Raw genomic sequence first — 72,089 nt, forward strand, 5'->3', positions numbered from 1 at the left:
TTCCTAGGGTTGGCAGGGTACTACAGGAGATTCATCCAGGATTTCTCCAAGATAGTTGTACCGCTCACCCGACTGACTAAGAAGTCAGTGGTGTTTCGCTTGGGGCCCGAGCAGCAGGCAGCATTTGAGATCCTCAGCCAGAGATTGTGCGAGGCACCGATCCTTACCCTGCCAGAGGGAGTAGAGGATGTTGTAGTCTACTGTGATGCTTTGATCACAGGATTGGGAGCAGTGTTGATGCAGTGAGGCCGTGTGATAGCTTACACCTCGAGACAGTTGAAGCCTCACGAGGCTAACTATCCTACGCATGATTTAAAGTTGGGGCAGTGGTGTTTGCTCTCAAGATTTGGAGGTATTACCTTTATGGGGTCCGTTGTACCATCTACACGGATCATAAGAGTCTGAGGTACCTCATGGATCAGCCGAATCTTAACATGAGGCAGCGGAGGTGGTTAGATGTGGTAAATGATTATGATTGTGAGATCCTTTATCACCCAGGGAAGGCCAAAGTAGTGGCCGACGCCCTGAGTCGCAAGGCGGCAGCGGCCCCGATCAAGGACATATGTTTGAGGATGATAGTAGTTACTCCATTGCTGGAGCAGATCAGAGAGGCTCAAGTCGAGGGCCTCAAGGAGGAGAGGCAGAAGTGTGAGAGGATTGTGGGTCGGGTAGCTTCCTTCGACTATGATAGTCGAGGATTTTTGACCCTTCATGGGAGATTTTGGGTACCGTACTGGGGCGGAGTACGGCAAATGCTGATGGACGAGGCTCATAAGTCTTGATTTTCCATCCATCCAGGGACAACGAAGATGTATAGGGATCTTCGACCCGACTATCGGTGGCCCTGCATGAAGTGGGATGTCGTCTGGTTTATGGAGAGGTGCATGAACTGCAGGAAGGTTAAGGCAGAGCACCAGAGGCCTCACGACAAGATGCAGCCATTAAACATTCCAGTGTGGAAATGGAAAGACATCACCATGGATTTTGTCACTAAGCTCCCCAGGACCGCACGTGGAGTAGATTCGATTTGGGTTATAGTGGATTGTTTGACGAAGAGTGCTCATTTTATACCGATCCAGGAAATCATAACGGCTGAGAAGCTAGCCGATATTTATGTGCGAGAGGTTGTGGCACGGCATGGGGTGCCTGTTTCAGTGGTATCGGATCGAGATGTCTGTTTTACTTCCAAATTCTGGAAGCGGTTTCATGATGAGATGGGTACTCGTCTCCATTTCAGCACCACTTTCCACCCTCAGACGGACGGGCAGAGCGAGAGGACGATTCAGACTCTTGAGGACATGCTCCGAGCATGTGTACTAGATTTCGATGGCAGTTGGGATACGTATCTTCCGTTAGCGGAATTTTCGTATAACAATAGTTATCATGTGAGTATTGACCGCCCTCCCTTCGAGATGCTCTATGGGAGGAAGTGTAGGACCCCGATCTGTTGGGGAGAGGTCGGTCAACGTGTCATTGGGAGCACCAAAGTGGTGCTCAAGATGACAGAGTTGATCCAGGAGGTTCATAGTAGACTGCAGATTGCGCGGAGTCGGCAGAAGAGTTACGCTGACAGGAGGCGATCAGACTTAGAGTTTCAGGTAAGCGATATGGTCCTCCTGAAGGTATCACCCAGGAAGGGTGTCATCAGGTTTCAGAAGAGGGGTAAGTTAGGACCCAAGTTCATCGGTCCTTTTAGGGTTTTAGCATGGTTGGGTCGGGTCGCTTATCGGTTGGATCTTCCGGCAGAGCTTAGCCAGATCCACAACACTTTCCATGTTTCCCAGTTGAGGAAGTGTTTGGTGGATGAGTCTACAGTTGTACCCTTGGAGGATATTCAGGTTGATAGCAGCCTGAATTATATTGAGAGGCCGGTTGCGATTTTGGATCGAAAGATGAAGACCTTGAGGAACAAGGTGGTTCAGTTGGTAAAGGTGCAGTGGCAGCACCGGAAGGGGTCTGAGTGGATGTGGGAGGCAGAGGAGGAGATGAGGGAGCACTACCCAGAGTTGTTTCTAGATGCAGCAGCAACAGACTTCGAGGACGAAGTCTAAAATAAGTGGGGGAGATTTGTAGCACCTGGTTCCTGGTATGTATTTTTAATCTAAGTATTGTTGCATTTTTAGCTGGCACTCGGCGAGTTGTAGGCGCGACTCGCCGAGTAAAGACGAGATATTGAGCACGTTTAAGTTGGCAACTCGGCGAGTCCGCCAGTCTGGAAGAACCCTAGATCCACAGGTTTTGCACCCTATTTAAACCATGTTATGAGTCCCAACCTCGCCCCCTTCACCCTCATAGCATCATTTAGCAAACCCTAACCATTCCTTGAGCATTTTGAGCATTTCTTGTGTGAATCTTGAAGTTTTGAAGAGAAGAAGGAAGCTAGATCCAAGGGAGTAGAAGGAGATCCAAGATCTTGCACCCACTATAGAGTTTATTGAGGTAATAATCAGATTCCTTCTGTTTCTATGATTGATTCTCCATTATAAGCACATTTAGGCCATTTTATCCATTTCTTAGCTTGTTTATAGTAGAGAGATCACATTGGGTTGATTATCCTTCGGATCTAGCCATGTTTCAGTTCCAAAAACGTAGATCTAACACCTTTATGGAGCCATTTTGCATGAAAGCCCTAGATCTACTCTTTTAAGTGTCTTTTGAGCCTTTAAATCCCTTTTCATGCATATGTACACGTAAAGTTGGAAACTTTACGTGGTAAACAAGCCTTAAGAACCCAGATCTATAAGTTGTATGCACCGGTTTTGAGCAGAATCAATTGTATAGAAGTTGCATGCAACCGACTCGGCGAGTCGTTCTTCAGACTCGGCGATTCGGGTCGCGAGTCTCGAGTTTTCCCCCTTCTATGTATTCTACCGAGTGGAACCAATGAGTTTTAGGTGGACTCAGTGAGTCGGAGATCAGACTCATTCATGGAGAGACTCGGCGAGTCAATGACCTGACTCGACGAGTCCAAGGCAATCTTCATATCCCAAGAACAGACTCGCCGAGTTGTATGAACAACTCGTCGAGTTCTCCTTCAACATATGAACACTCCGACTGTGACTTGCAGAGTTGTTCATACAACTCGGCGAGTCGGATTCAGATTGACTAAGTGTTAGTATCAATGAGGAACTCGTCGAGTCTATGCCAAACTCGACGAGTAGTAGCGCGTAGAAATGAGAAATGAGAGTAGGGACTCGACGAGTTGGTGGACCAACTCGACGAGTCAGGTCAACTTCATGTTGACTTTGACCAAGAGGTTGACTTTGACCAGGGGTATAATAGTCATTTTACCCTTAGTATAGTTATCAGTATTTGATTGAGTGTACTTATGGAAATTGTAGCCGGGGTGAAACCGGAGCAGCAGCAGACAGATTCCAGAACAGTTCATCCAGCAGCTAGACTACAAGGTGAGTCTTCCTTCCAGTAGGAACGGGTCTACAGCCACAATGCCGACCCGTTTAGTTAGCAATAGTTCCGGACCTCGTTCCGATGCAGTAGTTAGATTGCTTGATGTCTTTGTGATTCAAGCATGTTTGCGTTATGTGTTCCGGACTTCGGTCCGATGCAGTATGCAGTAAATGTGTCTATGCTAGTTTATATGTTTATGTTATGCCATGTTATGCTCAGTCAGTTTCCGGACTTCGGTCCGATACAGGGGACAAGGTCCCAGTCAATTCCGGATTTCGGTCCGATGCAGTTAGTTCCAGACTTTGGTCTAATGCAGGGGACAAGGTCCCAGTTAGTTCCGGACTTCGGTCCGATGCAGTTTCCGGGCTTCGGTCCGATGCAGAGGGCAAGGCCCTAGTTAGTTCCGGACTTCGGTCCGATGCAGTGGGCAAGGCCTAGTATGTGTTTATATGTTATTGTATGGTATGTGGTACTTTGGGGGAGCTCACTAAGCTTCGTGCTTACAGTTTCAGTTTTGGTTTCAGGTACTTCCGTAAGTAAAGGGAAGAGCTCGGGATGATGGCATCGCACACACCACAGCTTCAGTTTTTGTCCTGAGAGTTGATTTAGTTTTTCATAGATATCATTGATACAGTCTTGATACCGTTTTCTCGTGATACTTTGTTATGGTTTTGAGATATTGACGTATGGGTTTTTATTTTATGGTATTGATCTAATGATTTTACTAATGATTAAACAAAAGTTTTTGGGTCGTAATTTGGGATGTTACAAGGCTATTTCCCCTTCTTGACCGTTTGACTAGTCATTCCAACGGCCAATTTAATTTTTTTTAATAAGAATTTTTACATACCAATTTTACCTATAAATACCTTCTTCAAACCCTTATTTCTTACACCATTCTTTTCTCATTCTAACACAAAATACACACAACATTTTCACAACCAAAACCATGGATCCCAACCAAAATATCCCTCCAAACTATAGAAATCGCAAACCCGATAACACTTTTGTGTTAGATACAACCCCTCAATAATTACTGAATATGGAATCACCTCAGGGTGGTTTTGTCAATTTGCTTCAAACCGGTTCCCCTATCCAACAAACAACAATTTTCCAACAACAATATCAAGCTTTCCCGACCTTCCAACAACATTTCCAACAATTCCAACAACAACAATTCTAACCACAACCATCACAACCCTATCATTCTCCGGATTTTGTTTCAAAAAACTCAACATTCACCACCACCTCAACCTAAAAAAAACTGGCCCGACCCACCACCACCTACGAAATGGTCCAATGGACAAAAGAGGAAGAAGAAAAGCTAGCGGAGGCATGAATTTCGACTTCCCAAGACCCAATCGAAGGCGATAGTCAAACATACAATTGTTTTTAGGAGAAAGTTAGAGTGGTATTCTATGATTTAACGGGAAGTGAAAATGAAATCCCAATTAAATTAGCTCGAAGTGGCACGATATTCGACTAAAATGCACCAAACTTGGAGGAATTTACAACCTCTTAAACATATGAAAAAACGGGTCAAACGATTTCGATGACTTCAAGGCGGCTTTGGACCAATTTGAAAAACTAACGCAAACCCGCAAAGCTTTTGCGTATGTGAAAGCATGACTAAATTTGAAAGATGCTCCAAAATGGAAAGAGCAAACAGAAGGAAGTTCACAATCTTCCAGTTTGTGGGGTTGGATACACCAAAGAAATGGATGAAACATGAATAAAATTTCCCTAGGTAGATCAACTATCAAATCAGAAAGGGCCATCTATAGGTTAGTGGTTAAGCCAGTCTGTTGTTGTATTGTACTTATCTTCAGAAATAAGTGATAAAGAGACCTGCATAAAAGTCAAGTGAATTAGTCTAAAAAAGACTTTTGTAATCATGAACAACATATTCCCTCTGGAAACTAAAGCTTGAGATAAAGAGAAACATGTATCCAAATGTATGATCATGAATCTTTTGGAAATTTTCTATATCATCAAAAGTAGGTAGACTGCCATTCATTTATATCAAGAAAACAAATTCATTTATTTTGGTAACTTTGAATGGAATAACATAGGGAAGAATGAGAATTATAAACAACCATGGAAACTAATGTAACTCTAGGAACATATGTTTCATATCCGTTGACATAACAATTGCCAAAGCTACCTGGTAAGTAAAACCAAATACACAATCAAAATTTGAATTAGCAATGAAAGGTTGCGGAGTCTGTATCTAATAAATTAATTTTGTTCCTCCCTAATTCATCACTGGTCATCCCACATCCGTAACGGAAATCGAGGACCATCCCCCTCCCTTTTGTCGATGATTATCATCGACCCTAAGGCACATCATTGAATAATATCGCCTAATTTAAAAGGAAACACAAAGAATAAAGAAGAAACAACAGGAAAACATGGAGGATGATGGCAACGAAATACGGGGGCATATCGAATCCTATCAAAATCTCGTAAGAAGGATACAAAGTGTTAGATTATCTATTTTTTTATTCTATTTCCCATTCTTTTAAATTCAAGTCTATGCAACTCAAAAAATGAACCAACTTGACATAGGAAAAAGATGGAAATAAGATTGGCATATATATATATATATATATATATATATATATATATATATATATCATTAACAAAAATGTGTGAATAAGAAGCATATGTAATCGATGATGGAGTACCGGTTCTTCGAAGCATTTCATCAAGCACTTGACGTGCATCTTCAAATCTGCCCATTATGAACAACAAAACAATCTAATAAACCCAAAATTAGTTTCTATTTTCACTAAGAAGGTTTGTCCAAAATAAGATATCGATTCATTTCAGAATTTGGTTGGAGGATTAGGAAAATCTACGTGAAAATATAAAAGGAAATAGAAGATTACTTCTCAAATGAGGTTCCACATTTTGAATGGTTAAGATCACCTGATATGGACTCTGACGTTATGTGGTGTATGCTACCCGACCATAAAGCTCATACCGGTGACATGTTGCAAGAGAAGTTGAAAATAATAAGTAATAAGTATCGTTAATTACATTTAACATTTATAGTGTTCTAACATTTTTATATTTATAATTTATAAATATGCTTTACGAAAATAAAAAGTGAAACATTAAAATAAATAAGATATAAGTGGATGAATTAGGATTGAAAATATTATAATCCACAATCTGTTGTTTAAGTGTGATGCTAAACTGAATAGTTTACCCATGTTTACCATTTATAATTTCTTCTTCATGTTTATTGAATAGAGTAACACCCAACTATTACATAAGAATTGAATAAGATAATTATGGTAGATTGTATACAAATATCACCGTATTAGTTGTTGACCTCACCACTAAATCAGAAAAGATCATACCTTAGACCTCAACATTTACATAATTCAAAATCAAGGAAATACAGGAATAACACTATTAATGTCACACCCCCGAACCAGACGGCGGAAACGTCCAAGCGTTCACGTGACTAAATTTGAATATTATCACATTGAATATACATGAATCATAACATAAACATCACCATGCATCAATATACTACAACTGACATTGTTCACATCAAGTACATTGTTTTAACATTACAAATCCATAACATAAAATGTTTGATAGTTTTCAAAAGCACAACACCCTAACATACTTGGTACTACTCCTTAGCTTACCTATTACCTGAGAATACAAGTTATTTTTAAAACGGTCAACATGTGGAATGTTGGTGAGTTCATAAGATAGTTTGATATGAAAATGTTTTGTGTAGTTTGTAAGAAAACAACCCAGAAGATCCGATATTTTCTGAAAAGACCATTGTTTATATAAAAGTGTGAAGATCCGTAAATATATGCATGATGATTTCAAAACATGTATAGTTGAAAATTTTCGTATTAAAAGTACCAGTGAAAAATGTTGAACTTCCCCCGAAAACCCGATGTTTTCACAAAATAAAGAAAATATCATATAACTGTTCGAATTGTGTAACATCCTGATTTGGATGGTCCATGATTAGGGTTCGTGGGCCACGAGTCGGGCACGAGGAAGTCTTAGGTTGTGGCGAGTTTCTGGAATCGTAAGGCATCTCATCACCTTTTCGTAGGTATAAGGATCTTTGGAATCAGAGTTATATCAAAGAAGCTATGAAAGTTTGGAGATTTGGCAAGATGAGTCCCTAAAGTGAGGATTTTGGCAGCGAAGTACGTTGGGCGTACGTATGCGTACGCTTAGCGTACAGATGCGCGTGTTTCTTAAGCAAGAGCCACCTAGTATGCTGGGCGTACTGGGGGGTATGCTGGGCGTACTAGGAACAGAAGGAAACCCTAATTAAGTGAAGTGTCCCTATAAAAAGAAAGAGATGGTCTCATTTCTGGCCACCTTCCTTAGTTATTAAACCCTCTCAAACCCTAATATCCGTTCTTGAAGCTTGTGGTGGCCATGATGAGCTTGCTTGTGTTCTTGTGGAATTTAAGAGTTAAGAAGGAGCATGGAAGGGAGTGAAGTTGAAGAGCAGGTTGTGGATCTGAGCTTTCTTGGGGCTAGAGCACCATTTGAAGGTATAAAGCTGCAAGTTTCCCTCTCTTTTTGTTTTGTTCATATTAGGGTCCATTTTAGGGTTTTTGGTCCCAAGCTTGAGGCTTTATGAGTTGATGCACTCCAGATCTTAATAACCTGTCCTTTTAAGTGTTTCTAGTGGTGGAGAACGATAAAAATAAGGTCTTGAACGTGTAAATCTACCCATGCATGAGTTATGAGCATTTTGGGTTAAGAAAGTAAGAGTTTTTATGTGTTGTGACCTTATTAGCCTGCAAAGGCTTAAAGTCGATAACTTTATGGAGTAGGAGATGTTAGGAAGTCCAGATCTAAGAGATGAGTTAAGTTCTTAATGGGTTAAGACCCATAAATTGATCTAAGCAAAACTGAGAGTACGCCCAACATAATCCTAGTACGCCCCGCGTACTGGGCTGAGGTCCCCGATCAGAATTGTGCATGCTTGAGTACGCTGAGCATACCAAATGAGGTACGCCCCGCGTAACCCCTCTGTGGGCTTTTGGGCTAAGTGATGTTTTGGGCCTTGAGTGTTGGGCCTGGAGTTTGGGCTTCATGCATAAAGTCTTGGACCAACGGAGTGTATATATGTGCTTTGGGGCCCTTGGTTTGGGCTTGCCTTTTTGGTTGGGAATTGGGCCGTGTGAGGACCCATTTATTATTGGGCTTTGGTGGGCCCAATGGGCTTAAGGTATTAATGGGCTGTTAGGTGGTCTATCTTTAGACCCAATGAGTGAGAGGTTGGACTTAGCTCCTAATTGAGATTTATTGTGGGTTTGGCACAAAGTTAGAGTCTGGTGCGTAGTAGCAGTGATTATAGGAGTTGTTCTTCATCCGAGGTGAGTCTTCTCACTATACTTTACCTAGAGTGGTAATTAGAGTTATGTAACAGAGCATTTTGTATGTTATTTATATGATATGATACACTGCATTATTTCTATGTGATTTATGTTGTGTATGTTCCAGAGTTTACAGAGTTAGAACCGGAAGGTTCACAGAGTTAGGACTAGAGGGTCCACAGAGTTAGGACCAGAGGGTCCATAGAGTTATAGCCTCGAGTGGCTAATATGTGTTATATGTGGTATTTTGTGGAACTCACTAAGCTTCGTGCTTACCATGTTATGTGTTATGTGTTTCAGGTTTTTCTTATTTGGATCGCGGGACAACACCGACTTGATTGTACATACCAGAGAAAGAGTTAAGAGGATCCTGGATTACCATTTTATTAAACATGGAGCTATGTTTTGTGATTTTAATAAATGATGTTTTGCGAAATATGTACTGAGAATTATAATTTTTCAAAAGAAAAATTGTTTTGAAATTTACGGTGTTACAAATTGTTATCCCATCCCTTGAATGATTTTGATTTACCTTGATTACTTGATTAATATTAGATTTATTTATGTGAGTCGTTATAACCATGCATGATAATGACTAGTTCGTCTGTCTTGACACTCTGGTGAATGCCAGAATTGATCTTAAGATTTTGTCACTCTAGATTGGCCGAGTCTAACTGTAGCGAACAACTGAGGTGTGGAAGAGTCACCCCCGTATAGATTTATACACAAACTCTCGCTATCCCTCCAGGAGACTTTGATTATAACTACAGACTACGACCGACACACGTTGGTGCTACCCGTTATTACTCACTAAATCCCAATTGAATTTGATTACTATTGATTATTGACTAGGGGTGTAAATTAGCCGAGTCGAGCCGAATACTACCAAGCTCGAAACTCAGCTCGACTAAAATACTCGAGCTCGAAACTCGACTCGAACTCGACTCGAGCCTTGATTTCAAGCTCGAGCTCGGGCTCGTGAAATACTCGACGGTCTCGAGCTCGGCTCGGCTCGGCTCAACTAATATTTAAAAAAAATCAAAATCACTAAATTGAGTAAGAAATATTAAACATTCCACATGCAAATGTACAAACTACCAAAAAAACCAATATTAATCACCGAATATCAATATAACATCAACCATATATGTCATAAATGAATAATTATAAAGAAATGACATATATCCTATAAATGAACAATTATAAAGAAATGACATATATGTAAATTACACTAAGCTCGCGAGCCTTACGAGCTGAGTATTTTTGTACTCGAGCTCGGCTCAATAAGGTACTCGAGTAGCTCGAGCTCGAGCTCGGCTCGATTAAGGTCGAGTTAATTTCGAGTATTTTCCGAATCGCTCTCGAGTTTCTCGCGAGTTGGCTTGTCTCACTTACACTCCTATTATTGACCCGTATTTGTTTACTTGGATTGACGACAGGCCTAATAAACGAGAAGATGATTACAAGATCCTACTATTCTCGCGTATTATTTATGGCTATTGATTATACGAAGGACACGCTGGCCCATTTCGCATTTGATTTACTTGGACCTTACTAGCAATGCTAATGGGCCACTAAGGCCCAATAGCACTTAAAAGCCATTGAGGGTCCCTTAAATATGAAATTGGGTCATAGAAGGCCCAATAACATTTATTATTATCCCTTGGGCCCAAAAATCATGTTTGATTGGAACTTTCAAGCCCAAAGATTTGAATGTTTACTTGCTTTAGGTGTAGTTTAATTGTTGGAAAGTTTGATTGGGTGATTGTTAATTTCGCATCGGAACAAGGCCAGTCGGTTATTTTTAACGATGTTTGGAATGTTACGTATTTTCATCTTTCCATTTTCATGAGTGGTAGTTTGGTATTTTATTTTAACTCAAATATCTTAAAATAAAATAATTGACTCAAAAATCTTGGTTTGAACCCCTTTCAGCCCTTCTTTGGTAAAATTGACAATTTTAGTCCTTTATAAGAAAAAAAGACATTTTAAGCCCTTAAACCATTTTCTTGACACTTTTGACCCAAAGATTTGTTCAAGTGATATTTTTAGCTCAAAACTTATTCTTTGGCAGTTTCAGCCCTTCCAGAAAAGTATTTTTTCGGTTAAAGCCCAAACTTTTGCAACTTTTACAATTTTGGCCCAAAATTCAAAACGTTTACATTTTTTATCCTTGTTTGGAAAATACATCATTTTGACCCCTGAAATAGTTTTGTTTACCCTTTTTACCCCCTGTTTTGAGAAGTTTATCATTTCACCCCCTTGAAAGTTGAAATTTTCGCAAGTCATGGCTTAATGGGTCGAAAAGCCCAAAATTTGGCCCATTAAGCTACAATTTACACTTCTAGCCCTTAAAAGAGTATGATATCCATAAAAACATTTATTTTTATTGATTTGACTCTTTTAGTCCTTAAGAATCCGTGAATGACAATCTTTCCCCAAACTTTTGCTTATTTGACAAAAATAACCCAATAATGAGTCTTATGTTGTAGCATGTTTACTTTAACCCTTATATGGTAGATTTTTCTTAACTAGTTATGTGTAATACACCCTAGATCACATATTTTTCCCTTATGAACTATAGATCTCGAAATATATTTCCTTTTTGGCACATATTTACCACATATACACATGAAATCACACATAGCACACACATACACATAGATCTACACATTTTACTTGTATTCTCCCCCATAAAACATATGAAAACCGAAAATAAAGGGGTATGAACTCACCTTGCTTAGTTGTTCTCGGTTTGAAGAAGAAATGGGAAGAGTTTGATGCTATTTTTCGGCCCTAGCAAGCTTTCTTGGGTTGATTTCGAACTTAAGAGCTTCTAAGGAGTAGATCATGAGAATTGTGTGTGTTAGGAAGAAGTTTTGATGAAGTAAATAGTATAGCTTATGGATCTAAACAATAACTTACCAATGATGATGATTATTGTGGAATAACCTTCTTGAAAAGCCCTAGATCTTGAAATTTTGGTGGAGGAAAGGAAAGTGTTCTTTAGAGAACTTGGAATGAGAGTTTGAAGTTGTGTGGGTGTGTTCTCCTTGTGTTCTCGGCCGAAGAAGAAAAAGAGATGGGAGAAGAGAGAGAGAGTTGCATAAATGCATGAGTCTTGCATGGTAGTATGGGATGTAATTGTTTTATTATTTATTGTGTAATATGGAGGTGGCACCTCCAAATTCAACCTCCATTCCCCCCCCCCCTCTTTTATATGTTGGCCGAGAATGGGCTAAGGAGAGGAATGTGTTGGGCCTTTTTGAGTTTGAGTCCATAATATGGGCCCAATTTGATGGTTTTCGGCCCATTGGACCTTTTAGAGAAATTTACGGCCCAATATTCATCAAGTATGAGTTTTTATGGCCCATTAGGGCTAATTAGGTTAGTTATGGCCCAATAAGGTCCATTAGGGTATTTTATTTCATTCTAGGCCCAATATGGCCCAAAATGTTAAAATAAATGGAAGTGGGTCCAATTAGAGCCCATTTAAGAGTTTTAAGCCCAAAATAGTCAAATTGGAAGCTTATTGGCCCATTAGGCCCAATAAAGAAATCCTAGTCCATAATGGACTTAAACCGAGATTTATAGGGTTTCCAATTCTTTGTTGACTATTTGAAGTGCTTGCATAGAACGTTTGATGGAAAATTTGTTGTTATTGAATAAGCATCATACGTGTTTTCACATTTTTGGTTCACAAATGTTATCATTGTTGTTGTTACATGGTATAGAATTCCTAGTTGTGACAATTAACTACTAAAGTGTGCAAGTTTCATGACCACTCAACTTGATAAAAAATGAAATGTTTTTTCTAATTAAGCATTATCTAACAACACTAAACAAAAAGCAAGTAATTTTATTTTTGAGAATTATAGGAATGGATGTATCAGCAGTGAACAGAAATCAAGTAAATAGTTTTCCATAATAAATCGTCATTATTAATCTCATATTGAAAAGGAGATTTATATGAAAAAGCAAAGTAAAAGTTCACCTATCATTTTATACACCATCGTTTTTGCAATGTAGATTAAACCATATCTCATGCCTTCATCTAAACAAACATGAACCAAATAATTATCACTTGTGTATTCATATGCAATTATTGTTAGACCAAATCTATTACAACTGAGTGAACTATAAGGAACAAAAAAGGCAATCTTGCTCAATAATAATGGAGTCCACTTGAAAAATGTAACCTGAAGGTTACTCGGGATGCCACTCGCATCTACAATACTTTCAGAAGTTTCTTTTTTTGGAGAAATCCCTATTAACAACAAAATAACAATGAGATTATTATGCAATCAGTTTACAACATTACATCCCTTCTTCCACGACATAGTCTCTTAGGCATTTCATCAAACACATTGTATGCAACATGAAACTTACCTGCACAAGAAATATTTTGAGAAATGTTTCACTTACATGCCTAGTCAAGGAAGAGAAACATTAAGTTTATGTTCACGGTTCTTCATCCTCAGTATTCTATAACACCAACGTCCTTGTAATAAGAAAATCACAACAAACAAACATGTATTAAATAATGAAACGGGAAATTTGAAAATGCCCAGTTTGATAAATTGCAAGGTTAGCTGGTTAAACTAAAAAAAAAATAAAAAATTGAAGCCCATATAATTTTTAATTGTAAATTGATATAAAACAAAAACAAAATCATAAAATGTTACATGATTAAAACCTAGATGGGTATCATATCCAAAAGCTGAGCAAGATTGGTACTCCAAGATACCGACATCATCTGTCGATATCCCCTATGTTGGTCAATTAGAGCTTGGTACTCCAAATAGATTCAAATACTCAAACCGAAGAATCCCTGGCTTCACGAATTTGTGAAAATTGATTCAGTATGTGAAATATAATCAACTCATTTACCAAAAATTTATTGAAACATACATAAACACATATCGATTATAGTGGAGACGATGTTCCAAATTCTGAAGTTGTGGCGACGAAATGCGAGCAACCCTAATCAATTACAGTGGAGACGGTAGTGGTGGCAGTCGGGGAGAAGCAGGAGCGAGAACAATTGAAATCACCGTTTTCTCCAAATCTAGGGAAGAGAGCAGTGGAGACGATCGGTCGATTGTGTGATGTTTTTGCCCTAAAAATCAATGATAGAAGAGATGCAAATCAGTTTAGAGAGAGACTGAGGGTTTTAGAGAGGCGGTGAGAAACATGTATATAAATATCTAGATAAATAAGCGATGAGTTTTCTAAAGAGATAACACGTAGGATAACACATAATAGTGGAGACAATCAAAAAACAAAACATATTTAATAAATAAATAAAAAAAGATAGAAAAAATCCAACAAATGACAACAAAGTACTCTTCACTAAAAGGCTTCAAAATTAAACTATATATAAATTATATGATTTTATGTATTTTTGATTTAAATTTAATTAAAAAAATAAAATAGAGTGACACACAACATGATCATTTTGCCCAAAACTAAACTTTAAGAAAAATATTAAACTAAAGGGCGATGAACGCATGCAGCCGCTAGCCCGCTACACAAATATTAAAGATCACGATCACGATCACGATCACGACCACGATCACCTCTTAATTACTTTCGTGCCAAGTTATAACTTATAAGCTCTCTCGTTTAGATTTTATAAGCTCTCTCGTTTAGATTTTACTTTAAACCCCCGTTTTCTAAAACCCTAATCTGTTAATCCACCCAACCTTGCTCGAACGAACTGCAAAACCAAATCGTTCAACTTATGATCTATGGCAAATGCGATGAATGAAAATAGAGGAGAACCTGACAAAACCCTTACGTTCACGAAACAACCTTATATCGTAGATGTTGGCCCCCGAAAGATGTAAGAGTTTTCCTACTTATTTCACACTATTTTCGATTGTTCGATTGTTAATAATCATACTGATTCTGCTCAATGCTTGATTTGATAACAGTAAGGACGTTAAATTCTCAATGTTTTCTGGCGAGGATGTTCTCAAACTGGGGGAAGTTCAGGTTTCTCGTTCCCAGTATTATGTGAGTCAAGAGGACAAAAGGCCTGTTGATAATGGCGTGTTGGATGCGCACATGGTAATTCGTTTTGCTCTGCATTATATACATGTTATGTCATCTGTTATAACTGTAATTGATTGATGGTTTGATCACTACCTGCAATTTGAAATCAGATCCCATTTTGCGGATGAAATATGTAATTGTTAGTGGTAGAATTGAGGATATTATTGCGTGTTGCGCTAAGGGGATTTGAAGAGTACACAACTTGTTAACTGATGAAAATAGCAAGAGTTTTGAAATAAACACTAATGTTTAAGTTATGAATGAGGGTTTAGTGTTGACAAGGTGGCTATTTTAGTTTTTGGTGTGTTACTATCATAATTTCTGTTTGTCAGGCCTGTGAAAAGATGTCCTGTTGTCCAAGGACCTTGCCACCTGAACTGTACAGGTTGTTTTCATCTCTTCATCTTCTGATTTATATGGGTTCTTTGAATTGAATAAGAACCTATGTGGGTATGTCTTTGCTTCTCACCTTATGCTACATCTTTTCTAGGTCACTTGGCTTACTGTATTATTAATCTACTTTTACTTCTTATTATCCATGAGGTTCTGAAAGGCATCTTTGTTGGTATCTCAGGGTCCTACAAACAAGCTCGGTACATGTGAGACATGCCATGGGGATTTTCATAGTTGCCCGGGTCACTTTGGCTACCTGCCACTTGTGCTGCCAGTTTATAATGTTGGATATATGTCTCATGTTGTGGACATTTTGAAGTGCATATGCAAGGTATTGTAGCTGCAATTTATGTTTGCTTTTCCCCTTCCCCTTCTCTTTCCCATTTACATGGTTTTTCCTTTTCAGTTTTGTTCCCGCATACTGTTGGTGGAGACAGAACGTGTAAACTTCTTAAAGAGGATTAGAAATCCAAATTTGGACCATTTAAGGAAGACTGGAATTTATAAGCAGGTAGTTAAAAGGTGTACTGCTATGGCAAGTAGTAAGAAGGTGGTGATATGCTCTAGATGCCATTATGTAAATGGTTCGACACTTACCCTATTTCTATATCTTATTATCTTTTACGTTTCTGTGTCTTGTTTACCTCACATAAAATCTTAATAAACTTTTCCCAGTGCTGTTCCTATTTGTCTCTTATCCATAAACACAAAGACAAATTTATACAACCATCAATTTTAACACCAAACTTACCATAATTCTTTTATTTAGAAAATACATGTAAGTTAATGCTCATTTATAATACAAAATAGGCACAGTGAAAAAGGCTGTGGGAACAGTAGGAGTCATACACGATCGAAGCAAAGTTCAAAATACCACCTCAAATGAGTTCAATGATACTATTTACCTGAAGGGGTCGAATACACCTGCCAAATTGTCACCTTCTGTAGGCCCTGACAAAGCTCTTAAGCTTTTTAAGAAGATGCTGGATGAGGTACATTTTTCTATCTTCTGTGACTCTAGTTGACTTCTGTTTCCTCTGTCTCAAAAATGCTTTCTTGCATGTAAACTGCAATGGGCTATCATTGCTACTACTTTCTGTTTTGGAGAGAAATTGCAACATAAATAGTAGTTTATTTACAATTGTTGATGTTTACTTATTTTTTATTGTGTTACAGGATTGTGAACTGCTTTATCTTGCTGATAGACCTGAGAAACTCATTATATCCATCATTCCCGTTCCTCCTATATGTATTCGTCCTTCTGTCCCAGTTGCTGGTGGAGCAATGAGGTGCATTTCAATTACAAATTTCTTGCTGAATTTGAGCTTTTCTATACTATTGTAGTATTGTGAAGGATTTGCTTTGTGCTTTGTATGATACCATGACTTCATATAGGAGCGTCTGGAGGCTTAAAATCAGGGTATTGGAGTATTTACCTGCTTACCCTTGCCCCACTTTGCTCAGCTTTATTGCTTGTATCTATTTTTTCTTTAGTCAAACATCGTTTTCTACCTCCCCCTTATCCTTGTTCTTATGGGACTTGGATATTATTGTTGTTATATTGTATGATAGCATGTTTTATTGCAACTGCATAATTTAATGCCCTCCTAGAGGCTGTAGTAGACATAGTCTTCTGTATCTAATTAGGTTACAAGTTTTGCCTTTTTGTATCTAAGTAGTTTACATATGTGGAATATGGTTTCTTCTCTTTGTATTCTTTTTGTTATTAAGCTGCTATTTATCTTCTCTTTTCTCTCCTCTATGTTGCAGCAATGAGAATGACATTACATTGAGATTGGCAGAAATTATAAGAGCCAATGCATCTGTTCGTGAGGCGTTATCAGGAGCAAGTGTCCATAACAAAAGCTTGGTACTGTTTTGTTTTTCTATTTCTATTTCTATTTAATCTTATTATCCCTCTTAAATAATCTCTTTTCTCTTTTATTTATTTATCTATTGATACCCTGTTGTGAAGTGTTGAAGCAGATTAGCTAGACTACTAATCCAGATGTTTCTTATGATGATGTTGTTGTAGGGTGTTTTATGGGATAATCTGCAACTTAGTGTTGCACAATATGTAAACAGTGATGTCCGTGTAGCAGATTCATCTCAGCAGAATGGCAAACGAATTACTGGCCTTGTTCAACGCCAAAAAGGCAAGCAAGGGCGTATTCGGAAAAACTTATCTGGGAAGCGCGTTGAGTATACTGGAAGGACAGTTATCTCCCCTGACCCTAATCTAAAGATTACAGAGGTCACTCACTCTCACTCACTTGCTTCCCCATTTTTCTTTTTTCTTTTTTATGAGAGTATTTATTGTTCCAGGTTGGAGTTCCTATCAAAGTGGCCATGACTTTAAGCTACCCTGAGCGTGTTTCAGATCACAATATTGAGAGACTGAAGCGTGCTATACGTAATGGAACTTATGTATACCCTGGTGCAACCCATTTAAGAAAGAAAGATGGTAGCATAATGTAAGGATTTCTGGTGCTCAAGTGTTATGAATTTATGATGAATTCTGATTAAAAAAATGAATTTTGGTTTGATGATATGTAATGCTTTCTTTAGGTCATTGCGTTTTAATGCTAGAAAGCGTTTGGCTGAGGAGTTGAAACTTGGTGACATAGTTAATCGCCATTTAAAAGATGGTGATGTTGTCCTCTTTAACAGGCAACCTAGCTTGCATCGTATGTCAATGATGTCTCACAGGGTGAGTAACTGAGTATGATGAAACTTTTCTGAATTAAAACTTCTCTTATTATCATTTTTTTGTTATCTCATGATTTGGTATGTGTATGTATGTAGGCAAAGATAAAGCATTGGAACACGTTTAGCTTCAATGAATCTGTTTGTAATCCTTACAATGCTGATTTTGATGGTGATGAGATGAATATTCATGTTCCACAAACAGAAGAGGCTCGAACAGAGGCTCTTATGCTAATGGGGGTAATCTTCATAATTTCATATCATATGCACTTTTACTGCATTATATTAGTTATCAACTTATCATATCACATATTACTAAATGTTTGTTTTTTTTTTTTTTCAATCATGAAGGTGCAACACAATTTATGCACACCAAAGAATGGGGAGATTTTGGTTGCATCCACTCAAGATTTTTTGACAACTTCTTTTTTTATAACAAGGAAGGACACGTTCTATGATCGTGCTTCGTTTGCACTTATCTGTTGTTATATGGGTGATGCAAATGATCCCATTGATTTGCCAACACCTGCTATACTTAAGGCAAGATAAATAACACAACTTGCTCTAATTATTTTGTTATATTTGTTTATATGCAATTTGTTTGTTTGACATCGGTTTATTTTATTGCAGCCAATAGAGCTTTGGACTGGTAAACAACTGTTTAGTGTGTTGTTGCGCCCATATGCAGATATGAGAGTTTATCTGAATCTCAGTGTTACTGAAAAGAGTTACACCAAGCCAAAGGGAGAAAGGGTGAAGCCTTATGAGACAATGTGCCCTAATGATGGATACATCTATATTCGCAATAGTGAACTCTTAAGTGGGCAGCTTGGGAAGGCTACTTTAGGTCAGTTTTCTTTCTGTTCAATTCTGTCATTATTTGTAGTTAAATAGTTTTCCTAGATTTATTTATTTATTTATTATTATTATTTTTTAAATCAATCTTTTTAGAATGGCGTTTTCCAAGATATGGAAGCTGTTTTATAGACTAAGAATATATGATGAGAAGACATTTTGTCCCAAAAAGTTTAATTTTTCAAAACCTTGCTATGCTTACATACCTTCTCTGTTATAAATTATGAGAGCAGTTTGTGAATATGCTGTTTACTAAGGAGCATGTTTATCTATCCTCCTCAGCTATAAATTATTACAGCTTGCTATATGTACATATCATTTACATAAAGTTATGCTCCTTACTAGATTTGTTTCAAAAGTTGTAATATTTATTGTTTTAGAACATATAAGTGTAAATATATTACTAGAATCAATGTTAGAAAGATCGAGTGGTTACAGAGTACTTCCCAGTAGTCATTTGTTTTGTACACAAGATAGAATTTTTTGCTACTCTTACTGTTCCTCAAGGAGGTAGAAGGGATGATGGATTAAATGTTAACTTTAACCATGTGCTGATGAAAATGCATCGATAGGCTAGAGTGGTAAGTTACCATTTTGCCCTTCTAAAGTGAAGCAACCCTATCACTTTGACACTTGATGCTAATGTTATGTTGAGAAGAAGACTGAAATCAGATAGGATTGACATTTGACAATACTTATTTTGAAACTCAAAATGAGTATGATCAGATCTTTTAGAAATTTCACAAATACTTTAATGTACATATATATGTTACAAAGGTGTCCTCCTTATTACAATGAATGAACTTTTATATGATTGCAACAGGGAATGGCAACAAGGATGGACTTTACTCGGTTCTTCTTAGGGACTACCATTCACTTGCTGCTGCTGTTTGCATGAACCGCTTAGCAAAACTAAGGTACTTTTCATCAATCTAATGTAGTTAGCTGATGCTACATATGTTATAATTATAGGTTGTCATCTATGTTGTAATGTTTGGTGAAAGTGTATAATGAGATTATTCTGATGCAGTGCTCGGTGGATAGGAGATCATGGATTCTCAATTGGAATTGATGACGTTCAACCTGGGGATAATTTGAATCACAACACAAACAGAATCATTTCACAAGGGAATAAAAAATGTGATAATTTCATCCTCGATTTTAATAAAGGAAACCTCAAGTGTCAACCTGGTTGTAATGCTGCTCAGACCCTCGAAGCTCAGATCACAGGTGTCTTGAATAAGATCAGAGATGAAACTGGAAAGGTAATAGTAAATACCTTCCTCCCTCCATTTCTTTGTTTTCTATCAACTATTGATGCAATCAAGATTGTAAACCGTATAAAATAAATTGAGATAAAACTATTGAATTTTTGGACAGGTGTGTATGGAAAAACTACATTGGAGAAACAGCCCCTTGATTATGTCTCAATGTGGGTCGAAAGGTTCTCCTATCAATATCAGTCAAATGATTGCATGTGTTGGTCAACAATCAGTTGGAGGTCAACGTGCTCCAAATGGATTTATTGACCGAAGCCTTCCCCATTTCCCCACAAACTCTAAGACCCCTGCTGTATGTTTTCTCTCTCATATTCCTTCTTTAGTATAAATATCTATCTATCTTTGTGCATGGTTTCTTTTTCATTCTTATTACTCTTTTTCTTTTATCAAATGCAGGCAAAGGGGTTTGTAGCAAATTCTTTCTATAGTGGTTTAACTGCTACTGAGTTTTTCTTCCATACAATGGGTGGACGAGAAGGGCTTGTGGATACAGCTGTAAGGAATAGGATCCTTTTACATGTTTATGAAATATGAATGGAAGCACTAGTTTTCGCATATCAAACCCTAGAAAAAGGGGTAATTGAAGTAATGCTTATGATTTACACTTTTACAGGTTAAAACAGCTGAGACAGGTTATATGTCTAGAAGACTGGTGAAGGGAATGGAGGACCTGTATGTCTGCTATGATGACACAGTAAGGGATTCCAATGCAAGTATTATTCAGTTCACATATGGTAGTGATGGAAGAGACGCTTCTCAAATGGAAGGAAAAGCAGGATTTCCTCTCAACTTTGATAGGTTGTTGAACAAAGTCAAGGTCTTATATACTCTCATTCTAATTTCACTTTATCATAATTACTTTTTGCTCCATCCGTTTTCATATCTAATAAGGTTTTTTTTTTTTTTTTTTTTTTTTATTGTTATTTTGAAAAGGCTACATGTCCAGCTGGACAACACAGAGGCATGTCTCCTACAGAGATCCGTGAAATGGTTGATGAGCGTCTTTCAATGCATGATATGAGTACAGAAGGAGGTTGCTCTGAGGATTTCAGGAGGAAGCTAAAAGAATTTCTTGAAAAGAAAGCTGCAACACTTGAATTCACTAGGAGAGTGCTTAATGGTGAAGAATCCTTAATTCTTGAAAATGTTGCTCAAAGCATATGTGGCATCACTTCTCAACAGCTCAAGGTATTTGAAATGTTTATCATTTTTCGTTATGCATGCTCTCCACCAAAGACTTTTAGTTGCTATTTGCATTCTCTGTTAAGAAGGATTAGATAGGCTTACATGAATAACAAAATTTAAAGGGAAAATTACAAAAAACTATTATATTTTTGTCAGTGTTGCGGTTTAACCACTAATACTTTATTTTTCCAGTCAAACCTTTAAACTTGCAGACAATTTTCAAGATCAACCATTTTGACCCTTTATATCAAAGATTTCACAAATAAGTGGAAGTATGTTCTTGTTTTTTTGCATTTAGTCCTAGAATCAAAGTAGTAGGTCTCTAATGATCTAATCTATTTTAGGTTGTAATTAACTGATTTAGTTGTTTGTTATTAAAATAATATTAGGTATTTTTGGAAGTTTGCATTTCGCGTTACCATAATAAGAAGATTGATCCTGGGACAAATGTTGGTGCAATTGGTGCTCAAAGTATTGGAGAACCAGGAACACAAATGACCTTGAAAACTTTCCATTTTGCAGGAGTTGCATCCATGAGTATCCTTTTTCTCCTCATACTTTTCTTCATACTATTTTATTTTATGCACCATTTTTGGGTATTATTGATACTGTACACAAAAACATATAGTATAGTTCCCTCCTTAAGTCTTTGATAGATGTGACTCTTGGTGTTCCTCGTATAAATGAAATCTTAAATGCCACCAAGAAAATCAGGACACCTGTCATTACTGCAAAGCTTACATGTAATGACAGCGTTCCATTTGCAAGGCTGGTAAAAGGCAAAATGGAAAGAACTCTCTTGGGCCAGGTCAGACTCACTCACTCAGATAGATAACTAAATTACAGTAAGATTCATTCAGTAATTATTAATAAATGAATAAGTGTAGACTCACAATTATACATTAGATTTACATACAATATAAAAGATCACAGACAAACATGTTAATGGAATATACAAGTAACTGTTATGACATGTGTGTATCTCTTGAGATATTTTTGTGCCTTTTATGCAGGTTGCAAAGAGTATAAAGCTTGTAATGGGATTAAGATCTGCATCTATTATTATTTCTCTCGACACTGAAACAATTGGAGCACTACACCTCTCCTGTATAAATGCAAAAACCGTGAAAGAATCAATACTAAAGACTCCCAGAATCAAACTGAAGGACAAGGTAAGAATTGCCAACCTACTTTTTTTTTTTTGATTTCTTTATTATATATAGCATCTTATTTCTTAATAAGAAAAAAGTGAAAGTACAATTCTCTACAATTGAGTAAATTTTTATAAGTACAAAGCCTAAATAAGAAAAAGAAAATGAAAGTAGGTTGCTATTTGTTGAAGTTATCCCTATATTTTTGTTTTGGCAATTGTTGAGGTGTTGTTGCATATAACTAATTAGCTAACAATTATTTGTAATGGATATTTACAGCATATCCGTGTGTTGGATGATAGGAGACTTGAAGTGAATAATCCATCTACATATGATAGAAACAAACTTCTTTTCGATCTTCAAATGCTCATAAATAAGCTCCCATCAGTCATTGTAATGGTGAGTCGCATTCAAAACGAAATCTATATAATCTTCATTTAGATTTAATAAATTTAATTATAATTTTCTATTTTTCTGTTTGTTAGGGCGTTGGCACAATTGAACGCGCTGTGATAAACAAAAGAAAGGAGCGTGACAAGTTTAACTTACTTGTAGAAGGGTTAGTTTACACTTTACACTTTACACTTTACAAATACAAAAGAATACTATTTATTCCATTTTTAGAGGGGTATTTTAGACATTTTTGATTGAAACTGTCAGGACGGGGCTCCAAGCGGTGATGGGGACGGAAGGAGTGAATGGACTTGAAACGACAAGCAATCATATTCTAGAAGTAGAAGAGACACTTGGGATTGAAGCTGCAAGAAGGTCGATTATTAAAGAGATCCAATACACAATGGAAAGCCATGGAATGAGTATAGATATTCGACATATGATGCTTTTAGCTGATCTCATGACATACAAGGTAATAATAAATTTTTATTTTTTACTGTATACATTGTTGGTGGATGTAATGTAAATATGTAATGTAACAGGGAGAAGTATTGGGGGTGAATAGATTTGGGATTCAGAAGATGAAAGAAAGTGTGCTGATGTTGGCGTCATTTGAGACAACAGCAGATCTCCTTTTTAATGCAGCAGTGAAAGGACAAGTTGACAAGATAGAAGGCGTGAGTGAATGTATTATCATGGGCATACCAATACAGACTGGCACAGGAACAATTAAACTCAAACAAAGGTAGGTAGCTAGCTATATATGATATTTTTTATATTTTAAAATATACAAACATACATTATTGGTGTCATAAGTACGATTAATTCTGGGTTAAAAGGTGTCTAATATGATAATATGATAATTTTTGGCAGGGATGCACAAGTTGAGAAGATGTGCAAGGGATTGGAGCTCATTTTATCTGAATGATTCATTCTCATTTACATTTTTATCTGAGTGCATGAAAATACTTGAATACTAGTGTGCAATGTTTTTTGTATGGATTAATTTTTGGTTCTGAATATATTCGTGATCTTTCTTGTGTTTGGGTTTATTTTCCTGGATGCATTTATGAATTAACGTGGAGCTTGATTGAAATGGAATAAAAAAGTTTTCTGAACCAAAATCAAAAATAAACTGAAGTTTTGGCCAAAAACTGTAAACGAAACAAAGTTGGGTGGGCAATGGGTTCGGATCTGGGCAAGTGGGCGGGGAAACATGGTCTGGTTTTTTGACCCGAGCTAAAAATTATAGTGGGGGGGGGGGGGGGGGGGGGGGGGATAAACTGAACCCTCCTCCAAAATAACATGATGACGGATTAATTGCTCTGATACCAATTTGAACAACATGACGGATAAATGAGTATTAGGAAAAGATTATACCTGAATGATGCGTTGGATTATATTGATGATGGATTGTGTTGAATGATTGGATGATTATGTGAATAATTTGGATAGAACTCTGCTATTCAGAAATAGAACAACTATTTCAACAGAGAAGACAATTGAGATCAACTCAAGTTTTAAACACTCAAACTTAATTTGCTTATTTCATTTGGGCAAAGGCCCTATTTATAGGCTCAAGAGAGTCGGTTACAATTATTGACAATTATTGTTGCAATCGTTTGATTGCAATACGACATACATATTTACATTATAGTCCCCTAGACTATTGAGGGTTACACATTTTATGTTACATCAACCGACACTTTACATAATGAAAAATATAATAATCCCTTCCACATTGAAAGGACAGATGTCTTCAATAATGTCTTCAATAATGAATTTTTTTGTCATTGCTTACGTCATTCCTCCCGCCTCCAAAAAGACATATTTTTGAATAATGTTTTCTTTCATCGTTAATCTTCCATGAATGGTGTTTCCTCTGTGTTTTCTAAACAGTGACTGCAATTGTGTCTTGGTGCATGCATAATATGTTTACAAAGTTGTTTTTTGATATCAGCAGGTAATTCAGCTAATTGATGAGAAAACTTTTCGAAAGGTTGTTCGAAGGTTTCAATTGCTTTCATTGCTTCCGGAGTGATTTCACTGTCTGTTAACGAATAGATAATGAAAGTTTTACTGGCGTAATTCACTCTGATTCTTGACTTTTGATCTTTACCGTTGCCTATGCGTGATGATGCTAAATAGACACCGGCGAGTGCAAAGATTAGATGATCCTGTGTTGGTGATTCTCGTGGTAGATCATCTTTTGTTGGTTTCGAGCCGTTGCTTATTCCCATGTTTGCGAAAGTAATACTTGGGACAATTAGTTGAGAGTCTTCATCAAAAATTGGGTAGCTAGAATGCATTTTAATGAATAATCCTCTTTCCTGTTTTGCAAATCGTATTTTATAATTTCTGATGATAGTTTGCACAGCAGAAGGGAACTCGCTGATGCAGTGTAAATTGGTGCCTTTTAGATAGATGGTGTTGATGAATCCATGAATAAAATAATCCCATAAAGTCATAGGATCTGATAAGTCGGCTAAGAAGACTGCTTTAGGACCTGGGCGTCTGGCTACTGGGTAAAAGCCCATCAAAGAATGGACTTCGGTGTATGAAATGAGGCTGTCCCATAATTCGGCAAATTTTTTGGCAGATGGTTTTTTCATGGCTTCTTTTTCTTTAGATGTTGAACAAGATGATAGAATTTGTATTGTTTGTTGTAGTTGCTCTTTTTCACGTTTGACTACTTCAAGCTGTCTGATTAATGATGCCTCTTGCTCCTCTTTTTGTCTGAGCTGGTGTTTGACTTGCTTCATGATGGCTTCCATTTCAATATTTTTGCTGAATGAATATTTGCGCCTTTTGGGTACCTGAATGATTGCTGAATGATGTTTGCTTTTAATATTTTAAATGATGATATGAGAATTTTCATATCAATGTATGCTTTGGTGATATTTTCATATCACTGTATACTTTATCATTGTTTACTTTGGATGGTATTTTCATACCAATATATGCTTTAGCAATGTATACTTTGGATAGGTTAGATATGAGGTTTCCCTCATGTTCTAAACCCAATAATGCTTTCTTCATAGGACTATTTACCTGAATCAGAATCAGTATCAGTTGTATATGCATAAATATCTATATCTGAATCTATCCCTGAATCTTCTATAGGTTCATACCCGAGATCATATGCAATTTTTAGTAAGTTTGTTTCTTTCTCTTTTTTAGTCTTTTTTGGACATTCGTAGGCTTTGTGTCCGTCTTCTTGACATATCCAACATTTACAATCTTTTTTATTAGATGGACAGTAATTTGTGTTAGATTGATATTTTTTCTTATATTGTTTCTGTCTTGAAAATATTTTCTTTCACCTTGTTTATAATATTGTTTATATTTAGGTTTATAAGTTTGTTTTTTCCAAATTTTCTTTTTATATTTTTCTTTTTTTATTATCTTTACAATCATATTGATTAACTTTATTAGATAGGGTATCACAACATAAATCATTTCTTGCATCTTGTGTTGTTTTTTATTCTAAACATTTTTTCTGCATCCATGCTTTTAATATACTCATCCTTGCTCCTAAGGTATCTGCAATTTTATTTTGTTGTAATGCTTCTTGGAAATCTTTTATTACACTTTGACTTACTAATGATGGTAATTTTTGGTAAAACATGTCTAATGCTATCTTTTTTCTAGTAAAATCTAGATTATAATAATGTTCAGAATATTCGCATATAAATGGGTCTAAAAATAACACATGTTACAAATTCGTAAGTTAGTTAGATGCCATAATGATTCTAATTGAAAAGCTTCTTGAGATGTTTTATCTTCTATTTGTTTTCCTATGAATTCTTGGATAAGCCGATTTAATACATTTTTAAATGTTTCCATAGCGTCAGTGGTTGCTATCATCATCGTCTCTGTTTCATCGAGAGATGAAAGGAAACGATATGCATTGCCCTGTGTTTTATGTATAATATAATTAAGAAAATTTTTTGGATGTAGATTTCTTAATTCTTCAGTTAGTTGAATTTGAATTCCTATTTTATTACTCCATTCTTGAATTTTTGCTTTGGGATTTTGCTCACAATCAATAAAAAGAATATCTGAATTTGTTGGAAAAGTAAATAGTTTAGGTATATATTGTGGAGGTATTTTTTCCCATTTGTTTTGTTTATTTTTGACCATTCTTTGTCTATATAAAAAATTTTCTTCTAACGAAGGTGGTCCGTATATATATTGACTTTGATAATCATCTTCAACATATGATTGTTTTCGTTTTAATCCAAAATTGTGTTGTGAATCTCTATATGGATTTAAATAAGGGTTTTCATCATCTGAAGAAAAATCATATATTACTTCTGCGTCATCATTATCTGAATTATTTTCTATTAATTTATAATACTGCAAATAATTTAGTTAGTGTTTCTACTTTTTCTTGTAAAGTTTTCATATATATTAAATAAAAAATTTTAGTTTCTTTTTCCTAGTGAATTAGTTATTATTAACGCTTTTTCTATATTTTAAAACTTATTTAACAAATTAATTTTGTTATCTTATCTTCAAGGTTTTTTATTTGTTCTTGTTTCCAATTTATACTATTATTTATTATATGTATTGCTTCAATATTAGATATACAATTTATTATTGATATGTTACAGTCTATTTTTAAATTTAGAAGAAAATTTTTAGACTGTTTTAATGTTTTACGAAAAAATTTTAATTCTTGTTTATTTGTGTTTAGGCTTGAAAAACTCATACTTATAGCTTGAATAACTTATAATGATGATTATTTATATAATGTTTATGGTGACAAATAAAGACGGTCATACCAAGGATAGAAATAAATGAATGTTTATTAATATTTAATCTTACGAAACTCATGATTAGAACTTTATAAAAACAAAAGGATTATTTTCTTCAAAGTTACGTTTAAAGTTTTTAGAAATAAATATAGTGGGGTAATGATATTAAATTTGTAATATAGAGAGTTGAATTTTTTTTTTATGAAATATGAAATAAATTTAACTTCTTGGTACATAGTCATAATTGTAAAAAACTTTCTACCGACATATGTTTAGATTGTAGGTTGATAATAATATTTGATTTTAATAATGAGTTTATGATAATAACTTATAACGATGAATGTTTGTAACGATGAATATTTATAAGAACATGTATGATGATGCATGATAAACATATATTCATATGAATGACAGATTTAATGTTCAAAATAATAGTAAGAACGTTACTTAGCTCTGATACCCATTTTAAAATAACATGATGACGGATTAATTGCTCTGATACCAATTTTTAAATAACATGATGACAGATTAATTGCTCTGATACCAATTTGAACAACATGACGGATAAATGAGTATTAGGAAAAGATTATACCTGAATGATGCGTTGGATTATATTGATGATGGATTGTGTTGAATGATTGGATGATTATGTGGATAATTTGGATAGAACTCTGTTATTTAGAAATAGAGCAACTATTTCAACAAAGAAGACAATTGAGATCAACTCAAGTCTTAAACACTCAAATTTAGCTTGTTTATTTCATTTGGGCAAATGCCCTATTTATAGGCTCAAGAGAGCCGGTTACAATTATTGTTGCAATCGTTTGATTGCAATACGACATACATATTTACATTATAGCCCCTAGACTATTGAGAGTTACACACTTTATGTTACATCAACCGACACTTAATAATTATTCTACCGACACTTCTATTTAATTACATAACAATCCTTCTACCGACACTTTACATAATGAAAAATATAATAATCCCATAAACTGAACCCTCCTCCTTTAAGATCCAAATCATGCCAACCATCTCCACTATTGGGCTAGAGGTATTTTTATGTATAAAATGTCGTCAAATGCTTATAAAAACCAAGTAAAGTTTCTAAAATGGTTTTATAAAAATTATTATTCATAGCCAAATTCACAAGTGTAAGCGGAGGACGTTAAAACGATCATTCATTTTTTATGGGGGGTGGGGGATAAACTGAACCCTCCTCCTTTAAGATCCAAATCATGCCAACCATCTCCACTATCGGGCTAGAGGTATTTTTGTGTATAAAATGTCGTCAAATGCTTATAAAAACTAAGTAAAGTTTCTAAAATGGTTTTATAAAAATTATTATTTATAGCCAAATTCATAAGTGTAAGCGGGGACGTTAAAAAGATCATTCATTTTTTATCGGGGGGGGGGGGGGGGGGGGGGGGGGATTCCTATTGTGGTCATTACTAGGTTTATTTATTAAATAAGTGAAAATTCTATAAAAATCATTCTAGTTTGGTTTTTATCGGTTTAACTGTCTAATTTTTTTCTTTCTATTTTATATTGATAATTTGTTTTTGTTTTCAAAAAAATTCATTACATAAAACTTTGAATTGAATAAAAAGAAAATTTAAAAATTATTTGGTTTAAGTACTTAGAAATTTTCTTTTCAATTTAACCATAGAGTTTGATTTTAAAAAAAAAATCACCTAAAAATAATATTTCTTTTGTTATTTGCAACCTACTAATGGAACATAGAGTGATTTTTTGAAAAAAATGGGAAATCCAAAAAAATGAAGTAATTCGTGAAAAAAAAAATCTCATTAAAGTAGAGAAAAAAAATCAGTCATTAAACCAAAATAAAAAAATCCAAAGGTTTTTTAGAATTCAATTTGACCCAAGTATAAACCCTAACTTAAACACAATAAGATTTAGGAAATTTTATTTTTTGCATAAAAAATCATGAGAATTTACACAAAGAATCAGTCCCAGAACAAGAGATACACATAAATCGATCATCTCTCCGGTCTCAACCCCTTCACCACCGGCACGCGGCGGCAACGAAACTTCCTTCCTCGGAATTCAGTCCAGTTAACGGTGCACGTGGCGGAGAAGGTAATTGAATACAGAATGCTATTCCTATTCTATTGCCTTTAAAAACCTTATTTATATCATATGGCCATTTTACAATTTTAAATCTCTGTTATCCGATTCGATTGTGTATCTTTCACTCCCAGAAGGATGATGATGCATGAATGCTTCTACTTTACATCTTTCTTTATTCCTCTTCTTCTTCTTCGTGGAAGAAGACTGTAAGACTTGATTCGTTGAAAGTACTTTGTTTCAATTGCAATGCCTCTCATGATGTATGTTATATGTCATGAGTAATCTTCACAAATTGTTGAATTTATTTGTTAATATTAAGTTAATGTCAACTTCTGAAATCGCATTAGATTGTTTGGATTACTACAATCCAATCTACATGTTTGTTTGGATTATATCTGGATCTGGGTTAGGAGTGATCAATAGGCTGCCTGCTTTGAAATTCTTTTAGCAAATGGCTTAATGTGATAAGCTATATCTAGTTTTTTCTTCGACTTAATACATAAAGAATGAAGCTTTCTCTATTAACTCTTTAACTTTTTACAAATTTCCTTCATTTAAAGTATGTCTTTCATTTCTTAAATATTTTTTAAACATCATTTATCCAGACAACACTCTATCGATCCAAAGGATATGATATGATGATTATAAACGATGTCACAAGCTCAATGAACGCAATGCATTTGACCAACAGAGTTGACCATGAAAAAAGAGATATGGAAATTGATGATTTACAGACACCTAAGCTTGTTGATGAAATGGAGGTAACAATTTCAGATGGAAAACGGGAAATGTATGAAATATATTTGGAACATTTATCAAATGAATCAACCGAAGAAATGGAGATTTACTTGAGCATTATGAGTGATGTTGTTGGTGGATATGAGAATGCAATACAAGTATTAGTGGGTAATAAGCATGATATGAATAATTGCTTTTTGGTCAACCTTACAAGAAGTGAGTTAGAGAAATTAGTGAAATTAGACAATGAGAGAATTCGGGGTATCTACCCACCCTACAAACCCATTTCATCAACTTGCTTGTAGTACAAGTAACCACATGGGTTAGTTGGGGTGTGTAAATGACATGACATAACAAGTTGTACTGTGTTTTGTGTGTAACATAAGTGAAGCTATGCAGTTGAATCATCTTGAAATATATATACCTAGTTGTATACATAAGCAGTTTATTTTAAATATATGAAGTTATTTTTTTTGATCAAGTAAACATACAAGTGGTACTTTTTTTTTTTTTTTTCCTGAATTAAGCATCATGGGTGTTGAGTGAGCCCTATTTGAAATGCAATTGTTAGATTTTTGTGTCTTTAAGTAAGTATTGAGGTTATATTCTTTGTTTATGGATTTTATTATTTGAATTTTTGTCTGATTCAGATTGTTCAGTAAAAATTGCCACTGATGCAGATTGTTGGATCAATTTGCTTGAAAATGTTGTTTTTGGGTAATCTTATACATGGTCATACTATGCAAAATCTATTGATTTTTGTAGCATTCGTCTACAGTCTATATGTGAACAACTTGTATTTGGAACAGTTAAAGAGGTTTCCATTCTACCGAGGAATAAGAGGTTTGTAATGCAGTAAATAGTTTCAAATATGTAAGCATGTCTTTTTTTAGTCATTTTACATGATAAGTCAAACACTTTTTGAAAAACAACTTATTGGCTTTTGTAATCATAAAAGCTAATCCAAATATTTTTTAAAAAACTTGTTTCCCTACCACCATAAGTCAATAAACATTTTTACCAAAAAGAAATTTTGGAGTTAAATAAGCAAATCCCAAACACCCTCTACATTAGACATGTTGGTTCTTTCCTATCTAGACTAAAATGCCTTTTTTTTTTCTTCAGTTTGATTATGGTTGGATCAGAGATCCTTCACTTATAGGAGGAAGTCAAAACATTTTTACCATAAACACCTTTTTTTTTTTTGTCTATGTGCTCTTGGATTTGGTTTATTGAATGTGTAAAAATATCTTATTCAGTTTATATTTTATATTTTGTTTGTATAACTAGAAAAATAGTTAACTAAATTTGTTGTATACATAGAGGTTTGAAAAGTTCTTTTAAAGATAAATAATTTCCTGTTTGAATTCTTATTCTTTCTTTTTCTTTACTTTTAATTTTGTAATAACTCTAATTCACATATATAATATTATTATACAGCATTTTAGTTACTAATATTGTAGTATATTTACATATTTACATATCTTTACTATATGTTAGATGGGTTTCTAAATTTCAAAAGAATTATATCAATTGGTTATATAACTAGAAAAATAGAAAACTAAGTAACTTCTATGATTTAATAAGTCTAAATAGGTGGGCAATAATAAACTATTAAAATTTCTAATTTTTAATATCAGCATAACGAAAAGATAAAAGAAAAGAAAATTAGAATATACAAAAAACTTTTGATCATATTACTAGGAAACAATAAAAAGTTGACCAAAGTAAAAAATAAATAAATTCATCAAAACATATTACTAAAAATATTATTACCATAATAATAATATAACTAAAAGTATTAGATAACATAACAAAATTGGTCCCAATGGTTTGCAAAAAATTATGTGTAGGGTTCAAAAGGTTTACAAACTTTTATTGAAGGTCCAAAATCAAGAAATTTTCGTGGTTTTGGTTCAAAAAAAACTTGAAAGGACAATTTTGTTCTCTTATTATTATTATTATTATTATTATTATTATTATTATTATTATTATTGTATTTTATGTATTTCTTTGATATTTTATAAATATATAATAGAAGGCCCACTCTTATTATTATTAAATTGCAAATGACCCCACAATCCACCTCAGTATTTCTCTTGAAACTCGACGTCCTCATCCTCTTCCCAACGACTTCCTAGCCCTCTAACCCCTTTCTTCTTTGTCAAACTGATCCTCCAACATTGTCCTCACCCTTTTTTCTTACATTATAATTCTCTCACTCCCTCTCATTACAACACAAAACCCGTGTCAAACACATTCACACACAATAAAAATCTGCAACTCAAACATAACCCATATATACAGAAAATTATACACACATACATGTGTATACATAAACTCATTAGAAACCTACAACTCAAACACTTTAACACACATATACTTGTTTGGATTTTCATCACTTAACATCTAAAAAAATCTGATGGTTGGTGCATATATGAATCATAATATGGCGGTACATGTGGCGGCGGAAACATCTGAGAACAAAAATGCACCTAGAAATACAGTTACGGTAGTAAGGGTGTATAATACGACATTGTATAGTTGTTTACCAGAGGGTGAGGTGTGTTGTAGTTGACTGTATAATTGCCCGCTTCTCCATCGTAGGGGTGAAGGTTTTCGTAACTCTCTTCAGATCTTAACATGGTGTTGTGTCTTAGTTGTTGGTGGATTTGATTTTTTAATAGAGACAAGAGACTGTTTATGCGTACTTCCTTGGCTGGTGGTGGGTGGTTTTCCTTTTCCTTCACATAAATCTCAGGTGGCTTTTCAAGCCATAACCAACACCCTGAATCAGCCATAGTTGCCTCTCTTAGCGGTTAATGTATACCCTTTCGTTAAATTCTTTCCACAACCCAGTTCGGAAACAAAGGAGCCATCAAATTCAAGCTTCTTTTAGTCTGACAAGTCCAAGTTACACCAGAAGGTGGGTTGCAATGATAGGCCTTCCTAGTTCGAGGTACCATGCTCTATGAGCTTGTTTGAGACAGTAGAGTGATTTTCGTAGTTTGAAAATATGGTTTGGGAATTAAGAATGTGTATATCCAGGTTGTTGAGACACAAATGCTTCTTTATGTAGAGTACCGTGTAGGAAGGTATTGTTGACGTCTAACTGGCGGAGGGCCAATTTTTGGAAAGAGAAATAAATAGGATAATATGAATGGTGACTGGACTGACAAGACTAAAGGTTTTAAATTAGTCTCTACTGAATTCTTGTAGAAATCCTTTAGCAACTACATGTGCTTTGTATTTTTCAATGGTACCATCCGGATGACATTTGACATGGAAGACCCATTTACAACAAATTAGTTTGTGAGAGTTTGGTGGAACAAGTTCCCAAGTGCCATTTTACATTCGAGCATTAAATTCATGATCCATGGTTGTACGCCACTTAGCATCTTTCATGGATTGATGGTGTATGGTAGGTTCGAGAGTGACAGGTATTGGGTGAAGTGTGATGCTATTGAAAAACGTTTTTTTGAAATATCTAGGATTAGGTTTGTGAGGTCATTTTGGTGGTGAAAGTGGTGTAGGAGCTGGAGAGGCAACAAAAGTAGGCAAATGTGAGCTAAGGTCCAAGGAGGGAGAGGGGGAGGGGAAGGAGAGAGAGAGAGAGAGAGAGAGAGAGAGAGAGAGAGAGAGAGAGAGAGAGAGAGAAAGAGAGGGCAGTGAGGTGTAGGGTTGGTGTCATTTGTGGAGGTATAAGGGGGTGATTGAGAGTACGGAGGAGTAGATGGTGGTGGATTTTGGGTGTTTTGGAATATGGATTATGATACAAGGACAGTAGGTGGATGTAACGTCCCGAAAATGATAATAAAATTTGCCATTTAAAAGTATATCAAGTCATTCATTAATTTTTCAAAACCCATATCAAGTCATTATATTAAAACATCAGAGCAAAAATTATATCAAATGCGGAAACCATGAGGGGATGATGTTGTGCCATCACGTCGGGCACTTCCTTTTTGAATCGGAAATACCTGAAACCATAAACATAAACTGTAAGCACAAAGCTTAGTGAGTTCCCCAAAATACCACATACACAAAAGATACAAGTGCCATGGGCTACCCCCATGGTCTTTCCTTGCAACACCAAAGGCCAAATCCCGGTCTTACATACGAGTGTCATGGGCTACCCCCATGGTCTTTCCTTGCAATGCCGAGGGCCAAATCCTGGTCTTACATACAAGTACTAAGGGCCAAATCCTAGTCTTTCATACAATTTTCAAGGGCTAGATCCTGGTCTTCATGCAAGCATTACAGAGACACCTAGCATTCCACATAACAAGTAACGAGCCAATATTGGTGCCTTCAACCCATGGATATAGTGAGAGAACTCACCTCACAGACAGATAAGCAAAATGAATAGCATGTCGCTTCAAGATCAACTCTACCAATCACCTTAGTAAATTCAATGACACAATCTCATCATATAGGTCAAATTACCTAAAATACCCCTAGGTCAAACCCTATTAAAAAATCCAGGTCAAAGTTAAAAGTCATAGTCAATGGTCAAAATGGACCCTCCACGTCGTGGCCTTCAAATGACAAAACAGACGCGAATCCCCCCAGTCGCCATGCCACGGCAAAATTGCCAAGCCACGCCATGGGGACTGGATCCAAAATTTCTTAATGAGTTAAGACTAATCCTTCAATTCCAAGGGTTCAAAAGTCTAAATTTGATAATCTCTAATGCCTAAAAGGGGTAAAGTTGCCACCTTTATCACTTGAGATCCACCAAGAGGTCTAGATCTCAAGTCTTAGATCCAAAAAGGCTAAAGTGTGGCAAGGAGTCATCAAGAATCACTCAATTCCTTGAGTCTCAAGCTTATTTGCTCCAGAAGAGCTTATAAAACCAAACCATCCTAAAGTTTGATGCTTTTTAGACTTGCATGTCCAATGCAAGTTGCAACCTTTATGAAGTCTCTCCATCCCATCTAACAAGATCAAGAAGAAATGGGACAAAATACAAGATCTAACATTCTATAATCAGAAAGCTTGGAACTTGGGGACTTCCAGAGTGCAAAAGATGCACAATAAGATGGTGAGAAGAGTTGCTTGCTGATTTCAAGTCTAGAAGTCACCTCCTCCTTCTTCTAATCTTCAAAAATCAACACCAAAAAGCTTAGAAAGCAACAAATGGAGTTAGGGTTTTCTTGGAGGCTGAGAGAATGTGATAGAGGCTGAGGGAGAGCAACCCTAGCCATCACATCCCCTTAAATAGGGTGCAAACCCAGAAAATTTAGGGTTTCTCATTAAATAGCTTCCACACCATGGCGGCCATTTAAAATCCGTGACCCAAAAAACCCTCACCACATCGTGGGATGCCTTTACCACGACGTAGTACTGCCCAAAATCCAAAATTCATAAATTTTAAATACCTCCAAGGGTCCGGACGTTACAACTAAAAGATCTAGTATGCTCAAGAATCATATTAAAGTGATATTGCTAATTAACACATGATACTAATAGGTCACGCTAACAACAACTTGATATAATTGATTATTTATTAGAAATTAATTTTAATAAATGTTCAATAAACTCATATAATTAAATTGGAAATTATTTATTTCTTGGAAATAATACTTTTCATTAGCAAGTGATATTACATAATTCATATGGTATGAATTAATAAGTCATGCACAACATTTTGGACTAGATAAATTATTTTACCAAAAAGTTAAAGTTTATATTTTATAAACTTGTTTATAAAATATAAGACTCATGCTTACTTTTTATATATAAAATCCAAAAATTAATGTATGAAATGAGAGTATGGCCTTTTGATTTGTTTAATCAAAAGGTAAGGCATGCATTAAGGACATGGGGGACATGTAGGTGTAGGAGCATGGATGGATAAAAGGGTTAAGGACTTAAGGGTAAAGATAGAGCTTTATGTGCAACATCGCGATGATAAGGTAATTCCAATTTTAACCCTATGTATATGAAGAATATTGCGTTTTGGCACTTTTGCATGAGAAGGATTTGTGATATTTTCATTTTATTTACTTCTTTTTATAGTTTAATTTAGTATATTTCATTCATATTTTAGTTAATTTCCATGCATATTTTATTGTTTGTTATTTTATGACTATTTCAGGTACTTTCTAGTTTTGTGAGCATAATTGCAAATTTTAAGGAGACTAACGGAGCGGGATCTTTGGGAGGCGATTGAACTTGGAGGTCAATAAAGATTTTGGGCTTAATAACTAGTGGAGGTAGAGTGGGATATTGATGGATGGAGCATTGAAGAAGATGGTCTCTTAGTTAAAAGAGAATGGAAGAATTTTTTGAGCGTGTGAAGATTAATGATCGGTCGATTGCGCGAGCTATGGATCATTTGGAGAAGCCACCTTAAGCTTAAAATAAAGAGAACTTGAAGAAGAATGGGATAGAAGCTGATCAGACTCAAATTGGGCCAGTGGCCTAAGCTGTGAAGGCCCAAAACTCAAAAAAACCTACAATCATAGGGCTGCATGGCGGCGCACAATACTGCATGGGTAATTTCAGAATCTCATTTGAAAGGCTATTAGAGGAAGGTTGGTGTGCATCTTTTGCAAACTATTGCACATCCGAAAATACATCATTTCTCTGGAGATTTTGGAGCATTTTGAAGACCAAGAATACCTCATGGACTTCATCTTTTTGCTCTTGATTCTTGTTAAATGTTTGGTACAATCTAACCTTACTTTCTTTTCTTGAGTTTACCCATGTTAGGCTAGACTAAACTTGGTTGACTTTAGTGAAATCTTTTGGATGTTTGTTGAATGTTGAAAACTCCATGAACTTGTTCTTGAATCTTTATGAGAATGTTTTGTGTTATAACATCTTATTACTAGCATGTTTTTATTCACGAGTTTAAATGTGCTTGTGGTGATTAATTGGCTAATTTATTGATTAAGTAAATGATCCTCAAATTAGCAAGTAACAAGTGATTTTTGTGTTAGTTTTATTTCACACAATCATAAAAACATTTTCTCTAACTTAGAAGTGAAAGCATTCGACTCCTCCTCGATTTTGTGACTTTTTGGTTCTTAATGCTAGTTGACTTTCACTAATTACATGCTTAATGGAAATTATGAATTTGACTAAGGAAATTGTTATGAGCTTTAGATAGGTGCATTTTATGCACCTATTTTGCATGTTTATTTCCGTCTTTTTATAGCATTCTACTTCATAATTCTTGCATTTAGTTGATTATTAGGGCAATTGCATATTTTATTAAGAATGCCTGGTACTTCACTATTTTTGATTTATTTTGCAGGCATTATGGAGCATGGAACGTGGAGCTTGGATGCATGGAGCTTGGATTCTTGGAGCTTTGGAGCATGCATAGAAGATGAACCGGTCATTCCATGGAGGAAAGCATGAAGACATAACCCGAGTCATTGTCGCATTATCATCATAGCAAAGGACTACATTTGAAATGCGGTTCTTGTCACACTGACACGGGTCATGTTTGTCCTTTATCATCTCATATTTAAGCAACATGACTCGTGGTGAAGCTAGTTTGAAGATGGAGTCAAACGTGAAGACTTTTTGGAATTTTAGCAAAAAAGCATGAGCCATGCCAAAAACACATGGTCAAGACAAATGGCCATGCCAAAAACACATGGGCAAAAGGCATGGCCATGCCAAAAACGCATGGCCTCATGGCATGCACGTGAAATTTAATAAAAGACAGGAGAAGACGTGATTTGAAGGGGAGAACGGTTTTTGGAGCAGTTTCTGGCGATCAAGGGCAATTTTGGGAGAATTCTTGGAGCTTTTGAGAAGACTTAATCATTTCAAACACTTTTGATTTCATTTTAGTAAGAATTAAACATTCCAATTCCATCTTTATTCTTGTTTGATTTGTTCTTAGCCATGTGTGGCTAAGAAACCCTAGTTTCTAGTTCTTGTTCAAAACATGTTGATTGCTTGACTTGAAGCATATGATTTGATGTTTGATTTGTGATTCTATTCTAGTGATTATGTTTTTTTTTTTTTAAACTAGAATCCTTGAATTTGATTTGTGTTTGATTGGCCATTTTCATGAATTCAATTTTTGTGCAGTTAATTAACTTTTAGGGCACCTAATCGTTCTATTGAGTTAATAATTGGTAACAAGCAATAAGTTTTCTTATTGTAAAATATACATCACATGTTTTCACACTTCCGAGCGTATGAGAAGAAATTAACATTGTTGGGAAGCTTGTACAAAACTTAATGCAGTTTTTCAATACAATCTAAGAGCGTGTTTAGGTTGAATTAGTAAAGCTAGGTCTAGTCAAAGAGTGTGTTTTGGTTAGATAATTTGGCAAGCGAGAGGTGTTAGAGCGTGTTAATATCTTTTAGTACCAACTTAGAATAGCAATCATGAATTACATCAAGTCATAATCAAGTTGAACAGCAACATTGAGAACTAGAAGTGGAAGCACTTTTACAATTTGTTTACAAATCTGTTTTATTTTGTGCATGTTTTTAAAGTAGATTGTTATTTTCATTATTTGAATTTTGCAAACAAAACCCCCATTTGTGACCAAAGTACCTTGTGCAAAAAGGTATAAACTTTTGTCCCGTGTCTCTGTGGTTCGACCCTGTTTGCCTTGTACTACTTTTTAGTGCATTAAAGCAGTGTATTTGGAGTCTATCGACCCCTTTATTTGTTGGGTCTGACACACCTAACAAATTGGCGTCGTTGCCGGGGACACGGTGTTACTAATTGTTTATGTCAAGAGTTTTTTGAGCAGGTACATCTCTACAAAAAAAAAAAAAAACAAAAACAAAAAGTGTGGCTCGAAGATGAACACACCTTACAATAAAGACCAAATTTCTAAGCTAGCCCAGATAGTTATGATGATTGAAAGTGACCAAAGTGTGCATCCCACATCTATTCCTTGTGATTTTTGCACTCAGAATGGACATCACACCAACATGTTTCCATGTTTACAAGGGGAATGGGTGGAAGTGCAGGAAAGGGGAAGCTACTATTGGCCAAATCAATGGAGTCACGATCAACCTCAACATGATCAATGGTGGGAAAACAACCAAGCTTGGGGAAACAACCAATGCCAAAACCCATACCAAGCTTGGGGAAATGACCAATACCAATCAACTCCATAGTTCCAACAACCATATTCTGTACCTCCACAACAAGCTAAAACTTCGAGCATGTCCTTGGAAGACATTGTGAAAAGCATTGCCACTACTAACCAAATCTTCCAGGAAACAACCAAAGCTAGCCTTAAAAGCTTAGAGGAACAAATTGCACAACTTGCTCAATCTGTGAGTATATTGGAACCTCAAGGAAAATTACCAGCGCAGACTGAAGAGGACCCAATGCATACCGTTTTTGCCATCACCTTGAACGATGGGAAAATTTTTGATGACCCAACATTGCAATTTGAAGATGGGGAAGAGGAGGAAGAAGTAGAAGTGGAAAAGGTTGTCGAGGAAGAAGTAGAAATTAAGAATGCTGACATGGAAGTTGTAGAGGAGGATTTGGAGGTTGACAAAAAAGAGGCTGAGCCACCCACTATTAATGAGAAACTCCTTTCGCCGGTAGACCAACCACAAGAGCCGAAAACGATACATTTGTTGGACCCTTCAAGGGATATGTACCCCGAGAAGGAAGACTCCCAACCGATCATCAAATCGACCACCTTATCAAAGAAGGAAGATTTGACCACCTTACTGGACAAGTACAAGAAAGGGGCCGACTAGACGATTGTTGTCATTAAGGGTCTAAGTCCAACATGGTTCCCACGCAAAAAGAAAGTCAAGTACAAGATACATGTTCCATTGAAGGAGGCGGCGAAAAGTTCATTGAGTTGGAAAGTCCCAACATCCAAAGAATAACATATTCCAAGGGCCAAGTCGAGCCAAAGACTTGAAACAAGGGCAGCTAACCGAGAGGCAATTCGGGTAGTATTTTCTTCCTATTCTTCTTTTATTTACTTTATTGTGTTGCAATGTTTTTAAGTCTTTTTAGAGTTCCATGCAAAAAAAAAATATATCAACAAGATTGAGAGGGACGCATGTGTAAAAAAAAACGTTTTTGTGAGGTTAAAATAAAAAAAAACGTGATATTTTGGTTAACAGAAAAGAAAAGCATGGCCATGTGAAATTGGCATGGGCAGGACTCAAATGGCATGGCCTAATTTTAGACCATGCAAGACTATCGAGGTTTTAAAAGAAAAAAAAATTTGGCATGGGCAAACTCCAAAACTCAGGGGCCATGCTAAAAACGCATGGCCAAAACTTAGGGACCATGCTAAAAATGCATGGGCTGATTGAAAACACACGGCTTGTCCTTAGACCATGCACATTTTCGAAAAAAAAAAACTCATAGGCTACCTCCGAAAAAGGCATGGGCTATCATAAAAAAGCACGGTCTGGCTTGGACCATGTGTTTTGTGTTATTCTTCCTCCTAAAAATTCACGACCCATGCTAAAAAAAGCATGGGCTACCATAAAAAAGAACGGTCTGGCTTTTAAACCATGTGTTTTGTGTCATTCTTCCTCCGCACTCTCTCCTCCTAAATACTTATAAACCATGCGTTTTGTGTCATTCCTAACTCCATCTTCTTCTTCATCTATGTAGAATTCCCTCCATGAAAGTGTACAAAATCAAATCTTGCATAAAACCCTAGTTTTTTTTTTCTTTGTAAAATTTGACTTGATTCTTGTATTAGGTTTCAAAATTCTTTTGTAGGGTTTCAAGAGCAAGCTTGGGGAGGTATTTTGTAAAGAAGAAGGGAAGCTTTTACCTCCGTTTGTGTATTCCACCATTGAAGAGCTCAACTTTTCTTGAGGTTGAAGATGAAGTGAAAAAGTCAAGCACAGATCACAAATGCAAGCATTTGAATGGTACATTCCTTCCATATCTCAAGTTTGATGCATGAATCCTAAGATTGTTTGACTAGAATTGTTGAGAATTCGTTCATATGCTCTATATAGTTAAACATTCACGGTCATTAGGTTACCGTTCGCTCTCGGAGCATCGAGGATGATGCTAAATATTAAGCTTGGGGAGGGGTCTTTGTACATTAGGTTCTAGTTAGTTTCCACATGCATTTCATCCAAAAAAAATAAAAAAATAAAAAAATAAAATAAAAATAAAAATAAATAAAGAAAATCAATATAAAGGAACCTAATCTCATTAAATAAGTTGAAGTGGTAAATTAGTCGTGGCTTGAGATTAGAACTTGTTCGTTTTTCATTTAAAAGCTTAAAGCAACCTAATCTCACACGAACACGTCTCCCAAAGCTACTCGTGCAAAACAAAAAATGATAAGGTTATCAACATCGAAGCATAACGACAGATATAGTTTAGCCGTTGGAACACACGATCGGTCTTATGAGTTATTGCTCATTCATATCCAAACTCCAAATTCGACAGAGTCATAAAATGAATATAAAATTTCAGTGACTCGAATCCTTCAGCGCTCTAAAAAGTCTTTTCTACCGATTCCTTTCTAAATACCCTACTTGGGGACATTGTTTCCAACTATATTTACGGGTCTTTGCGCGTTTACATCAGTCCCCCTAAAAGAGTGAAGATTAAAATATAAGGAAATAAACTTGGCAAACAAAAAAAACAAAAAAACAAAAAAAAGATAAAAATAAATAAATAAATAAAAATATTATTAAGTTAATTTGTGACCTTTGGGACTCGAATAAGTAAACCCCGAGGGGTGTTCTACACCTAATTGCCTAAAGCAAAATTGTTTGGGACTGATTGGGTTGAAAATTCGCTACATGGGTTCCATAGAAAGTCATGAACTTAATAATAACAAATAAAGCTAATATGTGGCCTTTGAGGTTCGGGCAAGTAAACTCGAGGGATCTCTTTAAATCTAGCACACGAAGGTCATCTGATTTGGATGTGTTGGTTGGAAGCCCGTTACACGGATTTCAAAGAAAGTCATGAGCTTTATTTGTAGAAAAATATAATTAGATAGTTTGTATATATTTATGTTTATAGTTTAATTGAATAATGTGTTTGAAAAAATGTTTGGTTGTAAACATTGAGACTGACTGTAAACTACTTTGACTGGTGTAAGTGGTTTGAAACATGTAACCAATCTGGGTAAATATTATGGAATTTTTAGAAAATATTTCTTAGAAAAAGATTGTTGTTAGTCAACAAATAGCTGGAGTCGGTTATTGTCATGATTTGAAAAATGAAAATGAGCATATTTTGCATCACATGTTTTCTCAAGAGTAAGACCATAATTTGTTCCATGTGCTAACTCAATACCTATAAAAGTGAACAAGTGTTGTAACTTTTGATTTTGTTGAGTTGCGTTAGGGAATGGCTACAAACCTTGTTTTACATGTTATATATCTTTGTGGGGTTAATGTCAAGTTATCTCAAGGCCCGACAGGTACACCTTCAACTGTATGACATAATGAGGTTAATTGGATTGAACATGTTCGTTTTGTTTTGTTTATTGCATTAATGTTTGAAAAAAAATTGTACATATTTTATTTTCATTAGTTCTTCTTTTATTGCATGCATGCACTCTTAATTCCATTTAGTCCTTTTCATTCCTTCCATTCTTTTCATCTTAGTTTCTTTTTAGTCACCTATCGTCTTCTCTAGGTAGATTCTCAATTTTGTTCTTTATTGAGGACATGAAAGGTCTAAGCTTGGGGAGGTTTGATAGGTGCATTTTATGCACCTATTTTGCATGTTTATTTCCGTCTTTTTATAGCATTCTACTTCGTAATTCTTGCATTTAGTTGATTATTAGGGCAATTGCATATTTTATTAAGAATGCCTGGTACTTCACTATTTTTGATTTATTTTGCAGGCATTATGGAGCATGGAACGTGGAGCTTGGATGCATGGAGCTTGGATTCTTGGAGCTTTGGAGCATGCATAGAAGATGAACCGGTCATTCCATGGAGGAAAGCATGAAGACATAACCCGAGTCATTGTCGCATTATCATCATAGCAAAGGACTACATTTGAAATGCGGTTCTTGTCACACTGATACGGGTCGTGTTTGTCCTTTATCATCTCATATGTAAGCAACATGACTCGTGGTGAAGCTAGTTTGAAGATGGAGTCAAACGTGAAGACTTTTTGGAATTTTAGCAAAAAAGCATGGGCCATGCCAAAAACACATGGTCAAGACAAATGGCCATGCCAAAAACACATGGGCAAAAGGCATGGCCATGCCAAAAACGCATGGCCTCATGGCATGCACGTGAAATTTAATAAAAGACAGGAGAAGACGTGATTTGAAGGGGAGAACGGTTTTTGGAGCAGTTTCTGGCGATCAAGGGCAATTTTGGGAGAATTCTTGGAGCTTTTGAGAAGACTTAATCATTTCAAACACTTTTGATTTCATTTTAGTAAGAATTAAACATTCCAATTCCATCTTTATTCTTGTTTGATTTGTTCTTAGCCATGTGTGGCTAAGAAACCCTAGTTTCTAGTTCTTGTTCAAAACATGTTGATTGCTTGACTTGAAGCATATGATTTGATGTTTGATTTGTGATTCTATTCTAGTGATTATGTTTTTGTTTAAACTAGAATCCTTGAATTTGATTTGTGTTTGATTGGCCATTTTCATGAATTCAATTTTTGTGCAGTTAATTAACTTTTAGGGCACCTAATCGTTCTATTGAGTTAATAATTGGTAACAAGCAATAAGTTTTCTTATTGTAAAATATACATCACATGTTTTCACACTTCCGAGCGTATGAGAAGAAATTAACATTGTTGGGAAGCTTGTACAAAACTTAATGCAGGTTTTCAATACAATCTAAGAGCGTGTTTAGGTTGAATTAGTAAAGCTAGGTCTAGTCAAAGAGTGTGTTTTGGTTAGATAATTTGGCAAGCGAGAGGTGTTAGAGCGTGTTAATATCTTTCAGTACCAACTTAGAATAACAATCATGAATTACATCAAGTCATAATCAAGCTGAACAGCAACATTGAGAACTAGAACTGGAAGCACTTTTACAATTTGTTTACAAATCTGTTTTATTTTGTGCATGTTTTTAAAGTAGATTGTTATTTTCATTATTTGACTTTTGCAAAAAAAACCCCATTTGTGACCAAAGTACCTTGTGCAAAAAGGTATAGACTTTTGTCCCGTGTCTCTATGGTTCTACCCTGCTTGCCTCGTACTACTTTTTAGTGCATTAAAGCAGTGTATTTGGAGTCTATCGACCCCTTTATTTGTTGGGTCTGACACACCTAACAACTTTTCTAACCATTTTAACAACTAAGAAAAGTATAGGTAATCTCAAGCTTCTTAGATTACTATAGTCAAATTAATGATTCAAAACAAGTATTGCACTATTGGATTCTAATGATATGTTCAACAAATTTTCAAATGAGGAAAGCTTAAGTCAACCACTTTCTCTTATTGATTTTACATCAAAATATTGTTTTTTGTTGAATTGTCCATTTAAATATTAGTTTAACTCTACTTTTATTTCAAGTATTTTAAAAGACCAAAACCCCCAATTTTACTTTTATTGTCATTTTACAAGTATTTTTGCAAAGATATTTTCATTGAGTAACAAATTGAACCAATCTCCGTGGATTCGACCCCTTTACCACTATACACTATTTTAAAGTAAAAGATTTAGGGTTATTAATTTTGTTGGCATCGACAACCACCAAATTTTGGCACCGTTTCCGGGGATTGGTTTATTTTTACTCAATTTGTTTCTCGATGCCCAAAATCTTAACGTACAAGCGCTTTAATTTATAATCCGAAAATTGAAAAAGAAACAAGGCATTTGGTGAAGGAAAAGAGAATAGAACGTGGTCAAACTTCAAATTCTAATGGAGATCCGGAGGTTGAAACCGCTTCCTCTAGTGACACCAAACCCGATTCTAGCCCCGACCCTCGCCAAGAAATTCCCGAAGCACCACCCTTTAAAACAAAATCCACCCATCATAAACCAAATTGCAATGGTGGATGGAGAAGGAGCACCCGAAAGAACCTTAAGATAAATGATGGAAACCGATGTTACACAAACTCCAACCGGTATCAATTACCCCGTTTTGGAAGGAGGTTTGGAATTGAAGTCAAGTTTAGTTCATCACCTTCCAACTTTTCGTGGATTGGAAGATGAAGACCCAAATAGGAACTTAAAGATGTTCAACTTCATTTTCACTAGCATGAAGCCACAAGGGTCAACCGATGACCAAATCAAATTAAGGGCATTCCCCTTTTCATTGGCCGATAGAGCAAAAGATTGGTTATTTTATCTTCCACCAGGGTCAATCAACTCATCGGAATGGCAAGGGCTTTCCTTGATAAGTTCTATCCCACTTCAAGAGTATCAAGTCTTAGAAATGATATTTGTGGTAACCGCTAAGGTCAAAATGAGACTTTCCATGATTATTAGGAGAGGTTCAAAAACTTGCGCTATAGTTGTCCACAACACCAAATTTCGGAACAATTCCTCATTAAACACTTTTATGAGGGACTATTAATAATGGGGAGAAGACTAGTTGATGCCTCAAGTGGTGGTGATGCCTTTAGCAAAACTCCACAACAAACAAGACAACTCTTCAACACCATAGCCACAAACTCCCAACACTTTGGCCCATGCCAAGACATGAAGAGGGACACACATCAAAAAGTCAATGAAGTAGTGACATCAAACCTCGAGTCTCAAATTAAAGATTTAACATCTGTTGTCCAAAAGTTAGCCATGGGATAAACTCCACAAGTGATGGTTTGTGGAATATGTGCAACAATAGGACACCTTACGGATATGTGTCCCGTTATTCAAGAAGATGCAGAACATGTAAATGCCACAGGAGAGTTACAAAACTACCAGAACAAACCATACGGTTACCAAAATGCATACAATTCAAGTTGGAAGCCAAATCCCAATATGAGCTACAAACCAAGACCATTGCCTTAAAATGACAATATTGGTTGGAGACCTTCTTACGCACCACAAAAACCCCATTACCAACATTCAAAACCCCATTATCAATCCAAACCACACCCTCCACATCATCACTAACAACCTCCTCAATCTCAACCAAGTAGCTCCAGAATGTCTCTTGAAGACATTGTCAAATCTCTTGCCACTAGTATCTAACAATTCCAAAAAGAGATAAGGAGTATCTCCAACCTTGAAACACAAATGGGAGATATAGTTACGTCCTTAATCAAGTTGGAGTCCCATGGAAAATTACCTTCTCAAACCGAAAAGAATCCTAATGTTAATGTAGTAACATTGAGAAGTGGTAAACAAACCGGAGAAAGTGGTTTAAAGAAGAAGTCAAGGGAAGATGAGGAAGAAATAGAGATCACTCCCATTGAGGACCCTATTTTCAAGAATTATATACAAGCCAAAATTCCAAAGAAGAATACCCTTCTAGTGACTCCAATAGCCACTCAACCATCATTCCCCTCCCGACTTACAACCTCAAAGAAGGAGAAAAAGATCTTGGACACCGTCCGAAATGTGGAGGTAAATATTCCATTACTTGATGCAATCAAACAAATCCCTAGGTATGCATAATTTTTGAAAGAAACTTGCAACAACAAGAGAAAATTGAAGGGAAATGAAAAGATTTCAATGAACAAAAATGCATCCGTGGTTTTACAAAAAAAACATCCACCTAAATGCAAGGATCCGGGAATGTTTAAGGTACCTTGCAAGATAGGGGATGCCACTTTTAGTAGTGTCATGCTTGATATATGTGCTTCTATTAATGTCATGCCCTATTCGGTATATGAATCATTAAATGTTGGTCCTTTATGTGAAACAAGTGTCATAATTGCACTCGCGGATAAATCAAGTGTTTTTCTTAGAGGTGTCCTAGAAGATGTTTTGGTGCAAGTGAACTAATTGGTCTTCCCAACGGATTTCTATGTGATTGATTTAGAGGAACAAGTTTCCTCCAAATCGGCTCTAATATTGCTTGGAAGACCTTTTTTGAAAAAGTCTAGAACAAAAATCAATGTGTATGCAGGTGGTTTAACAATGCAATTTGATGGTGAAACAATAAACTTTAATATTTATGATGCTGTGAGATATCCTAGTGATGTTTCTGATGGGTTTTAGCCATAAGAACTTTCCTATGTGCCCATGCAAAACCCTAATGCTTGGATCTAGGCTTTCTAATTAAACATGCTTTGAATCCAAGACTTCTAATGACTAATTAGGTTAAATAACAACATTGAAACAGATCTAGAACCATACCTTTGAATTCCTTGTTGATCTTGTTGTCTTGGAGCTTCTAGAGTCACAATTGTCACTCCTCTAATGGCTTACAAACACCAATAGCAAGAAAGATGATTTAGGAGAGAGGAGAGGGGAGGAAATCGGCCAGGGTTCTCTTACTTTAGGTGAGGTGCCGATTTGCCTTAGCTATGGGGTCTATTTATACTTGTAGACTCCTTAAGGGTTACAGTCTAAACCCTAATTGGATAATCTTCTCTTAAGACTATCCAAATCCATTCCATAGATAAGTCATGGACGATTTTGAAGCTATCCTAGCTTCTAGAATCCGTCCCTTATATATCCATAAGGATTTTCAGTCTAAAGCTTAACTATCAAACAATTGACAGTTTATACCCCTTTATTTAATTAATCTCTTTAAGTCACCAAATTAATTCCAATTAATTCTATGACTTATATTAATCAAATAACAATATATTATTCTCATAATATATTAATAATATTTACTCTCTCTTAATAAATCATCCTATCAAGTTGCTATGGTGAAGGCAACCCAAAAGGACCATTCACAACCGGGTCAAATACTTGCCTAATATAGTTGCAGCCTTAGACACTATTCCAACAGTCTCCCACTTGGATAAGTCTAGTAACTATATGCACAAGTACAATTCAGTTTGCAATCGTAGCTCTCAAAGACGCTGTCAAACTCTGATCTAATCAATCTTGTCCTTTAGATAAGGGATCGTACAGTCCTTTGTTAGATATCATGCTGACAATCCTATGGAACGGTTAGTCAAGCATTTAGGTTTCTCGATCTCTGATTTATTTGACATAGAACTTAATCGAACACATCAATTCAGTTCTGACCGGGCTCGACACATAAGTCAAATCAAATCATCGAGCGGCCGAGATATTGCTTTTACCTTCTTAGATAAAAGTTACAGATAAACTTCGACTTATATGCATTTACTTATTCATTAACCAACTATACACAACAATGCGTTTTATAACACCGAGTTACTGATGTGTTTTCACATTATCAATGTACAATCAATTAACAAATAACAAACCATATATCTAGGTTTTAAGACTATATGATATTATCGTCTTGCGATCACCCTTTTTACATCATATTCCATAAGGTGATTCCAGCAAGCGCGGGTTTGTTCCAATGCTCAAAACTAGTTCATAAGCACTCATGAACGTTGCAGTAACCCTTTGCTATGTCTAAAACCATTTAGACAATCTACACACCAATTCATGACAATCTTCATTCATATATACTTCTAACATATGAACGATTGTGGACAATTTGAACAATTTGATTATTCCTAATAAACTCAATTATTCTGGAAGTCAAAACATACAAAGTGAAACAATAGTTAAACAATTAACATAAGATAGTAACATTAATCATAAATAAAACTCCTTTATTTAATCATCAAATGTAAATTACATTTATCTATTACACGTTTCTAATACTATCTAATCTATGCTAATATCATCCTTCAGCCCAATACTCCTAGCATGCTGCAAGTGCTTAACCCTACTCAGTCCCTTCGTAAGCGGATCTGCTGGGTTATCTTCTGATGAATGGTGCGAATGTATCTTATCCATTCGCTAAGAGGACATACTCCTTATCCTCATAGCGATCAATGGTGCGAATGTATCTTATCCATTCGCTAAAGTTCGTTCCATCGAAGGTGACCTTTTAGCAAAGGCTCATCAACGTGAAAGAACTAGCAGCAGCGTTGTTTGCGTTCGACATCTTTCAAAGGAAAAAGGACAAAGATAGATTAGAATAAGAATCCCTAATTATCACCCAATAAGAAAAAATTAGGGCTAGGATCCAACAATAACATTTACATACTAGAAAAGGGATGCCGTAATCTAACATGCAAATAAATTGAAGGTAAGTGAATGACGATTCACTAATTCTCCATCACAAAACCTTAAACTATTTGTGATTAAAATAAGAATCACAAACCGTAATATCATATTTGTGAAGAGGATTTCATCATAAGATAACCCAGTAGATCCGCTTACGAAGGGACTGAGTAGGGTTAAGCACTTGCAGCATGCTAGGAGTATTGGGCTGAGGGATGATATTAGCATAGATTAGATAGTATTAGAAACGTGTAATAGATAAATGTAATTGACATTTGATGATTAAATAAAGGAGTTTTATTTATGAGTAATGTTACTATCTTATGTTAATTGTTTAACTATTGTTTCACTTTGCATGTTTTGACTTCCAGAATAATTGAGTTTATTAGGAATAATCGAATTGTTCAAATTGTCCTCAATCGTTCATATGTTGGAAGTAGATATGAATGAAGATTGTCATGAATTGGTGTGTAGAATTTCTAAATGGTGTTAGACATAGCAAAGGGTTGCTGCAACGTTCATGAGTCCTTATGAACTAGTTTTGAGCATTGGAACAAACCCGCGCTTGCTGGAATCACCTTATGGAATACGATGTAAAAGGGTGATCGCAAGACGATAATATCATATAGTCTTAAAACCTAGATATATGGTTTGTTATTTGTTAATTGATTGTACATTGATAATGCGAAAACACATCAGTAACTCGGTGTTATAAAACGCATTGTTGTGTATAGTTGGTTAATGAATAAGTAAATGCATATAAGTAGAAGTTTATCTGTAACTTTTATCTAAGAAGGTAAAAGCGATATCTCGGCCGCTCAATGATTTGATTTGACTTATGTGTTGGGCCCGGTCAGAACTGAATTGATGTGTTCGATTAAGTTCTATGTCAAATAAATCGGAGATCGAGAAACCCAAAATGCTAGACTAATTATTCCATAGGATTGTCAGCATGATATCTAACAGAGGACTGTACGATCCCTTATCTAAAGGACAAGATTGATTAGATCAGAGTTTGACAGCGTCTTTGAGAGCTATGATTGCAAATCGAATTGTACTTGTGCATATAGTTGCTAGACTTATCCAAGTGGGAGACTGTTGGAATAGTGTCTAGTATTTGACCCGATTGTGCATGGTCCTTTTGGGTTGCCTTCACCATAGCAACTTGATAGGATGATTTATTAAGAGAGAGTAAATATTATTAATATATTATGAGAATAATATATTGTTATTTGATTAATATAAGTCATAGAATTAATTGGAATTAATTTGGTGACTTAAAGAGATTAATTAAATAAAGGGGTATAAACTGTCAATTGTTTGATAGTTAAGCTTTAGACTGAAAATCCTTATAGATATACAAGGGACGGATTCTAGAAGCTAGGATAGCTTCAAAATCGTCCATGACTTATCTATGGAATGGATTTGGATAGCCTTAAGAGAAGATTATCCAATTAAGGTTTAGACTGTAACCCTTAAGGAGTCTACAAGTATAAATAGACCCCATAGCCAAGGAAAATTGGATGACACCTAAAGTAAGAGAACCCTGGCCGATTTCCTCCCCTCTCATCTCTCCTAAATCATCTTCCTTGCTATTGGTGTTTGTAAGCCATTAGAGGAGTGACAATTGTGACTCTAGAAGCTCCAAGACGACAAGATCAACAAGGAATTCAAAGGTATGGTTCTAGATCTGTTTCAATGTTGTTATTTAACCTAATTAGTCATTAGAAGTCTTGGATTCAAAGCATGTTTAATTAGAAAGCCTAGATCCAAGCATTAGGGTTTTGCATGCGCACATAGGAAAGTTCTTATGGCTAAAACCCATCAGTTCTCCGCCCCTGAACGTTTCCGCCGTTCCGGTTTGGGGGTGTGACAAATTAGTATCAGAGCATTGTTTATAGTGAACTAAGTATATAAACCTATAAAATATATACAACTATAAATACAATGGGGCCGAATTGCTCTGACTAAAAGTATATTTTAAAATATAACAATATTTTATAAAAGTATACATACATGCTTATACATATATGCATACTAGAACAAGTAACACAAGAAGAACATAACATAAGTATTTAAAGGTTGAACACTGCGGTCAAACCTAGACAGTTAGGTAATCATATCTGGGATCAATATAGCCTGATCGACTATATTTATATGAGATATGACCAACATGTGTTTGGGAGTGATGTGTTGTTGTACAGTATTAAAACTTACCTAACTCCATATACGAAGGATTTCTAGATCAGAACAATAAGTTAAATACTACGGAAGTATTTTATGATACTATAAGACAACAAGAAGTTTAAAACATACCAAGTTCATTACATTAAAATACTATAGGAGTATTTTAGGAACTATATAAATAACTTATGTGATAATTTAAAGACCCTTCTGATAGCTCTATAATTCCGGAGTGTGTACTCGCAAGGTTTTATATAATTGAGATTTTATAGACTTAGAATTTGTGATCTATGCTCTACTTCCTGTTCCTTGTTTGGTTGTGGTTTTAGAGTTGGATCACTTATTCGAAGGTCTATTTAATCTTAAATTATATACAACTTGTATACATTGCACAAATATAGGAGGACCCGGTAAGGATCTCCCCATAAAGTTACACTTAATCTCATAGATTCATTAGACACTTCCATTCTCGCACGACAAACCCAGATAGATGTAACCACTCCATCATAGCAGTCAACAGAGGAGTCAAAGAGGAACAAAAAGAGATTCAAGAGGAGTTTTCTAAGGTGGAATCAACCAAAGAAACCAAAACATCCTATTGTGTCACACTAATAAATAATAACCTTAATTGACTTAGTGAGCTAGTGAATACACTACTCACACTATGTGATTAGGATTATTTCTTTTTCATACAACTAGTAACGAATATTCAATTCACAGAGATTCATTCGAGGATAGCCACTTCTGATTCATAAAGTTTATTTTATATAGACTCCCTTTATGAATTGTTTTCAGAACCCTATGAAAGTCAGAACCAGATACACTCAGAACAAGGATAACTTAATTTATATATCACTCGTACAAGACCTACTTCTACCCACTACTAGGGGCACATCTCAGGAATGTTTTCAGAAACATTGAGAATAATCTAGCAAAGCATGAAATTATTAAGTATATTTAATATGTTGGAATACAACTAGCAGTGACCATCATTACTCACGAGATCATTCTTCGCCATGCAATAGAATCATGTCTTCACAAGGAGGAAACCAACCAACATACGAGGCACCAAGTCTGCAGATAGACTCTGCTACTTTTCAGGTTGCGGTCACAGCTGTTGTGACAGCCGTCATGGCATAGTTCAATGCTAATAACGCCAACAGAAGAGGAAGCGGTGCAGGTTATGCTAATCACAATAACAATCAAGGGAACCCACGAGTGTCTGCTGACAAGGACACCCCAGACCACAAACCTAAGAACAAGAAATGAAAGTTCTGGGACAAAAAGGGGGAAAAGTCGACTCAAGGTCCTACCAAGAGACGACAGCTCGTGACTACCCCTACGGTTACAACAACAGTCACAACATCGGACACTTAATCTGATACTACAACCCCCGTCAACCAATATGCTGGAAATATTCCAAGGTGCAATAACTGCACCTACCACTACAACGGAGCTTGCCGAGAGATGCAATGCACGAATTGCCGTAGGAAGGGGCACACTGCCCGTTTCTGCAGGGCGTTGGCATGACCAATCCCCCAAGTAAACTTGGTTTGTTTCAAGTGCGGAAAATCTGACACTTTAAGAGGGAATGTCCAACAAAGAGAAATGACGAAGGAGCTCACTTCTGTGGAACTCTGACTCAACACATCACTTCAATCACCGATGCTAGTATAGTTCAGGTATGCCATGCATGTGGTGAAATGAGACATGTCAAGAGAGACTGTCCAATTGAGAGAAATGACGGAGGCGAAGGAGAAATCTAACGACAAGACACAAGGGAGCAACGAGTAATCCCTCTTTTGAGATTTTGGTACGACTTTTAATAAAAATTTCTTTAAAAGATTTAAGTTTATATTAATATTAATATAAAAACTTGGGGAAAATTTAAAAGTAATTATAATAACTCACTTGTATGAACATGTCACAACATTCATAAGGGAACTAAAGATCCGTACAAGTGAGCTATGATGGCTTAGTATGTACATCAGGGTTGTGCATAGCTAAGATTTTGCAGGCTTAGAGTGAGTGATTCCGCCTTAATTCTTGTTCCTTGTTTGTTGTGGATTTGGGGCAGAGTCACTCAGTCGACCGTCTTATTCATCTTAATTATACATAACTTGTATATGCCAGGCGACCATAGAGTTACCGAGGAGGATCATAATATAAAGTATCAACACTAGTTATCAAAGCACATTCCCTGTTAGTACTCGCTCATCGCGGTACGATTTGTGGCAGTGGTTTTATCAAGGAGCAAACTAAAAGCACTAGAAAGTCTACACATAATATTTTCGAGCACACTCGGGATACACAATCGTATAACAAACGTTTCTTTCAAATCAGCCTAACATTCGTTTCTATAAAATTCTGTCGTCATGAATTGGCGTGGTCCTCACCATACCAAGTTCGTGTGTTTCGAAAACCCATCGCCTTAACCGAAAAATTAATGAAGGCCATATCATTCATAATGACAACCCGACCTAGACCTCAGTATTGTCTCTTGTCTTCTAAACCCCGAAGTACTTATGCGAGGAGTACCTTGCCCTCCGAAACCTTGCCACCGTATACTTAGCAGACCTTCCCGAACTACCACTCGTCCAACAGATCCAGTTCAAGCACAGAGGCTAAGGAAGAATACATCCCACCTATCACTGTTAAGTGTATACGCGAGAGTGGTATATAATTATGATTATGCAGATTTAGTATGTGTGTTTCCGCCCTATCTCCTGTTCCTTGTTTGGTTGTGGACCTGGGGCAGAGTTGCACATCTGACCATCTTACTAATCTTAATTATAGATGGACCAGGTATGAATCTTATCATGAGCATAAGGGCAAAGTTTTCTAGGTCTACGAGTGGGTGTTCTTCCATTCAGAGGAGCAGGACCCCAGGAGTACTGCTAAGAAAGCTAATTTCGGGACAAAATTCCATCTAATAGGGGAATGATGTGACAACCCGTAAATTTCTAGCTTATAAAGTCAATCCAATCAACCAAAAGTCAAACTTAATTCTATTTCCTATTAGCCTTGTTAAGGGTCATTCTAATGAGTTCTAAGCCTAGTACACTTAACGGTTGATTGTTTTGAAGTATTAGCTCGAGATCAGAAGGCTGCACCCGATCCAGAAAACCCAACATATGAGGTTCACGACCGTAAACCCTATTCATGGCCGTGGACACTCTTCTAGCCGTGAACCACCCTCCTTATATAAGATATTACTTCATTTTTCTTCATTTCTCCAAGTTCCAGCCGCAAACACTCCATTCTCTCTCAAGTATCATCCAAGAAAAGCTCTCATTTCACTCCAAAAACGTAAGTGTCTCATCCCCATTCTTGATCATGCTTAGGAACCCCTTTGTTCTAGCCTTGATTCGTCACTCTTTGTCACCATCTTCAAGATATTTAAGATCTTGAAGGGTTTACAGCTGTAAACCCTTCATAAGGGTTGTAAACCCTTCATAGGATCTTCAGCCGTAAACCCTCCCAAGTCCGTGAACTCCTTGTGATCAATCACATGTGTCACACCTCCAAACCAAGGATGGCGGAATCGTCCGGGGGTGGCGGACTTCATGTATTGTAAGTCCCCAAAATTTGCTTGTGTATCAATCAGATCCAATTGATGGTGCGGAATCCCAATCAATTGGATGATGTTAGATCAAATATAAGAGAAGGAGAAGAAGAATAACTTGAATCTAATGTAATGATGATATGATTGATGCTCCTTACAATAGATTTTCTCTCACACACACACTTCTTTTCTCTAACTTTCCATCTCTTCTCTAGGCTTCTTCTCCTATTCTTTCTCCTTTCATAACCGTACTCTCCCACATGCACTCCTCTATTTATATGGACCTCCATCCATACACATGTGTACAACCGCACACCCTGTGTACGGCCGTACACAGGGTGTGCGGCCGTACACACGTGTACGGCCGTACACACAAACCGCAAACACATACAACATTACATAAAAATATATTTTCCTAGAAAAGCAAAGTATAAACCATATTTTTGACCCAACAATCTCCCCCTTGGTTTATAGATTTCTTTTCTAAATGGCCCAACAAACTCCCCCTAAAAAGTAGCTGGCTTTTTCTTGTTAATCTTCATTAGAAGCTTGGCTTCAACATTAATCTTTGATTTCTTCACAGCTTCAAGATGAACTTGATGAATCTTCATGAATGACTTCATCTCGAGCGGTTGGGCTTTTCTTCAAGATTTGACTCTGAACGCACATTGGGTGAGGAAGCTTGATGTACAGATTCTTGAAAGATAACGCTTTAGCTTGAGAATCTACAGAGAGAACAAATCTTCTGGATCACTTCAGCAGGTACAAAGATAGCAGCAGATTGATTGAGGAGGCTTCAATGCAATCTGTGACATAATCTTCAAGTACAGCTTCACCATGCTTCTGGGGTTGACAGATTGAATGTCGAAAGAATAATCTTCATTTCTTGCTCCTTCGAATGTGAATGCTTCGATGCTCACGGACGAGGATTTGGCTCAGAAATCTTCAACACAAACTCCATGAGTCTTATCTATACCTGAAATCACTTTTCAAGACAAAACAAAACTAAAAGAAAACTTAGCACACAAATGAAAACGGAAACAAAAAATATTTTTGGATTTTTGATTTTTCTGAACAAGAAATAAAACAGAAATAACACTATTTTTGGATTTTTAAATTTTTCTGATTTTTTTTTATTTTTGAATTTTTTTGATTTTTTTTTTAATTTTTAATTCTCCCATAGTATTTAAATTAGAAGAAACTATGACAAATTTAACAAAAATAAAAATGATATCTAACTTTAAGAGAGATTTGGGATCAAAGTTTTTAGATAGCCTTTATCCACTTATCGGTACCTTTCATATTCACATCTTTGTCTGGTCGATCGTCGGTATTGTTGTCCACTTAAACACGAAAAACTGTGACAAAATTAGGACATACTATAAGTGACAAGACAATGTGATCCGAAATTCCTAGATATTATATTTAAACCTAAGTTTCTAGATACTATATCTTAAGGACCATTCAGCTGACGACGACCAGGGATATTGTTATCCACCTAAATTGAGCAGCGAGATCTATAGACAATCTTTGAGTGTTCAATATTAATTGTACTAGAACGTGTTTCCCGCTTCCTGATATGCCCCAGCCATCAAGAACTTCCAAAGTATTCCTTACACCGGGTGAGCAGACAACCATTCAGAGAGAAGATAGATTCAAAATTCTATTACTTATTACTTATTACTTCAGAGGGGTTGAGAAGTAGAAGGTTGCATATGCTGTGTACCAGGTCGGATTGAAGTCGCGCAGAGGAGACAACATATGGCTAACAGATAAGAAGTCTTTCACATATATAACCTATAGAGAAATAGAGTTGCACATGTTGTGTACCAGGTCAGATTGGAAGTCACGCAAAGGAGACAACATATGACTAACAGACGGAAAGAAAGAAAATGATATTCTACAGACCTAATTTATCGGAATTTACCAGTCGCCCCATCCAACCGGAATTAAGGACAAAATCCGCACATCGAGGAAAAGTTAAACCACGGTTCCAAGTACGGGTTCAATTATTGTGACGAGTAGATTCCCATATATATCTCCCTGTTCAACCTATCCAAGCGTCGTATTGTCAGGCTAAACGGAACTATCTAGGTCAAGATTTGTCAAGTCATTTGATTTCTTAAGTTCAACTCTGCCTAGTCATGTCCATTTAGAATCTTTCGGGCCTACCGACGCATCAAACCAGAGCATAGACCCTTCAACTTTGGGTATGTTACGCAGACTCAGGTTGCCTGTTATCACATAATCATATCACTTCCCAAAACATCTCCCTCAAGCACATTCTATAACCAGCATAATTTTTTTTTATTTTTCTGATTTTCTAATGTTTTTGGATTTTCTAATTTTTTTATTTTTGTTTTTGAATTTTCTAATTTTTGTTTTCTTTTTATTTCTCCCCCTAAATTTGTGCATAAGAGAGAAACGAAAGTAAATGCGCAAATTTAAACTATCCTAAAACAAAAATTTGTCTTTAAAGCGAATCAGCTTAAGAAAAACTCAGGAGTATAGAGAAGAAAACTTAAACCGTAAGTAACCGATTGAATTTGCATCCAGAAGGTCTGAGAATAGCACGTGTAAACTCAGAACAGATCCGAAAATTCTTCATGTCATTAAGCACAAACCCCGTGAGTGATCTCTTCCTTTCTTCCTTTCCCGCAAAGGACACATACTCTCAAACAAATGTCTGAATACTGTACAGTTGAGAGCTGTCTCCTATCATGTGCCTGGAACAGCTACTACCAACAAACCAAAGTCTGATGATATGCCTCCATAGCTGCTCCGACATAGAGCGGGATTAGTTGGTCTTTGGAACCCAGTCCATTTTGAAACTGGGTCGACCTTTGTCATCGACACACGATACTTTCTCCCATGACATGTCCAGTTTATCACAAACAGAAGACATAGAAATATTAGAATTGTTAGTTGATTTGGGAGATTGAGCCTTTGGAACCCATTTGTAGTTGGGTTTAACCCATTTCTTTTTCGATCCGATGGGTGGCTCAGTATTTGCTTTTGAACTTAATGTCGACCGTTGAGGTGATTTTGATTTTGGCTTCACGGGAGCATCTCTTGGATTTGGCTTCTTGGCCGACATTCCCTTCTTGACCTTGGGATTTGATTTCTTGGCCTTGGGAGTTGAACTCTTGCCCTTCATTGCATTCCAGTCGTCATTGTCCGAACGTGGTCTCGAGGGGTTTCTTTTGAAATATCTCCCTCTTGGCGCGTTCTGCCAGCCTTGTGCGTAGTAGGGAACGTATGCGCGATTTGGGCAATTTCTGGCAATGTGTCCAGGTGTTTCATAGTGCAAACATGTCTTTTTCTTCACTGTGAAGTTGTTTCTTCCTTCCCCTGGTGGCGTATCCTTTCCTCGCCTCTTGCTTTTCCCACACGCACAGCTGCAACAGGTCGGCTGTTTCACTTGACTTGGTGGCCTGTACTTCTCAACAGCAGGTTGATCAAAAGCAACTGAGTTCGAAGCAACAGATTCAGAGTTCAAGGAGATGTTGGTTTGTTCAATGGTGTTCTCCTTGTTCTCATCCTCTGCTACTTTACCTGCACATGAAGTAGAAGCATTAGTATCGTTCAACTCAGCACCCTCAGTTGGCCCTGATTGTTCAGTCTTAATTGAATCTGGAGCAGGGGTTTGGCCATACTGAGCAGGCATTTCTTCCTCATTGGTCTCAAAGGGTGGGTTATAATTGTGATTAAAAGGAGGTGGCACACTGTGATACCCTAGACCCTTGGTTTGATTATCTTTAAAACTCAATTGATTTTCTACTAAGGACTCGACTGTCTTACTTGATGCAGTATAATTTTTCAAACTAATATATGTTTTTCCACACTTAATTTTCAAAGCGTCAAGTTCTTCAGTTACAGCAGCAAGTTTGCGTTTAATGTGATCATAATTTTCATACTTATTGCTGTAATCTTCTTGTAATTTCCTAAAGTCCTTAGTCTTAGCCTCTAATTGAGCTTTTAAAGGTTTATGACCTTTCCTTAGAGTATAGCCTTCGTATTTGAGGTCCTCATTTTCTCTTTTTAATAAATCGATTTGATCGCGAAGAAATTTAATCGTAGCTTTACAAGATGGAGTACATGAAACTTCATTTACCGGAATTGATGCGGAACTCATTTTCTTTTTTCTTTTTTTTTTAATTTAATTTTTTTTTATATATTTTTATATTTTTAATTGTCCTTTGACTTAAAAACCGAGAAAGTCAACCTTAAAGTCAAATTTAAACAGTAAAATCAAAAGTCAAACTTGAAAAGTCAAACCGAAAAGCCAAATTTGAAAAATTAAAAGTCAAACGAGAAAGTCAAAATTTAAAGTCAAAGTCAAAATTTTAAGTAAAAAGTCAAAAATAAAAGTTAAAATTTATAAACTAAAATTTTGGTTGAATTTGGAATTTAAAATGAAAAGAAATTGAATTTTGGGGTTAAAAGAATCAATTTTCGAAATTTGGAACCGAGAGAGACACTATATGAATTAAATTTCGAAGTAGGGAACCAAGGTGTCCGCTAGTTGAGTTGGTAAAGCGCTGTGTCAATGACCTAGAGGTCCCGGGTTCGATCCCCGGCACCTTACAAGTCGTTTCTATTTTTAATGGATACCGCGAAGCGAGGATGAGTTGCGAAGCGATGCAAGGACGCTGCTCTACGAGGACGAGGCTGCGTGCGAGCCGGACGCTGTTGAGCCTAGAGCGAAGCTGAGCCGTGGATTCCGAGGCGAGACCGAGAACCGAAGACCTAGCCGCAAACTCCGAGCCGTAATCCGAGACCCCACACCGTGACTGAGCCGCACACCGAGCCGTATACTCCGAGCCGCACACACCGAGGCTGCTGAGCCGCACACCTTCAAGAGCTCAACCGCACACCTTCAAAGTTTGGCCACACACCTTCAACAGATTCGTGAAAAAAACGACGTTTTTCACCCTTTTTTGCTCCAAAACTCGATCAAAAACTCGTTTTTATGAAAAATGCAAAGAAGTAACCCCCCTTATTTTTGCGAGATCTATCCAAAAATGTTATTCTCTTTTCAAAATAAGATCAAATAAGCTCCAGATCTGAAAAAATTGATTGATACAACCAAGAACTGATACCAATTGTAAGTCCCAAAAATTTGCTTGTGTATCAATCAGATCCAATTGATGGTGCCGATTCCCAATCAATTGGATGATGTCAGATCAAATAGAAGAGAAGGAGAAGAAGAATAACTTGAATCTAATGTAATGATGATATGATTGATGCTCCTTACAATAAATTCTCTCTCACACACACACTTCTTTTCTCTAACTTTCCCTCTCTTCACTAGGCTTCTTCTCCTATTCTTTCTCCTTTCATAACTGTACTCTCCCACATGCACTCCTCTATTTATATGGACCTCCATCCATACACATGTGTACAACCACACACCCTGTGTATGGCCGTACACACGTGTACGGCCATACACACAAACCGCAAACACATACAACATTACATAAAAATATATTTTCCTAGAAAAGCAAAGTATAAACCATATTTTTAACCCAACATGTATAGTATCATAACAACAAGTATAATAGTGATCAAGCAATACAACTAATCATAAATATAATCGAAAAAGAATTACATGGTTTCAAGTGTTACATTTTTCAATGATCGATTACAACACGATATAAAAATAGTTGTTTAATGCCGTAACGTTCCATCCTCAAAAGCTTGTGGTTACTTGAGTTCGTTGATTTCCTGAGAATACAAGTAATTTTGAAAAAGTCTCAACAATTAAGTTGGTGAGTTCATATGCTTTTTAGATGAAGAGTTTAGAAACCGATCTTTGTAATGAGTTGTGTGTTACCATGAAAAATCCAATATTTTCCTTACAAGAGTGATGTGTAGTCTTAAATACCAAGACCGAAATGTACAAGTAATCTCCATACTTACTGATATAAAAGTGATTTTAAATCGACATAAAACCCTTTTTGATTTATGAAAATCCCCGTAAACTTTATGTGTCGTTAACTCTCTATGTGAGTCGCTATAACCATACTATAACTAATGAACCTTCCACAACGTTTCTCAGGCGTCGAAAAAGATAATGACACTTGTCACCCTAGACTTGCCAGTCTAGCTTTTGCATGCAGCTCAGGTGTGGGTTTGTCAAACCCAATATAGATCTATATACAACTATCACATTCTCCCTACAAGAGACTCTGGTTATAACTACCAGGAATTTTAACCTGTACTCTAGGAGTACAGAGAAGAATTTCTCACAATTTAAGTTAACAAGTTTACGTGTAGTGTGTGTGAGTGTAAAACCTTTTTCTGTAGGAATATAACCTTCTGAAATGTGTTTGTTGTGTTAATGGAAACATGTTTATAATTTATATGAAACATAAACTATACTTACCATAATTTATCATAAATGTTTGTAATGTATACGAAACATATACTATATGTCACACCCCAAAACCAAGAATGGCGGAAACGTTCTGGGGCGGAGGACGTCATGTATAGTATCACAACACAGTAAATGTAAATAAGCAAACAACATCATCCATTGCATTAAATATATAATTTTAATACAAGTGTGTTCTGTACAGTTATAGACACCAAAAATAATGAAACACAAAATAATATGAGATGAGTCTTGAATGCACTCCATCTTCTCAAAAGCTGGCCTCGGTACCTGTCTACTGATGACCTGAGAATACAAGTTATTTTGAAAGAGTTTATCAGCATAAAGCTGGTGAGTTCATAAGTATTTTAGTGTCAATGTTTCTTGTAAAAACGTTTGAACCTGTCTCAATGTATAAGTTTGTAAAATGTAAGCAAATGTTTGAAAGTGTTTGTAAAAGTTTGAATCTCTCAGAAAATCCTATATTTTCTATAAAAGTAACCTTCTACCAAGGCTAAACTGTTTTGTAAACTTGTATGTTGTAAAAGTGTGTAATTACCCAAGTATAACTATCATTTGATAAAAATATAGTTTGTACATTAATGCTTAAGTGATGTTATCACTAAAATATGTAATGGGTAAATCATTGTAGTACCGTAGCTTTGTATAATAAGACTACTATGGTACTAAATACTACTACCTTAAACCGGATTTATATTAAGGCATAATGTGATAAATTGCACCATGCTATCGACTGGTAACAACGACATAATGAATGGTCGTAATAAAAGAAATGACGTTTGGCACCCGCAGACCTGCAGGTCCGGCTGTAGCTAGCAGCAAGGTGTAGGATAGTCAATCCAATATAGATCTATACGCAAACTCACGCTCTCCCTCCAAGAGAATTCTGGCTACAACTCGGGCCATGACATTTAAGGCATGTCCGATACAGTGGATCACAATTATTACGTATTTATGTATATGTATTGTTTCTCGTATATCTGTATATGTATCGTTTCTCGTATATCTGTATATGTATTGTTTCTCGTATATCTGTATATGTATTGTTTCTCGTATATCTGTATATGTATTGTTTCTAGTATATCTATATATGTATTGTTTCTCGTATATCTGTATATGTATTGTTTCTAGTATATCTGTATATGTATTGTTTCTAGTATATCTGTATATGTATTGTTTCTAGTATATCTGTATATGTATTGTTTCTAGTATATATGTATATGTATTGATCCCGCGTTACCCCGGTGGTAACCAGCTAATGATGTACTGATGAGTATGAGTATGGAAGTACTTTTATGTCTATACATGTATATATGATATATAAGTAATATGGAAACGACCTTCGGATGGTCACCCGAAATCCCACCAGACCACATCCAAATCGAGGAAAAGGAAATAGGGCGGATGACATTCCTAAGCCTTTTGAACATTATTTATATATCTATACATATACGGGCATGCAATTGTATATATAAAGCATAAATAAGTTTTCATAAAACATTTGAAGCATAAATATGATTTCAAGAGGAGATCGACTTGATGTCGATCTATAAAACAATTTGAAGGCATAAGTTAATAAAACAGTTTAAGTATAAGAAGCATTTGTTTAAATCACAGTCTATAAGTAAGTTTGGATAGTAAAACAGTTTGTAAAACATTTCAAAGTAAAGCATTTTGATAAACAGTTTGAACAGTGGTAAAAATCGCTGTTTTCCTAGTTATTAATCACATGTGATTAAACACAATCACATGTGATTGAAGCAATAAATTATAAGTATTTGACTTGTATTCCCCCCCCCCATAAAGTGTTATAAAACATTTAAAATCATTTCAAAGGTTGATTTAAGGGGTATGAACTCACTTGTGGTGAGTCGTGAGAATTGCAGTGTCGGCTACCGTGCTAGGTGGCAAACGGAGACTGGTTTACACGCACGAGCCTAGTTATCATATAATAAGCATATATATAACTAGTTAGACAAATAATAACTTAAATAAATAAGTTAAAACACTTAGAAAACATTTAAACACTTTTATGAGTGTTTAGGGTTCAAATGGTTGCATCTAAGTTGCTACGGGACAAGGCAAAAGGGTTTGAAACATCAAAGGGCCTTGTATAGGAGTTCACCACCCAACAAACCCCACACCTTGGAGTTTACGGCCGTAAACTCATAGGTTTATGGCCGTGAACTCCTCAAATGGTGTTTTTGGGTGTTTTGTGGTGTTATCTTGATCCTAGAACACTCCTAGCTTTATTGGAATAACACATGAAGTAGTTTAAGGCTTTAGAACACTCCATATGGGAGTTTACGGCCTAAGGTCCTTCATCCTAGAGTTTACGGCCGTAAACTCTTGGAATTTAATTGATTTGAGGCACTTAAACATCAAGGATGGCTTCCATGAATTTATCTAAGGCTAATGGGGACAAGAGGCACACTTTGGTGCCTTCACTTGGAGTTTACGGCCCAAGTCATGTTCCTTGGCCGTAAAATCCTTTCAAGGAGTGGTTTATTTGCTTCCTACTCTCCATTCTAGTCCCAAGGGTTCAAGGAAAATTGTCTAAAGGCTTAAGGTGTGCTTGGAATGATTTTTGCCCTACAAAAAGGGGTTTACGGCCCAAGAGGAGTTCTTGGCCGTAAACTCCTACTAACTTGTGGTTTTGATGAGTTTTTGAAGTCCTAAATAAGCACAAGTATTAGTGGGTAAAGTCCTTAAGCATTTGGGGAAGTTTAGGGCACTAATTGCCCTTGAAAAGGGGTTTACGGCCCAAGGTAGTTCCTTGGCCGTAAACTCCAAGAACTTGTGTTTCTTGGTTGCTTTTTGATCCCTAAAGGTCATACCCTAACTCCTAAACAAGTTGTCTAACAAGGAATCGGGACTAGGAAGCCATAATGTTCCATTTTGGAGTTTACTCCCCAAGAACGTTCTTGGGCGGTAAACTCCCGGATCTGGTAATCTAAACATGTTATTGTTGTTAATAAGCATTAAACAAGTATTGAAACACATATAGAAAAGTAGACTCACAATCTGGGATGAAAACCCGAAGATCCGTCAGAGAGAATATGGCTTTTCTCTATTTGGAATTGTGAATAATGAATTAATTTAATTCAGAAAACTATTTATAGTCCTGGAATATTTTGGCAGAAAATATTTTCATTCCTGATATTGGACTGTAACATTATGAAACTTGAAATGCCCAAGTTTCACAAAACCAGGAGTATCCACTCTCCTGATATCATCTTAAACATAAACCCTAATGTACACAAACTTGTTTGGAAAAAGCTTGAAAATCACTGAAACTGAACTGGCTTCTATTGATTAGATGAGGTTCGTACAAATGGAGATTTCGGGTTGTCACATCATCCCCCCGTTAGAGGGAATTTCGTCCCGAAATTAGAATTTAAGCAAATAAAAGTTACAAACAATTAAGCGAAAAGATGAGGGTGTTTCAACTTCATCTGATCCTCGCGTTCCCAAGTGAATTCCGGTCCTCGCTTGGCGTTCCAGCGAACCTTCACGATAGGGATACGACTTTGCTTCGTCTTCTTGACCTCACGGTCCATGATCTCTACAGGTTCTTCCACGAAGTTGAGGCTCTCGTTGATCTCGATCTCGTCGAGTGGGATTACAAGAGTCTCGTCGGACAAACACTTTTTCAAGTTAGATACGTGGAATGTAGAATGTACGTTACGCAGTGTGTCGGGTAGATCAAGTTTGTAAGCTACGGGGCCGACTCTGGCAAGAATCTCGAAAGGCCCTATGTACCTAGGATTAAGCTTCCCAAGCTTGCCGAAGCGTATCAAGCCTTTCTAGGGTGAGACTTTGAGAAGGACTCGGTCTCCCACCTGAAATTCCAAAGGTTTTCTTCGTTTATCGGCGTAGCTCTTTTGTCGGTCTCTAGAGGCTTTCAATCGTTCACGGATTTGAACGATTTTCTCTGTCGTTTCCCGAATGATTTCCGGACCGGTGAGAGTACTGTCGGAAGCTTGCCCTCTCGCTAATTGGGTATCACCAACCTCAGCCCAGCACAGAGGGGATCTGCACTTGCGGCCGTAGAGAGCTTCGAATGGAGCAGTCTTGATGCTCGTGTGATACCTGTTATTATAGGAAAATTCGACAAGGGGTAAATGAGTATCCCATGCCTTCCCAAAATCAATCACACAGGCTCGCAACATATCTTCCAGTGTTTGGATGGTTCTCTCACTCTGTCCGTCGGTCTGTGGATGGTAGGCTGTGCTCATGTCCAGCCTTGTTCCTAGGGAACGTTGTAGGGATTGCCAAAATCTTGAGGTGAACCTACTATCTCTATCAGAGATAATGGAAACAGGTACACCATGCAACCGTACGATTTCCCTAATGTATGTTCTCGTAAGTTTCTCCATCTTGTCGGTTTCTTTGATAGGCAGGAAGTGTGCAGACTTGGTCAATCTATCAACGATGACCCATATGGTGTCAAGTCCACCCGTCGTCTTGGGTAACTTGGTTATGAAATCCATAGTGATCCGCTCCCACTCCCATTCTGGAATCTCTGGTTGTTGCAGTAAACCAGAGGGCTTCTGGTACTCGACCTTAAGCTTTGCGCAAGTAAGGCATTTACTCACAAAGGTAGCAATCTCTGCTTTCATATTAGGCCACCAGTATAGCTTTTTCAGATCCAGATACATCTTATCTGAACCTGGGTGGACGGAATACCGAGTGTTGTGCGCCTCGGTCATGACCAAGTCTTGGAAACCACCGTGTTTCGGTGTCTAGATCCGGTTCATGAAATATAAAGCTCCGTCACCCTTGGCTTCGAAGTTCTTGTCCATTCCCCTAAGGGATTCACTCGACACATTTTCAGGTTTCATGGCCTCAAGCTGAGCCGCCTGAATTTGCTTAGTCAGGTGTGAATGGATGGTTATCGATAATGACTTGACTTTGCGACCAGAATATTCCTTCCGACTTAGGGCGTCTGCTACTACGTTGGCTTTACCCGGATGATAACGAATATCGCATTCGTAATCACTGAGTAGCTCAACCCACCGTCGTTGTCTCATGTTGAGCTCCTTCTGATCGAAAATGTGTTGTAAACTCTTGTGGTCGGTAAAGATAGTGCTCTTCGTTCCATACAAGTAATGTCTCCAGATCTTCAGAGCAAACACTACTGCTCCTAGTTCAAGATCGTGGGTCGTGTAGTTAACCTTGTGTGTCTTCAACTGTCTCGAGGCGTAGGCGATGACCTTACCTCGCTGCATCAGAACACATCCGAGTCCTTGATTGGATGCATCGCAATAGACGACGAAGTCTTCTATTCCCTCTGGAAGGGATAGTATCGGTGCGGTGCACAAGGCTCGTTTGAGCGTTTGGAACGCTCTTTCTTGTTTCTCTTCCCAGTCAAAGGCCACGCCTTTCTGGGTCAGGGTCGTAAGAGGCTTTGCTATTTGTGAGAAGTTCTGAATGAACCTGCGGTAGTAGCCAGCGAGACCTAGAAATTGGCGAATTTCTGTAGGTGTCTTTGGTGCTGACCAGTTCTCAATGGCTTTTATTTTGGATGGGTCCACGTGAATTCCTTCTTCGCTAACCACGTGTCCTAAGAATTCGACTCTTCGGATCCAAAATTCACATTTCGAGAACTTCGCATAAAGTTTCTCCTTTCATAATGTCTCTAGAACTTGTCGTAGATGATCACCATGCTCCTTCTTACTTCGGGAGTAGATCAGGATGTCGTCAATGAAAACGATGACGAACTGATCTAAGTAAGGCCGGCATACTCTATTCATCAGATCCATGAAGACTGCGGGCGCATTGGTCAATCCGAATGGCATCACCACGAACTCGTAGTGTCCGTAACGAGTTCGGAAGGCTGTCTTCGGCACATCCTCCTCGAGCACTCGTAACTGGTGATATCCGGATCTCAGATCAATCTTGGAAAAATAGTTCGCCCCTTGCAGTTGGTCGAATAGATCATCTATGCATGGCAGAGGGTAACGATTTTTGATCGTCAACTTGTTGAGTTCTCTGTAGTCAATACACATACGGAATGATCCGTCTTTCTTCTTAACGAACAAGACCGGTGCTCCCCAAGGTGAGAAACTTGGTCTTATAAAGCCCTTGCTGAGCAGTTCGTTAAGTTGACCAGAGAGTTCTTGCATCTCGGCTGGTGCTAAACGGTAGGGCGACTTGGCTACTGGGGTAGCTCCTGGGACTAAGTCTATTCTGAACTCGACTTGTCGTTGCGGAGGTAACCCAGGTAGTTCTTCTGGGAAAATGTCGGGGAAGTCGCTCACTACTGGGAGGTTCTTTAGTTCTTTCGTTTCTAGGTTCGTGTCGACGACGTGAGCAAGGAATGCGTGGTATTCTTTGCGCAGATATTTCTGTGCTTGAATACTAGATATAATGCGAAGACTCGCACCAGGTTTGTCGCCGTAGACTATAAGAGTTTCGTTAGACGGGAGGTTTAGTCAGACTGCTTTCTCGTAGCACATGATGTCGGCGCGATGAAGACTTAACCAATCCATGCCGATAATAACGTCGAAACTTTTTATTGAGACCGGCATAAGGTCGATTGGGAATGAATGGTTATCTAAGGTTAGAAGACAACCTAAGTATATGCTATTAGTACTTTTAGTTTTCCCATTGGCCATTTCTACTGTGAATTGTTCATTAAGTGCGTGTGGTTGTTGCTTAAGCATGCGAGCAAATTTGTGGTTTATGAAGCTTCGCTCCGCTCCACTATCGAACAGAATGCATGCATAGGAGTTATCAAGGAGGAACGTACCAGTCACCACTGTTGGGTCAGCAACTGCTTCCCTGTGGCCTATTGCTAGTACCCTCCCTGCTCCTCCAATATTCCTCGCCTTTGGGCAGTCCCTTTTAAAGTGGCCTGTTTCGCCACATCCATAGCAAGTTGGGCTCGCGCCAAAGCCAGGAACTTGGGAGATCGGTTGCGCCGGGAACCTACAGAATCGGACGGTGTGTCCTTTCCAGTGGCAGTTAGTACACTGCATTTCACGGTAGGCGCCGTTGTGGTGGAAGTTGCATTTGTTGCACTTCGGCAAACTTCCAGAATACTGCTTCCCCGGAGCAGTAACAGCAGTAGGGGCTACCGCAGCATGTACTGCTACGATTTTCTGTTTCTTTGAAGCTCGTTGCTTCTTCTTCTCATCCCAAAGCTTCCGCTTGTTGCCAGCGGGTTTGGAGGGTTCTGGGATGGCTAGGGTGGTTGTGGCTGCAGGGGTCTTGACTCCATGGTCAATAAGTCTTTGTGCCAATCGCTTAGCACTGTCGAAGGTAGCAGGGTTGGATGCTAAGACATTCCCTTGGTACGGAGGTACTAGCCCCCATACATACCGTTCAATCTTTTTCCCTTCAGTGGGAACCATATTGGGGCATAGGGCCACCAGTTCGCTAAAGCGGGCAGTGTAAGCGATCACGTTGGTGCCCTTCATAGTCAGATTCCAGAGTTCATGTTCTAACTTCTGGACTTCGCCCCTCGGGCAATACTCCTCAGTCATGAGGTCCTTCATCGTTGCCCAGCCCATGTCGTTAGCCACGACGAGAGTTAGGGCTTTGACGTGGCCGTTCCACCACGTTAGGGCTTTATCCTCGAAGGTTCATGCGGCATATTTCACTTTGAATGCTGCAGGGCACGAACAGATTTCGAAGACTGATTCAGTCTTCTCGAACCATTGCGAGAGAGCAATGACTCCGCCGGTGCCATAGAAAGGCTTCGGCTTGCAGTTTGTAAAATCCTTGTAAGAGCACTCTCTCGAGCGCACAGGGATTTCAACTGGGATAGATTCAACAGGGGTTCCACCTCTGCTGGCATCTGATGAGTGATACTGAGCCATGGCAGTTGCCACTGCTGCAGCTACGACAACATTCAGAGCTACAGTATCAATGACCGCAGGTGGTGGAGGTACAGGATTATTCCTAGTCCTGGGAGATTTGCGAGGAGGCATCCTTCAGCTATAAGTTTATAAAGACACGAAGGATGATAAGAATCAATTTGTAAGCAACGTGAGAGTGATCCATGGACTAACTAACCATAGCCCAACAGTTTGAATGAGTGTTTGAAATCACAATAAGGAATATTAGTAGGAATACACAAGTGTACATATTTTTCCCACATAATAGATTTCAATAGTACGGGTATTACTGATGTAATAAGTTCAAGGAAAATCGACCTAGCAGTAGGTCTTTCATCATACCATAAGGACAAGACTGACAGTCCTAGATTCCTTAATTAGAGTATCGAAAGTTAGGAATATTTACAGACAAGTGCTACTTAGAGCACATAAGTTCAAGGCTATCCCTAAATCAAAAGACAGAGATGTACTAGACATCATCTAATGGCGATGGGAATTCCTCGGGCGATCCCTGAGGTCGGACACTTGACGAAACACCTCTTGAAGGTGTCGGTCCTGAGTTCTCTGACGAGCTCGAAGTTCTAAGACTTCAGCACGGGAGGCAGTCAGCTGTTGTTGTAGGGTTTCGTTAGTTCTCCGGGTCCGTTCCATGTCTTCTTCAAGACGGCGGATGCGGACTATATTGACGCCTGAATTGGCATCAATTTCCATGACCCGGTCGATGGCTGCTCGACCTTGCTCGACAATACAAGCTATTCTGCGGATGATCACCGGCAGAGCTCTGTCAGCAGAGCCACCATCGCTGATGTTGTAGAAGGTTCGGTCCCCAAAGTATGGTAAGGGCTGACCCTGCTCATCACTCCAGCGATTCAGATTGTTTGCCCACATGGGTGTAGGACCTGGAAATGCTGGTCGAGGGTTGTTGTTCAGGGCTTGACCTACAAGCGGTAGGTTGTTGACTTCAGGCTCGGAGTCAGATCCAACTGAAAAGCCTTCTACGAGGTGATCATCCAAAGGGATTGGATGGTCATCTTCGGGCTCTTCATCGATCCACCCAGCATTGCCTTCATTGGGAAAGTACGGGTCGCCATGATGGAATCCAGCCATTTAGATCTACGCGAGAAGAGAGGTATAAGAATATAGTATACGTGTAACTAGTAGCACAAAATACTCCTATAGTATCTTAAGTTCTAAGTTCTACTGATTTTCTTGTGGTATTGTTGGTAAGTTTTTAGACTTGTTAACATATCACAACCATTCTAGGGCATATGCTAATCACTCCTAGGACCAGCATAGTTGATCAGGCTATGCCATTCCCAGGACTGACCATACATCCCCGAGCTCACTTGTGATATTCAACAATCGTAATACTTTTGTTCTTGCCATTGTGACACTGGTTTTAGTATGAATGCAGACTAGTATACTTAATTAAATATTTTATTATTTAAAGTATAGACTCTTGGTTAGAGTGTTTTAGTCCCTTTTGGGTTTATAGATCAGTATATCTTTTATGGGTTGATATACTTGATTCACTATAAACAATGCTCTGATACCAATCTGTCACACCCCAAAACCAAGAATGGTGGAAACGTTCTGGGGCGGAGGACGTCATGTATAGTATCACAACACAGTAAATGTAAATAAGCAAACAACATCATCCATTGCATTAAATATATAATTTTAATACAAGTGTGTTCTGTACAGTTATAGACACCAAAAATAATGAAACACAAAATAATATGAGATGAGTCTTGAATGCACTCCATCTTCTCAAAAGCTGGCCTCGGTACCTGTCTACTGATGACCTGAGAATACAAGTTATTTTGAAAGAGTTTATCAGCATAAAGCTGGTGAGTTCATAAGTATTTTAGTGTCAATGTTTCTTGTAAAAACGTTTGAACCTGTCTCAATGTATAAGTTTGTAAAATGTAAGCAAATGTTTGAAAGTGTTTGTAAAAGTTTGAATCTCTCAGAAAATCCTATATTTTCTATAAAAGTAACCTTCTACCAAGGCTAAACTGTTTTGTAAACTTGTATGTTGTAAAAGTGTGTAATTACCCAAGTATAACTATCATTTGATAAAAATATAGTTTGTACATTAATGCTTAAGTGATGTTATCACTAAAATATGTAATGGGTAAATCATTGTAGTACCGTAGCTTTGTATAATAAGACTACTATGGTACTAAATACTACTACCTTAAACCGGATTTATATTAAGGCATAATGTGATAAATTGCACCATGCTATCGACTGGTAACAACGACATAATGAATGGTCGTAATAAAAGAAATGACGTTTGGCACCCGCAGACCTGCAGGTCCGGCTGTAGCTAGCAGCAAGGTGTAGGATAGTCAATCCAGTATAGATCTATACGCAAACTCACGCTCTCCCTCCAAGAGAATTCTGGCTACAACTCGGGCCATGACATTTAAGGCATGTCTGATACAGTGGATCACAATTATTACGTATTTATGTATATGTATTGTTTCTCGTATATCTGTATATGTATCGTTTCTCGTATATCTGTATATGTATTGTTTCTCGTATATCTGTATATGTATTGTTTCTCGTATATCTGTATATGTATTGTTTCTAGTATATCTATATATGTATTGTTTCTCGTATATCTGTATATGTATTGTTTCTAGTATATC

General features: G+C 36.9%; 3 protein-coding genes and 1 long non-coding RNA gene across 7 annotated transcripts; 3 read left to right on the forward strand and 1 right to left on the reverse strand.

Annotated features, from left to right (window-relative positions):
• Positions 1-14,269: 14,269 nt before the first annotated feature.
• Positions 14,270-23,858, forward strand: LOC145086036 (DNA-directed RNA polymerase III subunit 1-like). Of its 3 annotated transcripts, none has more exons than XM_079023743.1 (27): positions 14,270-14,631; positions 14,723-14,858; positions 15,418-15,567; positions 15,643-15,820; positions 16,047-16,228; positions 16,413-16,525; positions 17,007-17,106; positions 17,272-17,490; positions 17,562-17,710; positions 17,805-17,946; positions 18,042-18,182; positions 18,294-18,482; positions 18,573-18,789; positions 19,621-19,714; positions 19,828-20,062; positions 20,178-20,369; positions 20,474-20,572; positions 20,691-20,894; positions 21,011-21,265; positions 21,652-21,799; positions 21,919-22,070; positions 22,276-22,434; positions 22,693-22,812; positions 22,899-22,972; positions 23,074-23,278; positions 23,349-23,551; positions 23,680-23,858. In XM_079023743.1, exons 1-27 carry the CDS (start codon positions 14,537-14,539, stop codon positions 23,732-23,734), a joined length of 4,206 nt encoding a protein of 1,401 aa, XP_078879869.1. In that variant the 5' UTR covers positions 14,270-14,536; the 3' UTR covers positions 23,735-23,858. The 3 variants fall into 3 exon arrangements, with proteins under 3 accessions (XP_078879869.1, XP_078879870.1, XP_078879871.1); XM_079023744.1 differs by lacking the exon at positions 14,270-14,631 and adding an exon at positions 15,176-15,293; XM_079023745.1 differs by lacking the exon at positions 14,270-14,631 and adding an exon at positions 15,176-15,228.
• A 612-nt stretch (positions 23,859-24,470) lies between these two features.
• LOC145090244 (uncharacterized) lies at positions 24,471-28,298 on the reverse strand. 2 transcript variants are annotated; one of them, XM_079028548.1, is made up of 2 exons: positions 28,159-28,298; positions 24,471-25,622 (listed from the first exon to the last, which is right to left on the reverse strand). In XM_079028548.1, the coding sequence occupies exon 2, from the start codon at positions 25,578-25,580 to the stop codon at positions 24,663-24,665; it is 918 nt and encodes a 305-aa protein (XP_078884674.1). In that variant the 5' UTR covers positions 25,581-25,622; positions 28,159-28,298; the 3' UTR covers positions 24,471-24,662. The 2 variants fall into 2 exon arrangements, with proteins under 2 accessions (XP_078884674.1, XP_078884673.1); XM_079028547.1 differs by having other exon boundaries at positions 24,471-25,633.
• Positions 28,299-29,463: 1,165 nt separating this feature from the next.
• LOC145086037 (uncharacterized) lies at positions 29,464-30,817 on the forward strand. Its single transcript, XR_013700279.1, has 2 exons — positions 29,464-29,669; positions 30,266-30,817. It is a non-coding gene; the product is annotated as an uncharacterized LOC145086037 (long non-coding RNA).
• A 15,694-nt stretch (positions 30,818-46,511) lies between these two features.
• On the forward strand, positions 46,512-47,222 carry LOC145089045 (uncharacterized). The gene is made up of 2 exons (XM_079027546.1): positions 46,512-46,841; positions 46,932-47,222. The coding sequence occupies exons 1-2, from the start codon at positions 46,512-46,514 to the stop codon at positions 47,220-47,222; spliced, it is 621 nt and encodes a 206-aa protein (XP_078883672.1).
• The last annotated feature ends 24,867 nt before the right edge of the window (positions 47,223-72,089 follow it).

This window comes from Lactuca serriola, chromosome 2 (genome assembly GCF_051521515.1).
Source record: "Lactuca serriola cultivar US96UC23 chromosome 2, Lser_US96UC23_V15, whole genome shotgun sequence".
NCBI classification, from domain to species: Eukaryota; Viridiplantae; Streptophyta; class Magnoliopsida; order Asterales; family Asteraceae; genus Lactuca; species Lactuca serriola.

What these genes read in the sequence shown, in the direction of transcription:
- LOC145086036 (XM_079023743.1), top strand. Translation starts at nt 14,537, where the DNA reads ATGGCAAATGCGATGAATGAAAATAGAGGAGAACCTGACAAAACCCTT. An exon ending in AAGGGCTTGTGGATACAGCT is followed by an intron (nt 20,573 to 20,690) that starts GTAAGGAATAGG and finishes ACACTTTTACAG; the next exon opens with GTTAAAACAGCTGAGACAGG. An exon ending in TGCAGGAGTTGCATCCATGA is followed by an intron (nt 21,800 to 21,918) that starts GTATCCTTTTTC and finishes AGTCTTTGATAG; the next exon opens with ATGTGACTCTTGGTGTTCCT.
- LOC145090244 (XM_079028548.1), bottom strand. Translation starts at nt 25,580, where the DNA reads ATGGAAGCCATCATGAAGCAAGTCAAACACCAGCTCAGACAAAAAGAG.
- LOC145089045 (XM_079027546.1), top strand. Translation starts at nt 46,512, where the DNA reads ATGGGAGATATAGTTACGTCCTTAATCAAGTTGGAGTCCCATGGAAAA. An exon ending in ACACCGTCCGAAATGTGGAG is followed by an intron (nt 46,842 to 46,931) that starts GTAAATATTCCA and finishes AGAAAATTGAAG; the next exon opens with GGAAATGAAAAGATTTCAAT.